We start from the raw sequence: 72,089 nt of genomic DNA, 5'->3' as shown, positions 1-72,089 counted from the left end.
AGTACGTTTGTCGTATTCATGATATCCTCTTCAAAGTATCATACCTTACTTTTTATCTAACACAAAATGGCATTTAAAATTCAAGTTATTAACGAGCAGCTAGTTTAGAATATGTATGAACTTCAAATGACACGACGAACCGTCTCGTCCTGCATATGGATTCAAACCAAAGTCATGCAGACAAAGCAACGATTTCGTGACTGACGGAACCTGACAGACATTCCTGACTAGGCATACAGAGGGTGATATACCTCGATTTTAGACAGTATCAGTTAGCAAATAACAACTTTCAATTATATGACGTAAACATTTTTAACGGACGCGAATTCCTACCAGGCATCTATTGTCCCTGTTAACGAAATGCGAGAGATGTTAAATATTGCTTCTTCACAAGTAACTTACTTGAAGTCCTGTGAGGTAAAGCTTTGTGTTGGAAAAGGAAATCGAATCAAGCACCTAATCGGATTGTTATCGAAGCACAATCAACTGTGACATATCGGATTTTCTTGGCAGCAGCTAGATGTTTTAACTGAAATGACGAGACGAAACATTAATTTATTCCTTCCCAGGACACCAACCCGGCACCTATCGCTGTTATATTCTAGAGAAAACGAATGTTAAATATGGGTTTGTTAGACCAGCAGCGACATGGGAGCATGTTTGAACTAGAAATAATATGACGAAGACTTCAGTGCTGACTGGGAATCGAACCCCACACATATCGTTTTTGACTACACACAAAGAGACGTCAGCTACCTAATTTTTCTGCACCAGCAGCTCGGAATAACATCCTTGAACTTACAGTGATCTCGCAAATAGTTCTGTGTCTCACTGGGAGTCAAAAGTTTCAGACATCGTTAGTGTTGACAACGAATGGAAATACATTAAAAATCAGAATTATTATCCACGAGCAGACTGGTGTTCTCATGCTAGAGCTTGATAGTGCATAATGAAAACTTTAGTGACAGGCAAGGATTCGAACCCATTCACGCGGAATATGTGGAGATCTACATCTACATCTATATTTATACTCCGCAAGCCAACCATCGGTGTGTGATGGAGGGAGCTTTACGTGCCAATGTCATTACCTCCCTTTCCTGTTCCAGTCGCGTATGGTTCGCGGGAAGAACGACTGCCGGAAAGCCACCGTGCTCACTCGAATCTCTCTAATTTTAAATTCGTGATCTCCTCGGGAGGTATAAGTAAGGGGAAGCCATATATTCGATACCTCATCCAGAAACGCACCCTCTCGAAACCTGGACAGCAAGCTACACCGCGATGTAGAGCGCCTCTCTTGCAGAGTCTGCCACTTGTGTTTGCTAAACATCTCCGTAACGCTAACACGCTTACCAAATAACCCTGTGACGAAACGCGCCGCTCTTCTTTGGATGTTCTCTATCTCCTCTGACAACCCTACCTGGTACGGATCCCACACTGGTGAGTAGTACTCAAGTAAATGTCGAACGAGTGTTTTGTAAGCCACCTCCTTTGTTGTTGGACTACATTTTATAATGACTCTCCCAATGAATCTCAACCTGGCACCTGCCGTACCAACAATTAATTTGATATGATCATTCCACTTCAAATCGTTCCGTACACGACCTCCCAGATATTTTACAGAAGTATCTGCTACCAGTGTTTGTTCCGCTATCATATAATCATACAATAAAGGATCCTTCTTTCCATGTATTCACATTACATTACGTTTGTCTATGTTAAGGGTCAGTTGCCACTTCCTGCACCAAGTGCCTGTTCGCTGCAGATCTTCCTGCATTTCACTGTAGTTACCTAATGCTGTAACTTCTCTGTATACTACAGAATCATCCGCGAAAAGCCGCATGGAACAACCGACACTATCTACTAGGTCATTTATGTGTATTGTGAAAAGCAATGGTCCCATAACACTCCCCTGTGGCACGCCAGAGGTTACATTAACGTCTGTAGACGACTCTCCATTGAGAACAACATGCTGTGTTCTATTTGTTAAAAACTCTTCAGTCCCCCACACAGCTGGTCTGATATTCCGAAGGCTCTTACTTTGTTTATCAGGCAACAGTGCAGAACTGTATCGAACTCCTTTAGGAAGTCAAGGAAAATGGTATCTGCCTGGGAGCGTGTATCAAATATTTCCCATGTCTCATGAGAAAATAAAGCGAGTTGGGTCTCACACGATCGCTGTTTCAGGAATCCATGTTGATTCCTACAGAGTAGATTCTGGGTTTCCAGAAATGACATGATATGGGAGCAAAAAACATGTTCTTAAATTCTACAGCAAATCGATGTCAAAGATATAGGCCTATAGTTCTGCTCATCTGCTCGACGACCCTCCTTGAAAACTGGAACTAACTGTGCTCTTTTCCAATCATTTGGAACCTTCCGTTCCTCTAAGGATTTGCGGTACACGGTTGATAGAAGGGGCGAAAGTTCTTTCACGTACTTTGTGTAGAATCGAATTGGTACCCCATCAGGGCCAGTACACTTTTCTCTGTTGAGAGATTTCTGTTGCTTTTCTGTACCTTGGACACTTATTTCGATGTCAGCCATTTTTTCGTTCTTGCGAGGATTTAGTGAAGGAAGTGCAGTGCGGTGTTCCTCCGTGAAACAGCTGTTGAAAAATCTGCAGTTTTGAATAAACCACAAATTGTAGTCGAGCTGTATTGTCACGAAGGGATCAAATTCCGCGTTAAGGACGCTCTGAGTTACATTCCCAGTTCAGAACCTATTTTATCGACATACAGAAGCCCAAATAGAAGATGGAATAAGTGTCCTGTGACCCTACATAGCGTTTGTTTCGTCACTAGAAATAAATAACTAGTATAAGAAGGGTTACTGTTGATAGAGTTTCTACATGTCACCACTCCTGACGTTATTGTGGTTCAACCTAACGTCTACTTCGTAGAGAAGGAATATAATGCGTAATATGAATATCAGACCACGACACCATTATACCTTCTTCACTTGGCGTAGCCAGAGGAGAATAGAATCTGTCTCTCCCTATCAAAAATCATCAACGGAAGTTGGAATCGAACCCAGACCATAACTGTACGAATCTATCATCACTCCAATAGACCACAAATCATCCATTTACTTGGTTGACCGCATCACCATGAACTAGCAGCCTCGGCTACCCAGTGCATACATTCAAGTCTATTTTGTAATCACCGAAATAAAATCACGTAACTTCCACCTACACAGAACTGCCAACAGTGTAGCATGCAGAAATTTAAATAGGAAGTGTTCCTTTCCACTTGAGCTAATCTATAGCACTATCTGTTTGCTGAAAGCGTCGTGCAGTGCAAAAGAAAACCTGTAAGTGTCTGCCTCTAAGAAGTCTAGATGCGGGCATATGCATTATCTCACACCACTGTGGAATGTGGAAGTTCTGGAGGAATTGTTGTTGACTTCTAAAGTAGCTGTAGCTATGTGTCAGCTAGTGGTGTAAAGGTAAGCATTATGCACTGTAGATAAGACACGTTCAACATCATTACGAAATGTCGTATTCACGATCTATGGAACAAGTATTAATCTAATCTAATCTAATCTCATCTAATCTAATCATATTGCTGACTATCCATGAAGTGTCATGCATTACCGAAATTTTCGCCAATATCAGTAACCAAATCTAAACTGGAAAATAAAAGACAACAGTTTTTGTAATGAACTGGGACTCCTATCAAGACCCTTTCATCTCTGTTAACTGAACATGAAAGATGTCTGTTATACCTCCATTCAGAAGTAACAATGTGTGAATGCATTTAAAGGTGAAAAGCATGATGTGAAGTTCTGTGACGGAGATACGAACAAAACACGTATTTGGATTGTTAACTAAGTAAAATCAAATGTTACGTATGGTTTTTCTTACCAGCTGCTAGGTATTTGAACTTAAAATATGGATACAAATTTTTGTACCTGTGCGACAATAAAACCGCACACCTACCGTCCTTCTACTTGGTCCACGAATATACCTTAAGTATCAATTGCTGACTCACCAACTGTAAGATGAGTGAGTGTTTGACCAGAAATAACGACACCTATTGCGATAGTTGGCGACACATGAACAGACATTAAAAATGCACGTTAATTTTCGTTATCAGGCCGATGTGATAGGGCCTGAAATGAAATTATGAATATTTTTGAACCAGATCAGGATTCGGATCCACATACTTACTTTTGGAGGAGACCTAGAGAGGATTGCACTCTTGGGAAACGGAAAGAAATGGTTGAACTATACTGTTCCAAGAGATTCAGATCCTCGAAAGAGGAGATACGAATTCGAATCACGGTCCAGCTCCTAATTTTTCAACGTCTCTAGTTCAGTCACGTACAGGTAAAATAAGAGCCCATTTCCCTTAAATGGCCATCGGTTCATCAAATAAAATAAAATTTTCTTAAGTAAGTAAGTTTACTGGTTACAGTATCTCTGTTTACCATGACTTCCACCTATGTCATTTCCCAACGTAAACCGGCTCTGTCCAGTTGATAATGAAGGAACGTCTTGTTTCTACATCTACATCTACATTTATACTCCGCAATCCACCCATCGGTGTGTGGCGGAGGGCACTTTACGTGCCACTGTCATTATCTCCCTTTCCTGTTCCAGTCGCGTATGGTTCGCAGGAAGAACGACTGTCTGAAAGCCTCCGTGCGCGCTGTAATCTATCTAATTTTTCATTCGTGATCTCCTCGGGAGGTATAAGTAGGGGGAAGCAATATATTCGATACCTCATCCAGAAACGCACCCTCTCGAAACCTGGACAGCAAGCTACACCGCGATGCAGAGCTCCTCTCTTGCAGAGTCTGCCACTTGCGTTTATTAAACATCTCCGTAACGATAACACGCTTACCAAATAACCCTGTGACGAAACGCGCCGCTCTTCTTTGGATCTTCTCTATCTCCTCCGTCAAACCGATCTGGTACGGATCCCACACTGATGAGCAATACTCAAGTATAGGTCGAACGAGTGTTTTGTAAGCCACCTCCTTTGTTGAGGGACTACATTCTCTAAGCACTCTCCCAATGAATCTCAACCCGGTACCCGCCTTACCAACAATTAATTTTATATGATCATTCCACTTCAAATCGTTCCGCACGCATACTCCCAGATATTTTACAGAAGTATCTGCTACCAGTGTTTGTTCCGCTATCATATAATCATACAATAAAGGATCCTTCTTTCTATGTATTCGCAATACATTACATTTGTCTATGTTAAGGGACAGTTGCCCCTCCCTGCACCAAGTGCCTATCCGCTGCAGATCTTCCTGCATTTCGCTACAATTTTCTAATGCTGCAACTTCTCTGTATACTACAGCATCATCCGCGAAAAGCCGTATGGAACTTCCGACACTATCTACTAGGTCAAATGCGGATTATGGATTATAACGTCTTTCTCTTGAGGATACCAGAAGTAAAGTTAATCTGTTTGTGCCTCTTAAAAGTAAATGCCTGAACCCACCCACTGCACCTGAGGTAGTCCGTTGCACCAGACCATCGTGGCCACATTTCCCAGGCCCAGGACTGTGCTGTAAAGGATGACGTGCTTAGCTTACAAAATTAGTCACAGTGGAAAAAATATGGGTCTATTACATGGAAAAGTAGAAGCAAGCTTCTGACGCGCAGATTATGCTATTCTCATGTCAGCGGGATTGAAAGACTCTTCTAGGCATCATAGCCTCGGTGTGAAGCCATTTTGAAATTTTCACTTACTCAGCAAATTTCTTACTTCGAGAAAATCCCCTACGATTTTGGAGTTACCGGATAATTCGATTATTACCGTCGTTGTTACTATCATTTTCTTCATACCGCTGCTGGAATACATGTGCTTGAAGATCATTTAATGCCTTTTAGTCATTGTAGAAGTAGTTGCCCAAGAAGAGGTTCTTTCCCTGTCTATGAAATCCTTTTCATATTAATATCAAACATCAGCAATTACTCGTAGAGTACATTAAAACTAAAGTAATTAATGAAGACGTTACTTGATGACAAAAGGCCGCTACCTGTTTTTCATTTACTTGCGACTAGAAAAGGCTGTCGAATACTGCCATCCAAAAGCCAAGGGATCTTACTGCTTTCCGATGTAGTCCCTGTCAATTCTTCCATATGATTTTACCGACGTGACCTGTTTCAAGTTGTGTATGACAGAGAAGGTTTTAAAAAATCAATTGTTTTCCTCTGCAACAAACAAAAAGATTTTCATTTTAAGTTCTCCAAATTCAAAATTTTCGCAATATTAGTTCAAATTTAATATTCTCTTCTGTAGTGTAGGAAAGTATTTCACAGTTGCAGAACCTGCGCCTGACTCATTAACCCTCCAATTAGTCGCTGACCATAATTTCTAGCTATGAGGACACCAATTTAAGTACCCTAATGTAGCGTAGACTGTTTGCCAGTGCTCTTTCTCACCGGAAAATAAGCAATTCATTCATTGGGCTCCATAAGTACACTGTACCAGTAATTTCTGTGTGTATGCAGTGCATACGGATTGTAGAATTTATTGGTGCTCTCTCTTCCACTTCTGTATGCAATAATCCTGACCTAAACGAGTTCTTTACCTTTACAGGCCCTGGGCAGTGCAACATCATACAGATAACAGTAATGTGCTTATAACTAACAACCTCAGTGTTCGTTTAAAAAAAAAATGGCTCTGAGCACTACGGGACTTAACTGCTGAGGTCATCAGCCCCCTAGAACTTAGAACTACTTAAACCTAACTAACCTAAGGACATCACACACATCCATGCCCGAGGCAGGATTCGAACCTGGGACCATAGTGGTCGCTCGGTTCACGACTGTAGCGCCTAAAACCGCTCGGCCACACCGGCCGGCCTGTTCGTTTTAGTAGGAGACATTTCGTCCCCATTTTCCTTCTGTGAAAATTGTCAGTAAGGATTTTGACTTCCATCCAGAAAATGCGGCAGAGTACGGTCGGTAAACTGTTCACAAACCAGGATTTAGTGCCATTAAGAGTATTTACTTAATCCTTGTCGTAGCTGAAGGGATTTAGTTTGTTCCTAAATCGTCTTATGCAGCAACGTTCACAGATATCTCAAGTACGAAAAGCTCTTTAGCCAGGTAGGAAGGTTGTAAAACAAACTTGCCACAGTTTGTGTCTGGCTGATGTCTTCATCTGATAGCACTACTTAGGTATTTTATCTAAGAGGTATCACACGTAGTGTTCCTGTAGCTGTGGGAATCATTGGTTGGAAACGAGTTTAACACCAATGGGTATGGTACTGCTAAATATTCAAAATGATTATCAACCTAAGTCTGAGTCGTATTTGTAATATTGAAACTGGATGTGTATTCTTGTCTTCCTTGAGTGGGCATTGGAAGACGTTAACACACGTGTATTCAATACTATGAATACCTTGAATGCTGTAGTTAACGTTCCTCCCATAAACCCAATTTTTTTAAGTCTTCTCGGTCTTCAGCGTGCAATATGTGTTGTAGATCCAGTCTTAGACAAAAGAAATTGACCGTCGAGTCGTTCACGTAGGTGAACAATACAGCTGCGCTCCCCTCCGAATTCTATGCGGCAATATGCTCGATCTGGCAACATTGTAGACTGGGGCAGTTCCAAGAGGAAGTCTTGAATGCAGTCTGAGTACATCACTCTTGACCACGACTGTAGTCTTGAAGTAAAACGCGAGACAAGCTAATACGACGACTGGCAAACGAAAGCACACGTCTACAAACTTTTTATCGCCCCTTTCCTCTCAGTGCTGAAGCTATGAGTGTAATTAAAGCGAATTTACAATATATTTCGCTTTCTGTCACACTGATAGTAACAGTTTGGTTCAACAATATTTTAGCGAGAGATTTCTAGGCCAGCCATCTATCTCTGAACGCCGCATGCGTCTGAGTTCTCTGGTACCCGTTTGGTGCCTAGTTGTTGAGTGGTGACCCATATAATCTGTCTACGATTTGTGTTTCACAGTCGATAGCGATGGAGGCACAAAATCCTTTTTATTTGATGAGTATTTTATTACACTAGTATGCACTACAACAATGTGACACAGAATTAATTTCATTGTTTGTAATCCAGTACCCCATAATTAAAGCATCACATCCTGTTCTTTTTTTCGTCACAGGAGATTCTTCAAATATTTTATTTCTGTCATGGATTTATATGTGTTAGTTAAGGCGCAGAGAGTAAATGCAATATAATGCATTTGGTTTCTTTCTTTGATTCCCTATGGTAAATGGATGAGAAACACTGTGTCAATACCTTTCAGAACCTGCTCCATAGCTACTCAGGCAAATTTCTTGTTTTGAGGTACATACATTAATTAATGGAAAAGTGAACACTGTTCAAAAGTGATATTTAAAATATTCCGTTGGATTTAAGGCGATAAAACTGCCCATATTTGAAGCTACCCAGAGAAAAAGTAAGTTGCTAGAGCCACTGTTAGAAATGTCTGCAGAGAGTTCCTCATTACTACTGTGGAAATTTAGCATAGAGGCCCTATAGTAATCAAGAGGTACATTTCTCTCATACGTATCACCCTGGCATAAGAGTTAAGTAAAGAACAATACTAAAATTCATATCATTGACGGTCGATTCGAATTTCTTCAGAGACGCTTGTATTGTGAAACTGCTTGGCAGTAAGAAAGCAGAGATCTGTGACCATTAACACAACTTATTGAGTCGAGTTACCAAGATGACTTGATGTGTAAAGGTTTCCTTCCGATTTCGTTACAGAATTTTTTCTAGAAATACGCAGCTCCATGAAATAAAACAGAAAAAAAGCTCACACACGCTGAACGGAAGACGCTAACATAAATGTGTATATTCTCCGTGAGGAAACATCTCACAATCCATTCATCCTGATCCAGTCATTACACGCAGTGTCAGCAATGAGTGATTGGAAAGTTGTTGTGGGATGATGAATAACAATACCAATGGTAGTAGTAACAAATCAGTAATCAAGGATATTTATTGCATTACAGACTATTGTTAGGGATTAACAAAACAACCAAGAATGGCAGAGTGTATATTTGGCGTACTGCATAGGTGTTCTTCCTACGTTGTTACTGAATTCTGTTCTGGTTGTTTGCAGAGAGAATAGAAAGAACCCTGTAGCCATACATATCGTTAGTACAACCAGATAGTACCTATCAACTGTCGTTGCTTTACATCATGAGACGAACATGGCGTCATCAAGCTTATACACTCCTGGAAATTGAAATAAGAACACCGTGAATTCATTGTCCCAGGAAGGGGAAACTTTATTGACGCATTCCTGGGGTCAGATACATCACATGATCACACTGACAGAACCACAGGCACATAGACACAGGCAACAGAGCATGCACAATGTCGGCACTAGTACAGTGTATATCCACCTTTCGCAGCAATGCAGGCTGCTATTCTCCCATGGAGACGATCGTCGATATGCTGGATGTAGTCCTGTGGAACGGCTTGCCATGCCATTTCCACCTGGCGCCTCAGTTGGACCAGCGTTCGTGCTGGACGTGCAGACCACATGAGACGACGCTTCATCCAGTCCCAAACATGCTCAATGGGGGACAGATCCGGAGATCTTGCTGGCCAGGGTAGTTGACTTACACCTTCTAGAGCACGTTGGGTGGCACGGGATACATGCGGACGTGCATTGTCTTGTTGGAACAGCAAGTTCCCTTGCCGGTCTAGGAATGGTAGAACGATGGGTTCGATGACGGTTTGGATGTACCGTGCACTATTCAGTGTCCCCTCGACGATCACCAGTGGTGTACGGCCAGTGTAGAAGATCGCTCCCCACACCATGATGCCGAGTGTTGCCCCTGTGTGCCTCGGTCGTATGCAGTCCTGATTGTGGAGCTCACCTGCACGGCGCCAAACACGCATACGACCATCATTGGCACCAAGGCAGAAGCGACCCTCATCGCTGAAGACGACACGTCTCCATTCGTCCCTCCATTCACGCCTGTCGCGACACCACTGGAGGCGGGCTGCACGATGTTGGGGCGTGAGCGGAAGACGGCCTAACGGCGTGCGGGACCGTAGCCCAGCTTCATGGAGACGGTTGCGAATGGTCCTCGCCGATACCCCAGGAGCAACAGTGTCCCTAATTTGCTGGGAAGTGGCGGTGCGGTCCCCTACGGCACTGCGTAGGATCCTACGGTCTTGGCGTGCATCCGTGCGTCGCTGCGGTCCGGTCCCAGGTCGACGGGCACGTGCACCTGCCGCCGACCACTGGCGACAACATCGATGTACTGTGGAGACCTCACGCCCCACGTGTTGAGCAATTCGGCGGTACGTCCACCCGGCCTCCCGCATGCCCACTATACGCCCTCGCTCAAAATCCGTCAACTGCACATACGGTTCACGTCCACGCTGTCGCGGCATGCTACCAGTGTTAAAGACTGCGATGGAGCTCCGTATGCCACGGCAAACTGGCTGACACTGACGGCGGCGGTGCACAAATGCTGCGCAGCTAGCGCCATTCGACGGCCAACACCGCGGTTCCTGGTGTGTCCGCTGTGCCGTGCGTGTGATCATTGCTTGTACAGCCCTCTCGCAGTGTCCGGAGCGAGTATGGTGGGTCTGACACACCGGTGTCAATGTGTTCTTTTTTCCATTTCCAGGAGTGTATTTGAAATACATTACTGTTTTCTCTCTCTGTCTCTCTCTCTCTCTCTCTCTTTATATTTTTATTTTTATTTTTTAGAAAAGCACCGAGAAGCGCGAGTAATAACCACTCAGGCATATAATCTATTTACAGTTATTTTCATCAGGATAGATAATGCATAGATTCACCTTTAAATTGTATTATTGTGTATTCCAATTATTGACAGTATATTCGTGAGCTTGCCCACATTCAGTGGGGTGATATCTATCACAGAAGCAAGCAAAACACAAATAAACACAAATATTTCTTGCACCATGCGCAACACACAAACGAAATCTGGTTGCACTGACGAGTTGTCCGATATATTACTCGGAAACCATATCTGATTCATGTTGCTAAATACAGCTCTATCAGATATGAATTTGGATGAGTACCAAGTGTATAAAAGTATATCTTGAAATACACAGTAAGGCACATTGAGGTATTTGACTGAAACTTAGCCATGACCAAGAGCGTAACTGGGTCGACACCATCGTCGTCTACTACCTTGACAACTCGAACGGTGACACCTCTCGGCTGGTTACTTACGTTTACTGGTGTCAAAGCTACAGCATGAAAACACAAAAATTTTAATAACCCGAAGATCATTTACTTTGGAACCCATAGTAAAGTGAAACAGTCATCAGTCAGAAGACTGGTTTGAACACCACATTGCTTTAATAGGCACAGTCTTGTTGGAGGTTGTATGCCGTTGCTTTCCTCCGACCTTTGAGTTGACTTACCTAGCCAGCTAATAGGGGAACGTATAGTTTAACGTGGCTTTCGGATCACAGTGCATTTCGGCAGTTTTCACATCGGCAAACACTGCCCGAGGGGAAATAAGTGTAAAATGGCACACAAAAACCGTGGGACTAAACGGAGACCGAACCCGTTATCATAGTTTTTCTCTTTACCATTTTGCCACCACGTAACAGTTACAATCCATAACGTATTAATTTATGTTTTACTTGTAGACGCTCTTTCTCTGCTCATCATTGAAAATACTATCGTCCATCCTCAACTTTAGCCTCGAGTTTTTCAAAAGCTAAGGAGTGTCTAGCAGAAAGCTAGAACGTCCATGCAATATTTGATCAAAATCGGTAGCACACATGTCAGACCCTCTCCTTGTGAGACTTATTTACAAATCGGAAGTTTGTGGAGACTGTTTCCCCTTGCTCCGCACGACGAGTTTTCTGAGTGACGTACAACAATGTATGCAATACCTCGAATACACTGAACGCTACAGTTTAGATTAGTTTTCCGTACTAAAGCATGTCCGTTCCTTCGAAGTAATTGTTACGACTAAATCATATTTCTGTTTAACCTGAATTTTGTTGTACAGATATACATTGTCATGTAACACAGCTCCTTAAAAATATTTCTATCATGGTTCGAGCTCTTGTTTTTTAAGACATATGTGTTAAAATCGGCAGCTGCATATTTCAGACTAGTGATTTTGGCGGATATACCCATAAACTGAACCCACCTATCTGTTATAAGTGCATCGTCTGCAACAGCATTGATTTACTGATATTGCTCTAAACATTCCAGTGAAATCTGAATATAATCTTTGTGTCACCGTATTGAAAGCTTGAAGTCGGGAATGAATTTGACATCGGTGCTCATGAGAGTGCCCTACGTCCTGTGTGGCACTTCGTTGCCTGTTGCCCTGTGACTCGGTTCTTACTTCTATCAGGATGACATGTCACAGCACAGTGAGTTTCATAAAGGTCGTATCCTTGTGCTTTATGAAGACGGGTATTGTATCAGTACCATTTCCCGTGTTATGGGATACAGCAAATCCACTATTAATCTCTGGGTGAAGAGGATGGAAGATGAAGACCATGTAAACCGTCGTCGTCGCTCTGGACGCCCACGGACCACTACGGAGGATGAAGACAATAGTATACTCTGCTGCAGTGTTGAGAACCCTTTTAGGAGCATCAGAGAAATTAAAAACATCATAAAAGTGAACAGGTCGACCATACGTCGTCGGCTCAACGAAGAAGGAAGGTATGGACGGCAATCGGTTGTTAAGGAAATGCTGAAAGAGCAACTCAGGGCTACCAGGTTAAATTTCGCGTTGGCCTATAGAAGTAAGTCGCTTTCGTACTGGGACCGAGTTATATTTGCCGACGGGAGGGTACTTTCAACTGCTACAAATAGCTCTGTCTATGTGTATCGGCAACTGGAACGAGATACGATCGTAAATATGTCCAGTGGAGGCAAAGGTGTGGCCGGACGTCTGTCACAGTTTGGGGCTGGATATCAGTATACGGTTGCGGCGTGCTGTGGGAACACGAGCGTTCGCTTTGTAGTGCTTATTACTGAGATATACTGGAAGAAATCATTCTTCCTTCTGTTCGTCAGCGATTTCCTGGAGGTAGAATCATCTCCCAACATGACCGTCCCCCAATCTATAACGGCAATCGTGTAAGACAGTGGTTTCAGGTGAAAGGAGACATTCAGCTGTTGGACTGGCTTCCAAAAGCTGCTAACCTCATCGTGCAAATGGGGGCAGAGATGGAAAAAATTATTAGGAGCAAAAGACCTGCAGCAACATCCAAGGCAGCGTTGTCGGAAACAGTTCACGCTGCGTCGGAAGAGATGTCACAGAGTGACAGATTCATCTGAAAGCTTGTTGCTTCTGTTTCCCGGCGATTAAATGCAGTTGTAGAACAGGACGGGAAATGGACGCGGTGCTGAGTCTACTGTGTTAATAGGAAGAAGACTTTGTTTAAAGCACATATTGTTTAATTTCAGCTTGTCTTCTCTTCAGCGATTAAGATGCTGTGAACAGAAGGAAAACTTTAATTTTGTAAGTATAATTATAATGTAAAATACATCGAAAATATTTCCATAACAAGACGAAGATGTTTATTTTAATGAAGAGTAAATTTTTGCTCATAAGATGCATAATGGTAATGAAGATTGAGGCATCAAAGAGAGACAACTTATGTGGTTTAAATTTTCTCCTCATCTGTTTATGGAAAGTTGAAGACACTACATTCAATTCAGTCCTCTTTACTTTGGTGCAGGGACGTTGTAAGTGCCAACGCAGGCACATACGAGAGATCCTTAATTATAATGCCAAGCAGAAGCCACGTTGTGGCTACATGGTGGCAAAGTGGGAATGATCAAGACTACGAATACAAAGGTCTCAGGCTCGATCCCTGGCCATTCCCACGATTTTTAGGTGCCATTTTACATTTACGTCCCCTCGTACAGTGTTTGTTGATGTGAAAAATGCCGAGCTGCACTATGGTCCGAAAGCCACATTAAACTGTACGTTCCCCTATTAACTGGCTAGGTAAGTCAACTCAGAGGTCTGAGGAAAGCAACGGCATTCCACCTCCAACAAGACCGTGCCTATTAAAGCAATGTGGTGTTCAAACCAGTCTTCCAAATGATGACTGCTTTACTTTATTATGGGTTCCTAAATTAATGATATTCGGGTTATTAACATTTTTGTGTTTTCATGCTGTGGCTTTGATTCCAGTAAACGTAAGTAAACGGCCAAGCACTGTCACCGTTCCAGTTGTCGAGGTGGTAGACGACGATGGTATCGACCCAGTTACAATCTTGGTCATGACTATTTTTCATTCGAATACCTCTATGGGCCTTTCTGTGTGATTCAAGATACACTTGGTACGCATCAAAACTGATATCTGATAGAGATGTAATTAGCAACATGAATCAGATGTGGTTTCCGAGCAATACATCGGAAATCACGTCAGTACAGCGAGATATCGTTTGTGTGTTACGCATGGTGCAGGAAATATTTGTTTTTTGCTTTCGTCTATGATAGGTTTGACCCCACTGACTGCGGGCGAAATCACGATAGACTGTCAGTAATTGGAACTACGCAATAATATACTTAAAAGGTGTATTTTTGCATTATGTATCCCAATGAAAATAACTGTAAATAGATTATATGCCTACTTCCTTATTACTCGCTCTTTTAGATACTTTCCTCAGAAAATAAAACGAAAAATAAAAAGTGAGACAGAGAGAGAAAACAGATATGTATTTCAAATAATAGATCCATGACGCTGTGTTTGCCTCGTGATGTAAAACAACGATGGTTGATAGGTAATATCTCGTTATACTAGCGATATGTTTGGCTACAGGGTTCTTTCTTTTCTCTCTGCAAACAACAAGAACAAAATCCCAGTAACAAAGTGGTAAGATCACCTATGCAGTACGCCAATTAATAACTCAGACTTTCTTGGTTTTTTGTTAATCGTTAACAATTGTCTGTAATGTAGTAAACATCCCTGATTACTGATTTGTTATTACTACCGTTCTCATTGTTATTCGTTACCTCACAACAACTTTCCTATCACTCACTGCTGCCGATGCACATAACAAATGGATCAGGATGAATGGAATTTGGGATGTTTCGTCACGGAGAATTTACACATTTATCTCGGCGTCTTGTCTTCAGGGTAATATGAAAATCCCATGGAAGCAGGCACAATATTTTGCTTTTTGAACACTGAGTAGTAACACACAAAGATAGTAGATGGAAGAATGCAAAGAAGCAATCAGACTCATGGGTGCGGACTCATATCATCATTAGAAGACTAAATAAGACAGAAGCATTACGAAAGAAATGAATATTATAACTATTATACATTATTAGTATAGATCTGAAGATGAAAAAGTGCAGATCTGCACTTTAGATTCTGTCTCAATGGGCATAATTTTTAGTTTCCTCTCTTCTGAATTTTCAAATGAATTGATTATTACGTGGCACAAAATAGTCAGTTAACTGTCTTTCTTATAGCTTCCATTCACTCCAACATTTTTCTACATTCTCATTTAATTCAAGAAATTCTACTTGTATGATCACAAGACTGCACATACATGCAATCGGTTTCGAGGTGCAAAGTGTTTGTTATCTTACTTTTCATGACAGATGGGCAAAGTTGATTTCCAAAGACTTTTGTATTGTGCTGAAATTATCTCTTATCACAAAGTAACAAGGTAAGTGTTTTATTCATATATATTTTGTGGGAAACTGTAATCGTGAGGGAAGATTTACCACCTGAATGAGTGACACAACTGGTAGGAGAAAACGCTGCATATTAACCAAACACCGCACCTCCTCATCGTATCCTTCTGTGACACAAGCACGGGATTCTCCTCGCATATCGCTACAGAGCTGTTCCTAGCTCATCTGAGAATTGGCAACATCGTCACAAATATTTGGCAACACTGTGATAGTGCAATCAGTTCTGCGTATGGTACTGAGTTGACTCGCTAAATTCACTTGATATTTACTTTACGTTTGAATGACTCATGCTACACAATCCTCATGTAAACTAAGAAACTGAGACAAAAAATCAATATTGTGGCTAGAGGGATAAGTGACAAATTTTATTATCTCTCACGAAGCGTAATGAGGCTGAGCGACAAATACCATGATGAGAATTGCGTGCTGGCAGCTCAATAAGTTGTCAGTTACAACTGTGTTAGGAGCCAGAGTGCCTGAGCTATTTTTTATGATTTATTTTATGGTGCTGAGAATTTCCAGAAAAAATTCAGTAACGAGATCGGAAGAAAACCTTTACACATCAAGTCCTCTTGGTAGCTCGACTCAGTAAGTTGTGTTAATGGTCACAGATCTCGACATTCTGAATGCCAAGCTGCTTCACAGTACAAGCGTCTCTGAAGAAATTCGAAACGACTGTCAACAATATGAATTTCAGTATTGATCTTCACTTAAGACTCATATGCCAGGATGATAAGTATGAGAGAAATGTACCTCTTGATTTCTATAAGGCCTCTAAACTAAATTTCCACAGCAGCATTGAGGAACTCTCTGCAGACATTTGCTAACAGCAACTCTAGCAACCTACTTTTTCTGTGGGTAGCTTCAAATATAGGAAATTTTCTCGCCTTAAATCCAATTGAATATTTTAAATATCACTTTTGAACAGTTTTCACTTCTCCATTAATTAATGTATTTACCGCGGAACAAACAATTAGCATCAGTAGCTATAGAGCATTTTCTGAAAGGTATTGACACAATGTTTTGCATCCATTTACCAAAGTGAATCAAAGAAAGAAACCAAATGCATTACACTGCGTTTACGCTCTGTGCCTTGACTAACACATATGAATCCATGACAAAAATAAATTATTTGAAGAATCTCCTGTGAAAAGAACAGGATGTGACGCCTTAGTTATAGTGCACTGCATCAGAAACAATGAAATTAAATCTGTGCCACATTGATGTATTGCATTCTATTGAAATAAAATACTCATAAAATAAAAACAGTTTTGTGTCCCCATTCCTATTGAGTTTCAAACACAACTAGTAGACAGATTTTATGGGTCACCACTCAACAATAGTAAAGCATTTTACACTGTCAAGAGTGAGGAGTGGAGCAGACGTTGTCAGCAGAAGGCGAGGCAGCGCAGTGCCTCGGCCGCCGCCTGTAGGCAGCAAACAGGTCCCTGAGAACTCAGATGCTTGCGGTGTTCAGAGGCAGATGGTCGGCCAAGAAATCTTACGCTAGAATATTGTTGAATCCAACTGTTATTACCAATGTGGCAGAAAGCGAAACATATTGTAAATTCGCTAGAATTACAGTCACAGCTTCAGCACTGAGAGGAAAGGGGCGATAAAAATTTTGTCGACGTGTGCTCCTGGTTGCCAGATGTCGTATTAGCTATTTTCGCGTTTTACCTCGAGACTACGGTCGTAGTCAAGAGTGATGTACTCAGACTGCAGTTAAGACTTCCTGTAGGAAGTGATGCAGTGTACAACGTTGCCAGATCGAGCATATTGCAGGACATAGAATTCGGAGGGGAGCACGAATGTGTTGTCCACATTACGTGAACGACTCGGCGGTCAAATTCTCGTCGTAGATTGTATCTACAACACATATTGCACGCTGAAGACCCAGAAGAATTAGAAAAACAAAATTAGTTTATGAGAGTTACGTTAAGTATAGCGTTCGAAATATTCATAGTATTGCATACGTGTGTGTAAACGCCTTCCAATACCGACTCAAGGAAGACAAGGATACACAGTCTAGCTTGAATATTATAAATACGCCTCAGTGTGTGGATGAACTCAGACTTAGGTTGATAATCATTATGAGTATTTAGCAGTACTGTACCCATTGGTGTTAAACTCTTTTTCGACCAATGATTCCCACAGATATCGGAACACTACTTGTGATACCTCTTAGACAAAATACTTACGCAATGCTATCAGAAGAAAAGATCAACCTGACACAAACTGTCGGAGGTTTGTTTTACAATCTTCATACTTGGATAAAGAGCTTTCCCAATTTGAGATATCTGTGAACGCTGCTGCATAAGACGATTTAAGAAGAAACTAAATTCCTTCAGCTATGATATATGTATATAAATATCGTCTTCATTGCACTAAATCGAGATTTGTGGATCGTGTTCCGGCCGTACTCTGCCTCATTTCGCTGGTTGGAAGGCAGAAAGCTTACTGACAAATTTCACAGAAGGAAAAGGGGGCGAAATGCTGCCACTGGAAGGTCAGGTTGTTTTATTTAAATGATTACAAACCCGGAAATAAGAACAGTGAGTTTGTCAGTATAACCACATTACTGTTGTCAGTATGGTTGTTGCACTGCCCAGAGCCTGTAATGATAAAGGGCCCATTTATGTCAGGCATATTGTATACAGGAGTGGAAGAGAGAGCACCTCTAAATTCTACAATTCGTAAGCATTGCATACACACAGAAATTACTGTATATTGTACTTATGGAGTCCAATGAGTGAATTAAGTAATTTCCGGTGAAAAAGAAGTGAATGATGTGACGGTGCGTCACATACATATACATTTGGAGAAAAGGAAGAAAAAGGTTTTTGCTTGTGTCACGAGTGAATTATAAATTATTTCTAGTCTGTGCAAAAGTGCGCGATATATAAAAAAGATTAAAAAGTTAAATAATACCACCAAAAATTACTAACAGCGATGTGATATAAGAAAGGAACATTTTTTATATCTGTGTAATGAAACTGAACATGAACAGAGACTGTGGCATTATTGAAAACTCTCTCTCCTGTTTTGTTTCGTCTGGTGATAGGCTGCCATCGTAGTGCTGTCTGATAATTAACGTCAGTTTTATCTGTATTTTTGAAAAATATAGTAGATATTGTTATTAGAAATTGTGTATTGTTGCCTTAGTTGTCACCTCTCATGGTCCCAACCATTAATTCTCATTAACCAAGTTTTTACAGACCTTCGTAGTGCAGGGAGCTCGTCTTCCCTAGCAGCATTTGGTCGGCCATTACGCTGACGATTCATGTTATTAAATGTAAATGCGAGAAACTTCCCAATTTTATCTCTCATTAATTTCAAAGTTAAATAGAGAAGTGATGGACTTACCAAAATTCGCAGCACTGAGTTCAGTATGTTTCATATTGGCCGCCTAACGGCTTTACTGCATGATTAAATGATGAGGGCGTCCTCTTGGGTAAAATATTCCGGAGATAAAATGGTCCCCCATTCGGATCTCCGGGCGGGGATTACTCTAGAGGACGTCATTATCAGGAGAAAGAAAACTGGCGTTCTACGGATCGGAGCGTGGAATGTCAGATCCCTTAATCGGGCAGGTAGGTTAGAAAATTAAAAAATGGAAATGGATAGGTTAAAGTTAGATATAGTGGGAATTAGTGAAGTTTGGTGGGAGGAGGAACAAGACTTTTGGTCAGGTGAATACAGGGTTATAAATACAAAATCAAGTAGGGGTAATGCAGGAGTAGGTTTAATAATGAATAAAAAAAATTGGAGTGCGGGTAAGCTACTACAAACAGCATAGTGAACGCATTATTGTGGCCAAGATAGACACGAGGCCCATGCCTACTACAGTAGTACAAGTCTATATGCCAACTAGCTCTGCAGATGATGAAGAAATTGATGAAATGTATGATGAGATAAAACAAATTATTCAGGTAGTGAAGGGAGACGAAAATTTAATAGTCATGGGTGACTGGAATTCGAGAGTAGGAAAAGGTAGAGAAGGTAACATAGTAGGTGAATATGGATTGGGGGTAAGAAATGAAAGAGGAAGCCGTCTGGTAGAATTTTGCAGAGAGCATAACTTAATCATAGCTAACACTTGGTTCAAGAATCATAAAAGAAGGTTGTATATATGGAAGAATCCTGGAGATACTAAAAGGTATCAGATATATTATATAATGGTAAGACAGAGATTTAGGAACCAGGTTTTAAATTGTAAAACATTTCCAGGGGCAGATGTGCACTCTGACCACAATCTATAGATTGTGAACTGTAGATTAAAACTGAAGAAACTACAAAAAGGCGCTAATTTAAGGAGATGGGACCTGGATACTCTGACTCAACCGGAGGTGGTAGAGAGTTTCAGGGAGAGCATAAGGGAACAACTGACAGGAATGGGGGAAAGAAATACATTAGAAGAAGTAGGGATAAAGTAGTGAAGGCAGCAGACGATCAAGTAGGTAAAAAGACGAGGGCTAATAGAAATCCTTGGGTAACAGAAGAAATATTGAATTTAATTGATGAAACGAGAAAATATAAAAATGCAGTAAATGAAGCAGGCAAAATGGGATACGAACGTGTCAAAAATGAGATCGACAGGTAGTGCAAAATGGCTAAGCAGGGATGGCTAGAGGACAAATGTAAGGATGTAGAGGCTTATCTCACTAGGGGTACTGCCTACAAGAAAATTAAAGAGATCTTGTATGAATATCAAGAGCTCAGATGGAAACCCAGTTCTAAGCAAAGAAGGGAAAGCAGAAAGGAGGGTTTATACAAGGGCGATGTACTTGAGGACAATATTATGAAAATGGAAGAGGATGTAGATGAAGACGAAATGGGAGATACGATACTGCGTGAAGAGTTTGACAGAGCACTGAAAGACCTGAGTCGAAACAAGGCCCCGGGAGTAGACAACATTCCAGTAGAACTACTGATGGCCTTGGGAGAGCCAGTCCTGACAAAACTCTACCATCTGGTGAGCAAGATGTACGAGACACGCCAAATACCCTCAGACTACAAGAAGAATATAATAATTCCAATCCCAAAGAAAGCAGGTGTTGACAGGTGTGAAAACTACCGAACTATCAGTTTAATAAGTCACAGCTGCAAAATACTAACGCGAATTCTTTACAGACGAATGGAAAAACTGATAGAAGCGGACCTCGGGGAAGATCAGTTTGGATTCCGTAGAAATGTTGGAACACGTGAGGCAATACTAACCTTACGACTTATCTTAGAAGAAAGATTAAGAAAAGGCAAACCTACGTTTCTAGCATTTGTAGACTTAGAGAAAGCTTTTGACAATGTTAACTGGAATACTCTGTGTCAAATTCTGAAGGTGGCAGGGGTAAAATACAGGGAGCGAAAGGCTATTTACAATATGTACAGGAACCAGATGGCAGTCATAAGAGTCGAGGGGCATGAAAGGGAAGCAGTGGTTGGGAAGGGAGTGAGACAGGGTTGTAGCCTCTCCCAGATGTTATTCAATCTGTATATTCAGCAAGCAGTAAAGGAAACAAAAGAAAAATTCGGAGTAGGTATTAAAATTCATGGAGAAGAAATAAAAACTTTGAGGTTCGCCGATGACATTGTAATTCTGTCAGAGACAGCAAAGGACGTGGAAGAGCAGCTGAACGGAATGGACAGTGTCTGGAAACGAGGATATAAGATGAACATCAACAAAACCAAAACGAGGATAATGGAATGTAGTCAAATTAAATCGGGTGATGCTGAGGGAATTAGATTAGGAAATGAAACACTTAAAGTAGTAAAGGAGTTTTGCTATTTGGGGAGCAAAATAACTGATGATGGTCGAAGTAGAGAGGATATAAAATGTAGACTGGCAATGGCAAGGAAAGCATTTCTGAAGAAGAGAAATTTGCTAACATCGGGTATAGATTTAAAAATCAGGAAGTCGTTTCTGAAAGTATTTGTGTGGAGTGTGGCCATGTATGGAAGTGAAACATGGACGATAACTAGTTTGGACAAGAAGAGAATAGAAGCTTTCGAAATGTGGTGCTACAGAAGAATGCTGAAGATTAGATGGGTAGATCACATAACTAATGAGGAAGTATTGAATAGGATTGGGGTGAAGAGAAGTTTGTGGCACAACTTGACCAGAAGAAGGAATCGACTGGTAGGACATGTTCTGAGGCATCAAGGGATCACCAATTTAGTATTGGAGGGCAGCGTGGAGGGTAAGAATCGTAGGGGGAGACTAAGAGATGAATACACTAAGCAGATTCAGGAGGATGTAGGTTGCAGTAGGTACTGGGAGATGAAGAAGCTTGCACAGGATAGAGTAGCATGGAGAGCTGCATCAAACCAGTCTCAGGACTGAAGACCACAACAACAACAACAACGGCAGATGAGATTTTGTCCAGGTTTGCCTTGCAAATAATGAACAAGTAATATTGAAAATCATTCCATTCAATAAGCTCTGCAATATCTCAGTTGATCTTTGTGACATTTGGTACATAAATAACCCGTAGCCCCTTGGACCCATATTAATAATAACAGTTTGCCTAAGAATGCGCATATTTTCTTTTCTAAATAGCAGTGCTCACGCAAACTATTTATTAGAAAGTGGTGAGTTGCTCGTTGTGTTTAAAGCATGTTATATCGTACGTACTTTTGGGCAGCCGATGTCAGAACGAGTGTTATCGCGGTATTTGTTAATTAATAGTCTCAAGCTAGCCCACATTATTTGGAAAAAACAACCAAAATTATAAAATATAATTATAAAAATAAAAATATATTACTATCCCGCGATAAGTAGGCCCACACCTACATATATACAGTTATACCGTGATAAAGAGCACTGGCAAACAGTCTTCGCTACATTAGGTTGCTTAAACTGGTGTCACTCTGAGCTAGAATTTATGGTCAGCGACTAAGTGTAAGGTCAATGAGTCGGATGTGTGCTTTTGCAATTGTGAAATACTTAACTACATTATTGAAGCGAATATTAAATCTGAACTAATATTGCGAAAATTTTGAACTAGGACAGCTTAGAACGAAAATCTTTCCGTTTATTGCAAAGGAGAACAATTGAATTTCTAAAACAGTCTCTGTCATACACAACTTGAAACTGGTCATGTCTACCAAAACATTTCTAGACGCAAGTAAATGAAGAAAGGCAGCTCGTATTTCTTATCAAGTAACGTCTTCATCAATTACTTTAGTTTTAATGTCATCTATGAGTGATGGCTGATTTTTGATATTAACATGAAAAGGATTCCGTAGACAGGGAAAGAACCTGTTCTTGGGCAACTACTTCTATAATGATCTTCACGCTAATGTGTTCCAGCAGCGGTATGAAGAAACTGGTAGTAATAATGACGGTAATAATCGAATTATACGGCAAATTCACACTTCATAGTGGATTTTCTCGAACTAAGAAATTTGCTGAATTAGTGAAAATTTCAAAATGGCTTCACATCTAGGCTATGATACCTAGAAGAGCCTTTACATCCTGCTAACATGAGAATAGCATAATCACTGCGTCAGAAGCTTGCATCTACTTAACCATTTAATAGACTCGCATTCTTTCCACCGTGACTAAGTTTGTAAGCTAAGCACATCATCTGTTACAGCTGGGAAATGTGGCCACAATCGTGTGGTGGAAGGAACTATCACAGGTCCAATGCGTGGGTTCAGGCATTTACTTTTAAGAGGCACAAAAATATTTGCTTTACTTCTGGTAACCTCAAGAGAAAGACGTTATAATCAGGAATCAACATGAAACATCACATTCCTTCGTTACCAACTGGGCAGAGCCAGTTCACATTGGGAAATGACGTAGACTGAAGTCATGGTAAACAGAAGTACTGTCGCCAGGAAACTTACTTACGTTAGAAAATTTTATTTTATTTGTTTAACCGATACCCATTTAAAGGAACAGGGTTCTTATTTTACTTGTACTTGATTGAACAAAAGATGTTTAAAAATTTGGTGCTGGACTATGATTCCAATTCGTATTTCCTCTTACGAGAATCGGAACGGTATAGTTCAATCATTTCGTTCCTTTTCCCAGTACTGCAGTCTTCTCTAGGTCTCCTCCAAATTTAAGTATGTGCGTCAGAATCCTGACCCAGTACAAAAATGTTCATAATTTCATTTCAAGCCCTATCACGTGCACAACGGCCCGTTAGTGAAAATTGACGTGCATTTTTAATGTCTGTTCAAGTGTTGCCAACAATCGCAAAAAGTTTCGTTATTTCCGGTCAAACACGCACACATCTTACAGTGGTGAGTCAGCAATTGATACTTAAGCTATATTCGTGGATGATGTAGAAGGACGCTAGGTGTGCGGGTCGATTGTCGCTCAGGTACAAAAATTTGTATCCTTATTTTAGATTTAAACATTTAGCAGCTGGTAAGAAAAATCGATACATAACATTTGATAGCACTTAGTTAACAATCCGATTACGTGTTGGGTTCATATCTCCGTCACAGAACTTCACATCATGCGCTTCATCTTTAAATGCATGCACACTTTGTTACTTCTGAATGAAGGTATATTTGGCATCTATCATAGTTAGTTAACAGGTACGAAAGAGTCTTGATAGGAGTCCCGGTATATTACAAAAACTGTCGTCTTTTATTTTCAAGTTTGGATTTGGTTACTGTTATTGGCTAACATATCGGTAATTCATGACACTTCATGGCTACTCAGCAATATGATACGATTAGATTACGTTATATTTGATTAGATTAATACCTTTTCCTTAGATCATGTATACGACATTTCGTAATTATGCGGAACGTGATATTTTAATGAAAGATTTCTTTACATACCATGATTCAATTTTTTTACAATTTTTTACTCTCTCTCTGTCTCTCTCTTTCTTCTCTTTCTCTCTCACACACAAAACACAAACATTCATTTTTATTTGTTTGTTGTTCTCAACTATCGGCGAGGCACCAAAACGTCCGCGAATGAGTTTTTTTTTTGTTGAGTACACTTACGATAGAAGTATAAAAACAACTATGAGAGTTACTGATTTAGAATGCTTAGTTTGCAGTCAGTTCTGAGTATTATTAGTAACTACACTCCAGTCCCTTAACCTAGCTACATAAAGGCGAATCAGACGCATTATATATTCCAAGCCGTAGTAGCCGCGTCTTTAAGACGCCCGCTGTAGGATCACATCGGTTCGTCATCTTCCTGCTGGTACTGAAACTGCGATTTGGCAACAAGGAAAGGTATGGTTGGCAACTCTGTGATCGACGAGTTATTTCCTGGTGTGCACGGAAATAAGCCTCAAGTCCTTTAAATAGCAGTTTTAGAGTTCTAGCCACTATTGACCTGGTAAGAGGAAACCTCTTTGCCAGCTCTGTCGTAACGTGCTGATATATGAAAAAGCATCTGTTATGGTTCGCAGTTCTAGTCTCACTGACTATAACAATTTTATCCCTTCTGTGAAAGAGCTTAAAGCAGTCAGATCAAACATCGATAAGAAAATCGCAAGAAAATACTTTCAGCTCATAGTGCAAAGGTGAAAACTTACAATGCTGTACAATGGGTAACGCCTCTTTCCGCTGTTGAGAAGCAAATTTTGGGTTTCCAGGAATACATAACTTTATTTATGAAATGCCACGTTTGCATACCCAAATCTAAGTGAGTAGTATTTTACTAATTCGTGCCAATAGAAGTACTCTTCTGTTTTCATTAAAACAGACTTTCTTCATAAGGTTATTGTGGGTAGTTTTATTTCATTTCTTATAATACAGTGCACAATTTTCATAAGGTGTCTCTTAGTGTTGTTAAACAAAAGTAGTAAACGTAAGAGAGAAATTAATCTTCAACGATATATGGGAATTCCGTGATGTTACCTATAACAGTCTGACAATGCACGTGCAGTTTATTGATTACATGCATGTAGAAAACTTGTACCGAGTTAAAGCTGTCAAACTTGGTTTGAAGAAGAATAAAATGCCACTACCACACGACAGCGAATGTAGAAAATACTTTTCTGACGTATACTGGCACGATACACTCTCCCCATACATAATACAAATGTTTTGAGATGCATTTGCTGGCTGGCCGTCTATTAAACACGAAAAGAACAAAATGTCGTAGAAGTTAGCCCTTATTCCAAATGCGACTATTTTGGGTTGAGAAGTGAAGGGAATTATGTTCAAATTTTCACTATATTTATAACTTCAGCAGACAGCTGAATTGCGTTTTAAAAAAATGCGGCAGTTAATATAATCGAACTCGTGACATGTTATCTACGATGCGCGACACTTACCGTTACGCTACTAGCTGATATATAGCTACAGCAGCTCCAGAAGTCAAGAACAATTCCTACAGAACTTTCGCTTTCCACAGTGCTGTGAGGTAACGCATACGGCTGGATCTAGACTTCTGAGAGACAGACAGTTACAGCTATTCTTTTGCACTGCACGAAGTTCTCTACAAATAGATTGTGCATTATAATATCTCAAGTGGAAAGAAACACTTCCCATTTAAATTTTTGTATCCTACACTGTTGGCAGATCTGTGAGGGTGGCAGTTACGTGAATTTAATTTGGTGATTAGAATATAGAGTCGAATTCATGCACAGGGTAGCCGAGGAAGCTAGTTAATAGCGATTCGATCAACCAAGTAAATGAATGTGCTGAACATCCTGCAAACCACTACAGCGAGCCTGTGTGTCAGAATTCTCATTCAGTGTGGCGCAACAGCGTTACGATAGAAATATTAGTCACAGAAAAGACGATTTGGTAGTCTGTTGGATTGATGATAGCTCCATATACTTGTGGTCTGGCTTCGTATCCAGCTTTTTCTGATGAAATTAGATAGAGAGAGAGAGATTATATTCTCTTCTGGCTGCGCCGAGTGAAGAAGGTATAATGGCATTGTGGTCTGAAACTCACATTAAACATGATATTCCTTCTCTACCAATTAGACATTAGGTTGTACAGCAATAAAGTCAGGAGTGGCGACATGTAGAAATTCTGTCACCAGTAACCTTTCTTATACTAGTTATTTACTTACAGTGACAAATCAATCGCTATGTAGGGTCACAGTTCACTTATTCCATCTTTTATTTGGGCTTCTGTATGTCGATAAAATTGGTTCTGAACTGATAATGCAACTTCGACCGCCCCAGACACGGAATTTGATCCCTTCGTGACAATACAGCTCCACTACAATTTGTTACTTGTTCAAAACTGCAGATTCCTCAACATCTCCACATGTTGCACGTGAATGGCTTCGAATCCTGGCCCGACCCTAAGTTTTCATTATGTATTATCAAGCTCTAGCATGAGAACACCTATCCGCTGGTGGATAATAATTATGAATCTTAATATATTTTCGTCCGTTGTCAACACTAACGATACCTGACGTTTTTTACTCCCAGTGAGACACAGAATCATTTGAGAGATCACTGTAAGTTCAAGGATGTTATTACGAGCTGCTGGTGAGAAAAATTAGGTAGCTGAAGTCTCTTTGTGTGTAGTCAACAACGATATGAGTGGGTTTCGATTCCCAGTCAACGCTGAACTCTTCGTCATACCATTTCTAGTTCAAGCATGCTCACATGTCGCTGCTGGTGTAACAAACCCATATTTAACGTTCGTTTTCTCTAGAATATAACAACGATCGGTGTCGGGTTGGAGTACTGGGAAGGAAAACATTAATGTTTTGTCTCGTCATTTCAGTTCAAACATCTAGTTACTGCCGAGAAAATCCAATATGTCACAGTTGTTTGTGCTTCGATAACATTCCGATTAGGTTCTGGGCTCGAATCTCTGTCCAACACAAAGCTTTGTCTCACGGCATTTCAAGTAAGTTACTTGTAAAGAAGCAATATTTAACATCTCTTCGTAGTTCATTAACAGGGACAATAGGTGCTTGGTAGGAATTCACGTCCGTTAAAAATGTTTACGTTATGTAATTTAAAGTTGATATTTGCTAATTGATACTGTCTAAAATCGAGGCATACCACTTTCTGTATGCCTAGTCAGGAATGACTGTTAGTTTCCGTCAGTCACGAAATCTTTGCTTAGGCTGCAGCACCTTTGTTTGAGTCAATATGCAGAACGACATGGTTCATCGTGTCATTTGAAGTTCATACATATTCTGAACTAGCTGCTCGTGAATAAATTACATTTTTAATGTCATTTTGTGTTGAATAATAAGTACTGTATGTTACTTTGGAAAGGGGATCATGGGTACGACGAACTTTTTAGGTGCATTACTTATCTGACATAATCACGGGAGTGGTAAAATTCCAGGACGAGCGATTAGAGGATCTGCTAGACCGCTGCGTTATGCAAGTTGCATGCAAATCAGGCGAAATGCAATTCAGGTCGTTCGGATAGTTTTGAGCACGACTGTACATTCAGTGGTATATATGGATACTCTCTGATAAATGTGTTGAAAATAGCCGATACTAAAGCATAATAAATTAAAATGGCGTGCCTGATGCTGATTTATAAGGTAAATATTCTTTACGCATACTGTAGTGCCTGCAGAGTGAGGAAAATTTTTCATAATAACGTCATGACAGTGCGACCCTCAGGAGTCGCAGATCGAAAGGTCGACTACACATCTAACACCTCAAGAGATTCGTATAATGGATGTTAACCTCTTTCATAACTCTGGGCTAGTGCAGAAGGAAGAAGATGGAGACGAATGTATGTGGAGTACTTGTGTGTGATTTTCAACTTTAGAGGCAGTATTGAAAGACAAGGAGTGTACTGGTTGAGTCGTGGGACGAGTTTGCCTTGCAAGGACGATTTGTGTGTTGAAGTTAATATTTGATGCCAGTAGTTAGATGCACTGAGCGCCGAACCAATGTGGATTGTTAGTGTAAAATACACCGGTAGTATGAGGCAGCAAGCTACTGCGTAATAACCTACCAAGTCAGGTAAAAGTACGTGAGAAACTGAAGACGCAAAACTTGTTTCACTATTTCGTATCTACTGTTCACAGGGAATGCAAGTGTCATTCGGTGGAACCCCACCTTTGTGATGTTAAATGAGTTTTACAGCAATACGAATACCACCCTTGGATGCAATGGTTTGTCGAGGAACACTATAATATGAAAAATGGAGGTAACTTGAGCTCACAAATACAGGTACGGTAGCTACTAAAAGGAAATATTTTGCAGTTGTAATGAATATCATGATAAAGCCATATGTATTTTTATAGTATCAACGTTCTGTACATGTACCCCTGTGTGTTTCAGAAAACTGTTACGAGATGCCGATTTAAGAGTATACTTTTACTCAAGGACATTAAACAAAAGAAAGCATCAGAAGAGAGAGAGAGAGACAGAGAGAGAGAGAAGGAGAGGGGAAGATAGAAAGAGGAAGGCCTGTCATTGTAGTTGTAAATTTTTGTAGTTGTGCTGGGAAAGTCCCTGAGCTTCAAGCGCTAATAGAAAGCACATAAGCTGAAATCGTTATAGGTACAGAAAGCTGGCCAAAGCCTGAAATAAGTTCTGCAGAAATTTTTTCCAAGTCTCAGACGTTGTTCAGGAAAGATAGATTAGGCAGAATTGGTGGTGGAGTGTTTGTGTCTGTCAGTAGTGGTGTATCCTGTAGTGAAGTCGAAGTAGATACTCCGTGCGAATTGGTATGGGTGGAGGTTATATTCAACAGCCGAACTAAGTTAATAATTGGTTCCTTCTACCGACCCCCAGACTCCAATGTTATAATTGCTGAACAGTTCAGAGAAAATTTGAGTCTCGTAAAAAATAAATACCCCACTCATACGGTTATAGTTGGTGGGGACTTCAACCTTCCCTCGATATGTTGGCTAAAATACTTGTTCAAAACCGGTGGTAGGCAGAAAACATCTCACGAGATTATCCTAAATGCTTTCTCCGAAAATTATTTCGAGCAGTTAGTCCACGAACCCACGCGAATTGTAAATGGTTGCGAAAACACACTTGACCTCTTAGCCACAAACAATCCAGAGGTAATAGAGAGCAACATGACTGATACAGAGATTAGTGATCACAAGGTCGTTGTAGCTGGGCTCAATACCGTTTCTTCTAAATCCGCCAGAAACAAACGCAAAACAAATTTATTTTAAAAAGCGGATAAAGTGTCACTAGAAGCCTTCCTAAGAGACAATGTCCATTCCTTCCGAAATGACTATGCAAATGTAGCCGAGATGTGCCTCAAATTCAAAGATATAGTAGCAACAGCAATTGAGAGATTCATACTTCATAAATTGGTAAGAGATGGAACTGATCCCCCATGGTACACAAAACAGGTCCGAACGCTGTTGCCGAGGCAACGGAAAAAGCATGCGAAGCTCAGAAGAACGCGAAATCCCGAAGATTGGCTACATTTTACAGACGCGCGAAATTTGGCACGGACTTCAATGCGAGATGCCTTTAATAGGTTCCACAACGAAACATTGTCTCGAAATTTGGTAGAAAATCCGAAGAAATTCTGGTCGTATGTAAAGTACACAAGACGCAGTCAATACCCTCACTGTGAAGTGCCTATGGTACTGTTACCGACGACTGTGCCGCTAAAGCGGAGTTATTGAACGCAGTTTTCCGAAATTCCTCCACCGGGGCAGACGAATGGAATATTCCAGAATTTGAAACACGAACAGCTGCTAGCATGAGTTACTTAGAAGTAGATAACTTAGCGGTTGCGAAGCAACTCAAATCGCTTGATACGGGCAAGTCTTCAGGTCCAGATTGTATACCGATTAGGTTCCTTTCAGATTACGCTGATACAATAGCTCCCTACTTAGCAATCATATACAAGCGCTCGTTCACCGATAGATCTGTACCTACAGATTGGAAAATTGCGCATGTCGCACCAGTGTTAAAGAAGGGTAGTAGGAGTAATCCATCGAACTGCAGACCTATAACATTGACGTCGGTTTGCAGTAGGGTTTTGGAGCATATACTGTGTTCAAACATTATGAATCACCTCGAAGGGAACGATCTATTGATACGTAATCAGCATGGCTTCAGAATGCATCGTTCTTGTGCAACGCAGCTAGCTCTTTATTCGCACGAAGTAATGGCCGCTATCGACAGGGGATCTCAAGTTGATTCCGTATTTCTAGGTTTCCGGAAAGCTTTTGACACCGTTCCTCACAAGCGACTTCTAATAAAGCTACGGGCCTATGGGGTATCGTTTCAGTTGTGCGACTGTATTCGTGATTTCCTGCCAGGAAGGTCGCAGTTCGTAGTAATAGACCGCAAATCATCGAGTAAAACTGAAGTGATATCAGGTGTTCCCCAGGGAAGCGTCCTGGGACCTCTGCTGTTCGTTAAGGCGCTCAGTCCGGAACCGTGCGACTGCTACGGTCGCAGGTTCGAATCCTGTCTCGGGCATGGATGTGTGTGATGTCCTTAGGTTAGTTAGATTTAAGTGGTTCTAAGTTCTAGGGGACTGATGACCACAGAAGTTAAGTCCCGTAGTGCTCAGAACCAGCCTTTGCTGTTCCTGATCTATATAAATGACCTGGGTAACAATCTGAGTAGTTCTCTTAGGTTGTTCGCAGTTGATGCTGAAACTTACCGTCTAGTAAGGTCATCCGAAGACCAGTATCAGTTGCAAAGCGATTTAGAAAAGATTGCTGTATGGTGTGGCAGGTAGCAGTTGACGCTAAATAACGAAAAGTGTGAGGTAATCCACATGAGTTCCAAAAGAAATCCGTTGGAATTCGATTTCTCGATAAATAGTACAATTCTCAAGGCTGTCAATTCAACTAAGTACCTGGGCGTTAAAATTACGAACAACTTCAGTTGGAAAGACCACATAGGTAATATTGTGGGGAAGGCGAGCCAAAGGTTGCGTTTCATTGCCAGGACACTTAGCACTTAGAAGATGCAACAAGTCCACTAAAGAGACTGCGTATACTACACCCGTTCCTCCTCTGTTAGAATATTGCTGCGCGGTGTGGGATCCTTACCAGGTGGGATATACGGAGGACATCGAAAGGGTCCAAAAAAGGGCAGCTCGTTTTGTATTATCACGTAATAGGGGAGAGAGTGTGGCAGATATGATACGCGAGTTGGGATGGTAGTCATTAAAGCAAAGACGTTTTTCGTCGCGGCGAGATCTATTTACGAAATTTCAGTCACCAACTTTCTCTTCCGAATGCGAAAATATTTTGTTGAGCCCAACCTACATTGGTAGGAATGATCATCAAATTAAAATAAGAGAAATCAGAGCTCCAACAGAAAGGTTTATGTGTTCGTTTTTCCCGCGCGCTGTTCGGGAGTGGAATGGTAGAGAGATAGTATGATTGTGGTTCGATGAACCCTCTGCCAAGCACTTAAATGTGAACTGCAGAGTAATCATGTAGATGTAGATGTAGATCGTGATAAAAAGGTAGTATGTAAATGCAAAGTACTACCTCAGTGCTTAGCTGTATGGCCCCTCGGTAATTTATATATCTTTAGTGCACAAAATACGTGCACGAAATTCCGTTTAGCATCCGTGAATACCCCAGAAAACTCCCCTAATTTGTCATGGATGGTCGTATTGGCAGTTGGTTCCAATTGTTTGTAGTAAATAGTAAAATGAGTTACAACAAAGCGCCGAAAACTGTCACAACACGACCCACCATTTGAAATGCTAATCTTTCCTGAAAGTACTCGTAAATTTGTGACATCTCTCAGTTTCTGGCGGTTGCTGTTGCTATTGGTATTGGTTGCTATTGGTCGGCCAATACACAGACGGTTAATCCCGGTTGTGGAATAATGCTGGAATTGTCGCCTGATTATGTCCCATACTGCTCGATTGGAGACAGATCTGGTGATCGGACAGGCTAGGCAACATGTCGACATTTTGTAGAACACTTTGGGTTACAACAGCAGTATGTGGCAACAAAACGACTATTCACGTTGGTGTGTAGAATATATGAGTCTGGCGATATACCATCTGACTTTCGGAAAAGCATCATCCACACATTTCCGAAGACGGCGAGAGCTGACAAGTGCGAGAATTATCGCACAATCAGCTTAACAGCTCATGCATCGAAGCTGCTTACAAGAATAATATACAGAACAACGGAAAACAAAATTGAGAATGCGCTAGGTGAAGATCAGTTTGGCTTTAGGAAAAATAAAAGGACGAGAGAGGCAATTCTGACGTTACGGCTAATAATGGAAGCAAGGCTAAAGAAAAATCAAGACACTTTCATAGGATTTGTCGACCTGGAAAAAGCGTTCGAGATTCTGAAAAAAGTAGGGGTAAGCTAAAGGGAGAGACGGATCATATACAATATGTACAACAACCAAGAGGGAATAATAAGAGTGGACGATCAAGAACGAAGTGCTCGTATTAAGAAGGGTGTAAGAAAAGGCTGTAGCCTTTCGCCCCTACTGATCAATCTGTACATCGAGGAAGCAATGATGGAAATAAAAGAAAGGTTCAGGAATGGAATTAAAATACAAGGTGAAAGGGTATCGATGATACGATTCGCTGATGACATTGCTATCCTGAGTGAAAGTGAAGAAGGATTAAATGATCTGCTGAACTAAATGAACAGTCTAATGAGTACACAGTATGGTTTGAGGGTAAATCGGAGAAAGACGAAGGTAATGAGAAGTAGTAGAAATGAGAACAGCGAGAAACTTAACATCAGGATTGATGGTCACGAAGTCAATGAAGTTAAGGAATTCTGCTACCTAGGCAGTAAAATAACCAATGACGGACGGAGCAAGGAGGACATCAAAAGCAGACTCGCTATGGCAAAAAAGGCATTTCTGGCCAAGAGAAGTCTACTAATATCAAATACCGGCCTTAATTTGAGGAAGAAATTTCTGAGGATGTACGTCTGGAGTGCAGCATTGTATGGTAGTGAAACATGGATTGTGGGAAAACCGGAACAGAAGGGAATCGAAGCATTTGAGATGTGGTGCTATAGACGAATGTTGAAAATTAGGTGGACTGATAAGGTAAGGAATGAGGAGGTTCTACGCAGAATCGGAGAGGGAAGGAATATGTGGAAAACACTGATAAGTAGAAGGGACAGGATGATAGGACATCTGCTAAGACATGAGGGAATGACTTCCATGGTACTAGAGGGAGCTGTAGAGGGCAAAAACTGTAGAGGAAGACAGAGATTGGAATACGTCAAGCAAATAATTGAGGACGTAGGTTGCAAGTGCAACTCTGGGATGAAGAGGTTAGCACAGGAAAGGAATTCGTGGCGGGCCGCATCAAACCAGTCAGTAGACTGATGACAAAAAAAATAAATGTGGCAGACCGTTATCGTGTTGGATAACACAGGCCGGAATGCTGTTCATGACTGGCGTATAGTACTGCAGTCAAGGTTCATTGGATGACCACAAGAGAGTTCGTGCTCTCATACGTAATCGCACCCCTGACCAATATGTCGCAGAAGGAACATCCAGCTCTTCGTACCCCTACTACACTGTCTCATTCTTATGGTTGTAGAGCTGATGAATGTCTCTTGACTAACATCAACTCACCTCGTTCAATCTCAAAGGTAGCTGTCGCTCACGAAATTTTCAGTGTGTATTTGAAACTAGCATCCTCATAGTGGCGCTACTGCGTTGTTTCAGCTTTTTCCCGTCAGTGTATGCGGAATAAAAGTACCTATTGCTCATGTGAGCCGTCTCAGTGACAATTCTTCCGTCTTCATGACGGAGAGATTTAGCGAAAGATATAGGAAGTTGATACACCAGAAAATGTGTTTGTGGTATCACACAAACGGACATTGAAATATAGTGACTTTCGCTGCGCTGAGAGTATTAATTTTTGAGCCTGTGAAAACATTTGAACATATTACGTGAATGCGCGATCGAGGACACGAGCGTGCGACGCCGCTTCGAAGTGATGCTATAATTTCAAATGCTGCAACGTATGTTTAACTTATTCAAAGTTTTATTTCAGTGGTCGTTTAACCACTTCTGTCGTCGTTCATATAAAATTTTGTGCTCTGTTGCCTTTATGTTGGTCATCGCTTATATTAACAACAATGCTATGTCACCTAAACCGTCGAGGACCGTTGCTTAGCAATTACTTCCGTATTCTCTCGAGTACTAGTAGTGCCTATCCGAATTCGCTGTTTGAGTTATTGTGTGAAAGAAGCTTCAGCTTTGATTCAAGTTTTGTAGAGTGAATTTTGTGTTTCGAGAACAACTATCGAAACATTTTAAAGTTCTTGGGGAGCTTTAGAAGCTTTGAGCGAAGCGTACACCCAGCTTCAGAACCGAGGAGCATTGCACCTGAAAGAGGTATGAGCTATTTGCGTATCTGTCAATTACTTCCACACCTTTCGGAATCATTTGTAGTTAGAATATCGTAGAAGCTTATAATTTTCAGTGTACTTAGTGGAGAAATACTAGCAGGTTGAAGCATGTGGGAGAGTGTGATGTCATTACAGAATCTGATGTTACTAACAGTATATCACGCGAGACACCATGTTGATTCAGTTTTTCATGGAGATTCAAATATTAAGTGCTTGCCTTTTAAGACAGATTTCTATACCTTCTATTTGACGTAGTTCATGCGCTTTCATTTTGTGTTCTCAAACTAATTTCTTAGTTCCTCAATGAAAACGTATCAAGCACATTGGCATTTTTACCCATATGGTTTGACCCATGACATCCTATGGGACGTCATGACTTTATGTTGAATTGAATGTAAGCGGACTGTTATTAAAAGTTAGCCTGTGGTTGTGTTACTTACCAGTGTAATCTGTGATGTCTGTAAACTATGCTGTTATTCCAAATATGTCGCGACATACGAGGGTTTGGTCTGGGTGGAACCTGAGACCAAACATTAAACTGCCGTGGAGAAACCAGTAACGAATATATTTTTATTCTGTTTTCTGACAAATATTTGTCTGTTTGTTTCTGCATACCGCACGATTTCCCAGGTTAAGGGTGGGCAGGACCTTCAGAGCATAAGATAAATTTTTTTGAGTGAAACGATTAGTGATTATGATTATCATTTGATTCATATACTTATTTAGCTGACTTTTAATGTGGGCAGTTCGTCGAGAGTGAGGCTAGCCCTAACGAAATTGCATTGCTGGTGGTGATGTTATTGACAATTTTTTAATTTACATATATTTGGCGGTTTTTCGAATGTGACTCTTTGAGACGCTGCGCTTATGAAATCCACTGTTCCTAGGAGACTCTATTTGTTTAGCTGAATTGGATCGAGGTTTTGGTATTTATTGGTGAATTGTTTGTTTTCGGTTTTTGAGCTGTTTATTTCCGTTTGTTGTGTGATTCCATTCTTTTGTACTTCTTTTCTTTCGGTTTATTCTAATGGAATTTGTGAATATAATATTTAGATTATGTTGATGTTATGTGGGCGTTGTTTTGTAGTCTGTCCTTGGTTTAGGAATAGAGTTCAAACGAAATATGATAACCACTGTCCATCTGTATGTCTTTTTCTTTTGTTCGCTTTATTCTGGAGAAATTCATGTGCGTCATCCTTGCATAATGAGATTCCTGTGTGTGTATGCGCGCGTGTGTGTGTGTGTGTGTGTGTGTGTGTGTGTGTGTGTTTGGGGGTCTTCTTTGTATATACTGCGATACCGTTTGTGTGTTTTTTTATATTTTTAGGTTTATCACGGAAAAGTCCCTATGCGATATTTTTCGATTATGTCGTTTTCTGGAGCTGTGTGTGATATCGCTGTCTTACTTTGAGCTGCAGGTCAACCGAAGAATTCGATCCTAGTCCTGCCATTTTTGGAGTTTTTTTCTGTTAGAGACATTTGTAGGGGATCTGTTATCGATGTCTGCTGAAGCTATATAGGTACAACGTACGCTGCGATTAGGCTTGTTTTCTTATGTTTTCGTTTGCGTCATTCCGGAAGAATGTGTGTGTGTGCAATTTGCCAGTAATGTTGTTTTGTGGAGGAGTCTAGTAACATTGTCGTCATTTCATCTGTATTGGTCAAGGGAATTTTCGAATCCAATTTTATGTTTACTATATATTTTCGTTCGGTTTATTCTAGAGAAGTTCTTAAATGTTCTTTGGTTTAGCAACCTTTTCAGTATGTCCCTTTCCACAACTCTCCCATTCCTGCAACTGACCCAATAATTTCATTTCATGTGGTCATTCAAATAGTTCCTATGGTTTTTTGTTTGTTAAGAAGTGCGTTATACAATACACAACGAAATATTTTAACTGAAACGATCGATTTCGGTCTAGGGCCACACCATCATCGTGTACAAAAACCGTCTCATCTATTCGTCTGAGTAAATGGAATCGCAGTTTCAGATGTACATTGTTCCGTCATTGATACTAGCTGTACATTCATAACATTACGTCCAGTTAACCTCGACAACGTTTTTTCCCAATATTCCGTATATACAAAGATAATATCAATGATGGAGCTTTCTACATCTGCTAACTGCTGTTCCAATTAAACAAACTCATAGTAGAGATGGTTTTTGGACCCGATGATTTTCTGGTTCTAGACCGAAATTGATCGTCTGTAATAAAACATGCCATAACAGCTGTGTGCTGCATATAGCAGTTCGTAACATTCATTAAAGCTGTACAGTACCACCTACACAAAATTTTTTATATTTGTTTTGATTGTAATGGTCTATATTGCTGTCTCTGTCTTGAAGAATGTCATCGGGCCCTTATTAAGTGTTATCTCTGGTTGTAGAAATATTTCGTGTAAACTATCCACTTTACTACAAATACGAGTCGTTGATGAGAACAGACGGATAGAGTTGTAGCATGCTCTATTCCTTTCAGTTGCTGACAGTAACAAATACAACGTTGTTAGGAATCTTTCTCGATTGTCGATTACACATACACAGTGTCTGTAGTCATAACAGGGTCATGCTGCTGGAATTTTTTTCCGTCTGTGAGAACGAACACATTTGGGAAACTGATCCCAACTGTTTTGTGTCATACTGAGCTGACCTTCCACCGTAAAAAAAAGGCTTATAGCTCTCTTATTGGTGAAAGAAATTGAATAAAGAGTTTGAAGTATTTCTAATTGGTAAATTCTTTGTGAATCTATTAGTTATTCGGGCGTTTCCGTCCTTTAGACACTGATGTATATCTGTCAATAGCAAGGCATGATTATTTCGTCTGACATATATTGAAGTATTTTTAATTGGTAAATTCTTTGTGAATTTATTAGTTATTCGGGCGTTTCCGTCCTTTAGACACTGATGTATATCTGTCAATAGCAAGGCATGATTATTTCGTCTGACATATATTTAAATTACTTAATATTTTACTGCAGTGCTTGTTTACCTATTGATATCGATGTTCCTAAAAAAAATTGTGCTCTGTATTTTCTGGGATTGCTATTAGTGGTGTTGCTATTTAATATTGATCTCAGGGTATGCTAACAACAATGTTATGAAACCTAAACCGTCCAGGACCGTTGCCTAGCAATTACGCCTGTATTCTATCGAGTACTAGAAGTGCCTATACGAATTCGTTCTGTGAGATATTCAGTAAAAGAAGCTTCAGCTTTGCTTCAAGTGTTGCAGCGTCGAAGTTTGTGTTTCAAGAACAACTAAGCAAACATTTTAAAATTCTTGCGGAGCTGTAGAAGCTTTGAAGTAAGCCAAGGCCCAGCTTCAGAGGCGAGCTGAATTGTACCCGCATGAGGTATGAGCCATACACTTAAATCTAACATATTTATTTACCATGCAAAGCCATCCGCAATTAGAATATTGTACAAGCATTTAAAAGACTGCGAATTTTGTGGATAATCACTGGCATGTTAAAGTTTTACGACGGACCGTGTTATGATTTCGGAACGCGTAATTAGTACAGTGTAACAAGTGAAAGATCACTTTGTCTTAATTTTTCATACTGGTTCATACGTTAGGTGCCTGACTTGTAGAGACGAAGCTCTTCACTGAGTTTCTGACGAAGTTCACTTACATTTGTCGTACCTTCACAGATTAATCACTTAGTTTCACAATCAACCTCCTTGCTTCCCAATTGTACATACATGTTGGCTGGAACTTTCTTCGGTCTGTGAAGAAGAAGACGCTTTGGAAACTGATGGCAGATGTGTAGAGTAACATTTAATCGAACTGGCTCTGTTGCAAAAGAGTTTTCGTCTCCTGTTGCTTCAGGAAATTGAATAAATATCTTGGGATGAGTTTGCAGTTAAAACCCATTGGGAGTAGATTAGCTATTCAGTTTTTTTCATTAGATGCTACTGGTTACCTCCCAGTCGCAAAATACCATTATTTTGTGGTGCATACAATGATTTATTTAAAAGTTACCCATTCCTATCGACGTTGCTAAACAGTGTAGAGCTCTGCTGCTACTGGCGTTGCTGTTTCATGTTGTTCACAGGATATGCTAACACCGATGCTATGTTACCTAAACCGTAGAGAGCCGTTGCCTAGCAATTACTTGCGTATTCACCCGAGCACTTTAAATATTGATAAGAATTCGTCATGTGAGTTATTAAATTAAAAAGGCTCCGGTTTTGATTCATATATTGTATTGTTGCACTTTGTGTTTCTAGTTGAAATAACGAAACATTTTAAAGTTGTTGAGGACTTCTAGAAGCTTTGAACGAAGCGAACGCCTAGTTTCAGAAGCGAGGTGCAATGTATCCGGGAGAGGTACGAACTACTGACTTAAGTGTCTTCTGTTTACTTACCGTATAGAATCAGATGCAGTTTCAATATCGTATAAGCTTATAAATGACTGGATGTGTAGCGGCGAAGCACTGGAACACTAAAATGTTACGACGTACTGTGATGTGATTTCGCGTTATGTAAAATGGACAAAAAAACAGTTCCATTTATATTCCAGTACATGGTTTCAATACGTCATGTATCTACAAAGGTTACGAGAGAACGTGACTTATAGGGACAGATCTCTTTGCTGAGGTTTTCACAATTTTATTTGCTGGAATCGTGTATTCTTTAACTTATTACTTAATTTCACAACGAGAGCGGCGTCACCCATCTGTCACCAAATCTGTTATATTCTACCCTCTGTGAAGAAGAAGGCAATACGTAAACAAGTTCCAGCTGCACGCAGTGATAATGAGTTGACATGGCACCATATCAAAAGTATTTTCTCTTTTTGTTACTCAAAGAAATACCTTTGAACATCGTTAAATGTTCATTCCGTTGGGAGTTTATAAGGTGTACTGGCGTTTTCTTAATTCAAATATCGCTGGTTACATTTCTATCGTAAATATGGGTTTACGTCGTACGTGTTGTTGAATTGTTCACATGGCGCTGAAGAGTGATTCTAGGTTTAGTGTTGAACTTTGGTTGTTGATGACTGTGCCAAAAAGAAGGAAAGGCGCTGCCCGGTGACAATACACTGACTCAGTCAACGGGTATTTGTAAAAATCGTAATCTCTTCAGACACTGCGGAGGGATTTGGGATTTAACCCACCACACTGTTGCACAGATTATTTACCAGTAACTTCATATCACCAACAAGTTGTTCACTTAAGTACTCACTAATTAAATTACTGATCCTGCCACACGGTGCCATGTTGAACGAACGCATCGTAGTAACCAAATCGCGGCCTATTGTCTGTCCAATTGCGAAGTTTAAATAACTATACTTGGTGTGTATCTGAAACTAGTGTAGCGATTCACTGTCTTGCTAATAGTACTGTCTGTCTATTAGTGATAACCTTAAATAACTGCTATTGAAACGAAATTATATATTGCAGAATAAATGTACCTCGTAATGATCACACCTTTGGCTGTCATCGAAGAACTAGTGTTATTTTAATTCATTTGTTTTGAGTTAGTAAAAGAGAATTAAAATAAAGAATTCCTCACCAGTCATAAATGGATGATATTTTTCAAGTAAATCAATGATATTTAATCGATCTGGATGTTACAGATACTTTGTAACACTGACAGCTCCTATTGTTACAGAAGTTAAATTTAAAGACATGACATCACGTCTCAAGTTTTTCCTTGCGATACACTTGTAAGACAATAAAATTAGATTTACTCATGGACACGGTATGTCGTATCTAACGTGCTGCCCGTTATCGTTGCAGCAATGTTCCGAAGCATCTAGGTGTTTTTCTCCCGGTGTGAGGGAGGGGAGAAAGACGAAGGTCTGCGACTGGACAAGACGTTGGTCGCTGCTCGAGGTAGCTTTGAGATGAGTCACGTCACGTCACGTCACGTTACTGATCTCATAATTAGCAAAAAAATGGTTCAAGTGGCTCTGAGCACTATGGGACGTAACATCTGTGGTCATCAGTCCCCTAGAACTTAGAACTACCTAAACCTAACTAACGTAAGGACATCACACACATCCATGCCCGAGGCAGGATTCTAACCTGCGACCGTAGCAGTCGCCCGGTTCCGGACTGAGCGCCTAGAACCGCGAGACCACCGCGGCCGGCAATAAGCAAAGAACTAAAGTTTTTGTTCTACATCATTGTCGATAGGGTGGTCAAAAGGTATTACAGACTGTCACGATTTACTGTAAATGAATCTGCCGTTCGCTATGAACATCCCACGTGACAACTCAATATTAATAATACATCTAAGACAGGAACCTCTACGAGACTATTGACTATGACGATTGCGTGTTGGTTTTCGTGCAAGAAAGCGGTACGTTTATGGAAAGAGTGAGGTTCAATGTAAGAGCAGAGCTTCACATAATATACTTCGAAGACAAGTGACTGGCTGAACACAACTAGGCAAACCATCTGGTTACTCTACGAGTGACCTGCTAACTGAGTTTAATACCTGATGGCCAGAGGAAATGTATTCCTGAATTTCAGACTTCGAATCCTAATGTTGTTTTCGGAGGATTCAGAGAATAGATGAACTGGAACTGACAGTAAAAATTGTCACAGTCCCACTTCCAGAGAAAGAACACACCAGAACAGAGAATAAAAACGTCAATGGCGACGCTGTACCTTGAATAATTCATCTGTAGCCCTCTGTCGTTCCAGCTTAACAGTTCACCCATAGCATAATGGTAGCTATTACAGCCAAACAATGTATACTCACTACCGCTATTTACAGGTCCATACATTCTTAATTAGTGTTACACTTCTATAACCAGTACATATTAAGAAGTATCGCTATATCTGAATTATAAAAGTATTCTTTATGATAAACTAATATGTTCTTTTTCAACATGAGTGTCAGTTTACGCTTGCCGTGTTCTTTCTCGACCTGCTGCAGAAACGGCTGCAGGAAGAAGATGAAACCCGTGTTGCTCCGGTGAGTGTAAATTAGTTCAGTATAGGGAATAACGGCATTAGGTTTCAACGTGTACTGTTCGTTTCACGTTCAGATCAATACTCTCTTACGAAGGTGGCAGTAGTTTATGCCCTGTTAGGGTGTTTTGCCGAGTTGTTACGATTTGTGCAAAATGCTTCGATGACCGAGACGGTAGTGCAGCGAGCTATGCCATTATACGCACTCGATTCCTGGACTCCAACTAGTCAGGGTATGTCATACAACCTGAAGAACACCGCTCGGTTGGTCGTTGAAATATTCTGTATACAAAAGGAACAACAACGCGGCATAACTCTCAGAAGTACTTCAATAACCATTCAGGCAAACAAAAAACTTGTACATCATGGGACGTTAGTATTTATTTAGTATTATTAGTTGGTCAGACATGGACTGAGTAGTGATAATACTTGAATATTAAAATCGATAATTGTATAAATATTATCAATAAATGTAGCTAGCAGAATTATCGATGAATGTAGCACTTCGTAAAAAGCGGCCATGTTAGAATCTAGCTCATGTTCTGTATTACTGCACATGTTGGATATCAGAAGAGAAAGAAGTTCTTTTCCAACAGGAGCGTCAGTCAGTTTACGCTCGACGAGTTTTTTGAGGAGCTACTGCAGAGACGTCTGCAGTGAGAAGAGGAAAGCCACACTGCTACGGTGAGTGAAACTTCGATCTGCAGATTTTAGTTTCTAAGTGTATTTCTGGTTTCATGGTCACATCGTAACTCCCTTCAGAACGGTAACCTGCGTTTGCGTTATTTTTCCGACTCTACAATTGTCATTTTTTTAATATGACTGAAAGGCTGTCAGCTTGGTTACAGAGACAAGCCTACAAAATGCAAAATTCCATGGTCGAACCGTAAATTCTATTGTACTGAGCTGTGGGTGGTTATCACGATGGTTGCAGTACTACACTCCTGGAAATTGAAATAAGAACACCGTGAATTCATTGTCCCAGGAAGGGGAATCTTTATTGACACATTCCTGGGGTCAGATACATCACATGATCACACTGACAGAACCACAGGCACATAGACACAGGCAACAGAGCATGCACAATGTCGGCACTAGTACAGTGTATATCCACCTTTCGCAGCAATGCAGGCTGCTATTCTCCCATGGAGACGATCGTAGAGATGCTGGATGTAGTCCTGTGGAACGGCTTGCCATGCCATTTCCACCTGGCGCCTCAGTTGGACCAGCGTTCGTGCAGGACGTGCAGACCGCGTGAGACGACGCTTCATCCAGTCCCAAACATGCTCAATGGGGGACAGATCCGGAGATCTTGCTGGTCAGGGTAGTTGACTTACACCTTCTAGAGCACGTTGGGTGGCACGGGATACATGCGGACGTGCATTGTCCTGTTGGAACAGCAAGTTCCCTTGCCGGTCTAGGAATGGTAGAACGATGGGTTCGATGACGGTTTGGATGTACCGTGCACTATTCAGTGTCCCCTCGACGATCACCAGTGGTGTACGGCCAGTGTAGGAGATCGCTCCCCACGCCATGATGCCGGGTGTTGGCCCTGTGTGCCTCGGTCGTATGCATTCCTGATTGTGGCGCTCACCTGCACGGCGCCAAACACGCATACGACCAGCATTGGCACCAAGGCAGAAGCGACTCTCATCGCTGAAGACGACACGTCTCCATTCGTCCCTCCATTCACGCCAGTCGCGACACCACTGGAGGCGGGCTGCACGATGTTGGGGCGTGAGCGGAAGACGGCCTAACGGTGTGCGGGACCGTAGCCCAGCTTCATGGAGACGGTTGCGAATGGTCCTCGCCGATACCCCAGGAGCAACAGTGTCCCTAATTTGCTGGGAAGTGGCGGTGCGGTCCCCTACGGCACTGCGTAGGATCCTACGGTCTTGGTGTGCATCCGTGCGTCGCTGCGGTCCGGTCTCAGGTCGACGGGCACGTGCACCTTCCGCCGACCACTGGCGACAACATCGATGTACTGTGGAGACCTCACGCCCCACGTGTTGAGCAATTCGGCGGTACGTCCACCCGTCCTCTCGCATACCCACTATACGCCCTCGCTCAAAGTCCGTCAATTGCACATACGGTTCACGTCCACGCTGTCGCGGCATGCTACCAGTGTTAAAGACTGCGATGGAGCTCCGTATGCCACGGCAAACTGGCTGACACTGACGGCGGCGGTGCACAAATGCTGCGCAGCTAGCGCCATTCGACGGCCAACACCGCGGTTCCTGGTGTGTCCGCTGTGCCGTGCGTGTGATCATTGCTTGTACAGCCCTCTCGCAGTGTCCGGAGCAAGTATGGTGGGTCTGACACACCGGTGTCAATGTGTTCTTTTTTCCATTTCCAGGAGTGTATTCCTCTATAACGGTTTTGAATTGTGAGCGGATACGCAGCCTTTTTCGACAGTCTATTATTTCGCTCTATTATTGCTAGCTTCTACGTTATGTTAAGAATGAACGTTACAATATGCTTTCCTACCCTTTCTCAGTATGGAGGGAGTTTCAGAATACATTCTTATCTCCTCCCATCTATGAAAGAATTATCGATTTTTCAGTATAGTTTCACGTTGATCAACGTATGCTGGTCCTTTGGTTCTATTCTACTATACTGCATCAAGGTTTACTTGATATCACTCTCAAAATTTCTATTCATAATTCTGGGAACTTGTTTTTAGAAACTCTACGCTTCAGGCATAAGTGCATATACCAACAGTCTCAGTTGGCTTGGTTGCTTCATGCGTAGAACGTAGTTCAGTCTAATGGTCAGTATACAGGTAAAAATATTCTTATACTTGTGACAGCCACCTGCCATCATGATGCATTGATCAGAAGGAACTGTACTCAGGGAACAGGATAGAGGCAAACAGTCATTGCTGGTAGTCGTCACATTTAAATTCTTATTTGTAATATTTAGCAATCTTGAGTTGAGTAGGGGAGAGAGAAACATCCCTACACTATACCAGTATCCTGGGACGCAAAACAATTTATAATATATATCGTCATTGCACCCTTTTACTACACTTGTGCCAATAGTTACAAACTAGTAACTCCATTTCGTGTCTATTATTGTTTCAACAATATCGATAAAGAAATCGACCCTATATTAGCCACGGGTCCTACAGTAATTTTGCAGTTTTCCTTACATATATCAACCCACCATAATGTGATAACGTTTTTAATTCTGAAATTTAAATTTGTCGACAGGTCACTCCAGTGGCCTCCCCGCCAACCTACGGATGCTCAACACTCCACACCATGCAGCTCTTCATAGCCACCACATCTTATGATGCCAGCTGGGAGCGCCGCCGTCAACTCGGCGCCTGGAGAAGGCCGTCTGTCTGGCTGCTAAAACATTCCACCACAATACCGTGGCCAATACCACCTGGAACCAAAGTTGCCGATTCAGTAAAACTTCGGCTTAACGTGATAATATAGTGTCGTTATTTATTTTAGTTCTAGTGAGGTGGCATTATGGTAACACACGGGCCTCGCATTTGTACTGACAGTGGTAGAAGTCAATAATTCATCCATCAGCATCTATGGTGTCAGTGGTTTCTCTAAGTGGATCAAGGAAACCGCAAGGATGTTTCCCTCGTAATTCGACTCGTACGATTTCCTCCACAATACGAGATCTGTTTGTTATTACCTCTTCTTCTATGGACGTTAGGTCGGAATAATTGATACATCTTTTCTGTATTGCGTAAGAGATTAATTTGAGCAATATATTTCTTTAAAAAAAGGTGTTGTAATATTGGTTCACCAATACAAGCATTTAGAACCCACTGAACTATCCTTTCAAAATCTGCGAATTAAGTTCGTCAGTAAATTCATTCAAACTAATGACACTTAAAAGAGTGGTGTGTCTAAGATATCTCTGCATCTAGGGACAACAAGTCAGTGCCTGTCATCCCGACCGTTACTTATTAACTCAATACACCACATGTAATATAACCCTAAACTATGCAGAAACTACACTATAATCAACATTTGACTCTGTCAGGATACATTGTCATCGGCACTCGGTTAGTTGGTTTTCATTAATGCCCCCATACTCGTTCCTGCAAAACTATATGGGTGCGAAATAGAAGGTACGTTGACACCCAAAGCAACTGTTCATAAAAGTAGCATTTGCTACTAGGAAACATAAGTTAAAGCACTCTTAGAGTAATCTAACTAATGCTGCATTTTATTGTACTCCAGCGTTCGAACAATAATTGGTCAGCATGGTGATGCAACTACAGACAAGTAACCGAAGCATTTGTGCTACGAACTCATGGCTCGGCCGTAAGACCTATACACAATCACAGAGCGTGCGTGACCATTACCGCTTATAGCACGGAAATCGCTTCTTATTACGTTCCCTTTCCCCTGTGATTTCTAATGCTTTACCTTTCACTTTGAGCATTGTAGTAGTGTCAGAGAAGAAACGTCTGTAGCAGGAGACTCATTTTTACTTTTTCATTCCATATCCCCGAAAGTAATTGTTGTGGGTTGGCAGGAGAGCCAACACCGGGTTACAAGAGGAAGCCGAAAGGCACGCGTTTTTGCTCACGCAGGCTGGCGTGAAGTCTGGAACAGGACAAGGAAATTAGACTTTAGAAAAAAACGGACGTAGCTGGTGGAATACTTAACTTTAATCCATTAATGTTGAACGTAGCTCTTGTCTGTACATTATTTACAATATCAATAGTAACTGAGTAATGGCGCCTTGCTAGGTCGTAGCAAATGACGTAGCTGAAGGCTATGCTAACTATCGTCTCGGCAAATGAGAGCGTATTTTGTCAGTGAACCTTCGCTAGCAAAGTCGGTTGTACAACTGGGGCGAGTGCTAGGAAGCCTCTCCAGACCTGCCGTGTGGCGGCGCTCGGTCTGCAATCACTGATAGCGGCGACACGCGGGTCCGACGTATACTAACGGACCGCGGCCGATTTAAAAGGCTACCACCAAGCAAGTGTGGTGACACCACAGTAATGAGTTGGTGCACGTCTCACAGAAAGTTGCAAATATCAAATGAGGTGGGGAAATGAATATGCAATCGATCTGCGTAAGCTCAATGAATAAGTGGATCAATGTTAATCACAAGGGAGTTGCACGTTCGATGTATTAACATTGACCCACGCACCTTTTCCCGTATTCTAAGTAAAAAAGTATTGATGAAAATACTTCATTCCATGATCCAAAAGGAAAAGAGAAAAGAAACAAAAACATTGATCTCCACAGTTCCTCCCATCACTTAATTAAAAAACATTGATCCACTTACTGAGTGTGCTCACACAGATCGGTAGCGTAGTAATAGGAAGCACAGAAATATTTCACTATGTTTTCTTGTATATCATGAGTTGTGACGCTTTCCTTGGTTTGCTGATACTAGCACAGTTTCAATAGCTAACGACTCAAATAAGGAGCAAATAAATCTATAATCCACTTGTACGGCAATGTTTTGCCCTTTCTTCCGAAAGTATTACTTCGAAACAGGTTGTCTGCCTGCTGGTCTCTCATTGGCTGTGTAACATGAATAGCCGGCCGCGGTGGTCTCGCGGTTAAGGCGCTCAGTCCGGAACCGCGCGACTACTACGGTCGCAGGTTCGAATCCTGCCTCGGGCATGGATGTGTGTGATGTCCTTAGGTTAGTTAGGTTTAAGTAGTTCTAAGTTCTAGGGGACTGATGACCACAGAAGTTTAGTCCCATAGTGCTCAGAGCCATTTGAACCATTTGAACCATTTGTAACATGAATAGTTGACACGCCTTCTTTTCCTCTCATAGTACATCACGGCAAGCACTGGCAACATTCCTGCTTGAAACACTTAAGTACAGCACTTGACCTATTCTAAACTGTTCCTGAAATATCAGTCAACGTATATAACTCAAAACTAGTCACCAGTACAAAGAGCAGAAACTGATACCAATACAGAGAGCCAAAAATTGATGCCAATACATACGACCTAAAGTCGCTGAAATAGTCGGAACGCGGTAACAAGAACATTTGGGATTACCGCACGTTTAGATTCCACACGTCTACGTTGGCCTATGACGTTATATCGGGGATATAAAGCGTACCATGTTTATTATGACAACCACAGATTTAATAGCAGGCCTCTGGTGTACTCTAAGATTACTACCACAAGATAGACCATTATGGTCACAATCGAACATAAGAAAGATGCAAAATATTTCAGTCAGTTAATGAAATGAAACTAATGAGACAACCATAGGAATTAGGGTGCTCTAGGCGGGTCAAACTAAAAATACTACAGTAAGACTACCATCACTCCAAGAGAGCCACATAATCGAAAAATAACTCCTTTCAATAATAGTAGGATCTTTGAAATGACAGATATTCAGGTAATCGATTGCGGAATAGAAAATCAACTACAACTACGGTCGTATGCCTCCTTACACAGGAATATGCACCAAGATTTACGCAAAAACAGTAACTTACGTTAATTTGGAAACTACTAGTCCACACAGTAAAGTACACAGGTATGGATAACTGCATTGCAGAAGCACGTGAAATAAATAAATAAATAAATAAAGTTACTGTGTATCAGGCAAATGCTGCTGCTGCCATCGCTACTGGCGCGTCCACTCGGCTCGGCGTCTGTTGTCCCGCAAGTACTTCCAAACGACTCCAGTTGCTTCTCGCTTCGCACACCCATTTTTGTCGCATCGGAGTGTGTTATATGTGTATCATATTTCTCTGTTTTATATTCCCGTAAATACATTGGCATCAAGTGATTGACCCTTGAAGCACCTCTGCTAATAGGTCCCACATAGTATTTAATTCCTTAAATGACATTTCTCATTTATGTAATTGTATGTACGTGATTTCAGTGTCTTGTCTTCACTATGTCTGCCACTGGAACTGCAAATAGCAGGGTGCCCTTCTCGACTACCGTCGTTAGTTACATGTAACATGCCTACAACCTGTATATCATCGATATAGACGTTTAGTAGTTTTTTAATTAACCGTGGTGAGATAGGATAGAATTTATTGGAAGATTAAAGTGAGATAAAAGTAATAGAAGGCATTTCTAACTCGTACGAGAGCGTGCTGAAAAGGAGTGCTTGAGGATTTCTCATGGAAATATTCCTATATACACTCCTGGAAATGGAAAAAAGAACACATTGACACCGGTGTGTCAGACCCACCATACTTGCTCCGGACACTGCGAGAGGGCTGTAGAAGCAATGATCACACGCACGGCACAGCGGACACACCAGGAACCGCGGTGTTGGCCGTCGAATGGCGCTAGCTGCGCAGCATTTGTGCACCGCCGCCGTCAGTGTCAGCCAGTTTGCCGTGGCATACGGAGCTCCATCGCAGTCTTTAACACTGGTAGCATGCCGCGACAGCGTGGACGTAAACCGTATGTGCAGTTGACGGACTTTGAGCGAGGGCGTATAGTGGGCATGCGGGAGGCCGGGTGGACGTACCGCCGAATTGCTCAACACGTGGGGCGTGAGGTCTCCACAGTACATCGATGTTGTCGCCAGTGGTCGGCGGAAGGTGCACGTGCCCGTCGACCTGGGACCGGACCGCAGCGACGCACGGATGCACGCCAAGACCGTAGGATCCTACGCAGTGCCGTAGGGGACCGCACCGCCACTTCCCAGCAAATTAGGGACACTGTTGCTCCTGGGGTATCGGCGAGGACCATTCGCAACCGTCTCCATGAAGCTGGGCTACGGTCCCGCACACCGTTAGGCCGTCTTCCGCACACGCCCCAACGTCGTGCAGCCCGCCTCCAGTGGTGTCGCGACAGGCGTGAATGGAGGGACGAATGGAGACGTGTCGTCTTCAGCGATGAGAGTCGCTTCTGCCTTGGTGCCAATGATGGTCGTATGCGTGTTTGGCGCCGTGCAGGTGAGCGCCACAATCAGCACTGCATACGACCGAGGCACACAGGGCCAACACCCGGCATCATGGTGTGGGGAGCGATCTCCTACACTGGCCGTACACCACTGGTGATCGTCGAGGGGACACTGAATAGTGCACGGTACATCCGAACCGTCATCGAACCCATCGTTCTACCATTCCTAGACCGGCAAGGGAACTTGCTGTTCCAACAGGACAATGCACGTCCGCATGTATCCCGTGCCACCCAACGTGCTCTAGAAGGTGTAAGTCAACTACCCTGGCCAGCAAGATCTCCGGATCTGTCCCCCATTGAGCATGTTTGGGACTGGATGAAGCGTCGTCTCAAGCGGTCTGCACGTCCTGCACGAACGCTGGTCCAACTGAGGCGCCAGGTGGAAATGGCATGGCAAGCCGTTCCACAGGACTACATCCAGCATCTCTACGACCGTCTCCATGGGAGAATAGCAGCCTGCATTGCTGCGAAAGGTGGATATACACTGTACTAGTGCTGACATTGTGCATGCTCTGTTGCCTGTGTCTATGTGCCTGTGGTTCTGTCAGTGTGATCATGTGATGTATCTGACCCCAGGAATGTGTCAATAAAGTTTCCCCTTCCTGGGACAATGAATTCACGGTGTTCTTATTTCAATTTCCAGGAGTGTATTTTTAAATAAAACGTTATTAATATTTTACAGCTTTGTTCTTCATGTCTATACATTTATTTCTCAAATTGTCACCCTCATGACGAACACATTTCTCCCAACGAGAGATCAGTTTTTTGCTACCGTCACTGTAGTATGTTATGTCTGTTCACCGAGTCACGTCACCTCTGCTTGCACCGCTTCGTCACTACACAAGTTGGGGATGTCGAGGGTTTTCTGTAAGTTATGGGAACAGATGAAAATCGGATGGGGCCAAGTGGGGACTGTATGCAGGATGATCGATGACAGGGAGCCCAAGGCGTCAAATTGGTGCAGACGTCACAGCGGTTGCGTTTGGTGTGGGATTGCCATGCTGAAACAGAGGTTGCTCTTGTTTCGACTAAGTCCTGGAATTCGAAGTTCGATTACAGCATTCTGTTTCTCAGCACAGATGTAGTCCCGTTACACAGCGCCATTTAACTCGCTACGATTTGGAGACCTCTAGTGGCAGGGGGTTGCGAATATGTATAACTGAAGAATAAAAACGCATAATGTTAATAACATTTGTTATATTTAAGAAGCCTCAAGAGTTTTTACATTAAAAATTCGGAGGTACCACGTCCTTGAATTTAGAAACCTGTACTTCATTTCTTGTTCACGAACTATTCGCGTTTTCTGAAGCCGTTATTTACGTATATGGTGTCGTTTTAAGCGTGTTATTTAACCAAGCAATTGCCATAATTAGTAGTGAAGGACACTGCTGAGGTGTTTTATACTCTCGGTCTGTTGTAACTGTTTTGTGACGAACTAAATCTGTAAAAGTAGTGCAGTGTCGTGTGTTTAATTACGTATCATTGGAATTAGTTAACTAACTAATACCGAGAATATTCTGAGTTAATAGGATTATTCATATATATGTGACTTTTGTCACTCGATTATTCACTCTACTTTTTATGTTTCATACTACAGTTTAAGTTATTGTTGTTGTTGTTGTGGTCTTCAGTCCTGCGACTGGTTTGATGCAGCTCTCCATGCTACTCTATCCTGTGCAAACTTCTTCATTTCCCAATACCTACTGCAACCTAAATCCTTCCGATTCTTCTTGGCGTATTCATATCTTGGTCTCCCTCTACGATTTTTACCCTCCACGTTGCCCTCAAATGCTGAATTGGTGATCCCTTGATGCCTCAGAACATGTCCTACCAATCGATCCCTACTTCTAGTCAAGTTGTGCCACAAACTTCTCCCCAATCCTATTCAATACCTCCTCATTAGTTATGTGATCTACCCATCTAATGTTCAGCATTCTTCTGTAGCACCACATTTCGAAAGCTTCTATTCTCTTCTTGTCCAAACTATTTACCGTCTATGTTTCACTTCCATACATGGCTACACTCCATAAAAATACTTTCAGAAATGACTTCCTGACACTTAAATCTGTACTCGATGTTACCAAATTTCTCTTCTTCAGAAACGCTTTCCTAGTCATTGCCAGTCTACATTTTATATCATCTCTACTTTGACCATCATCAGTTATTTTGCTCCCCAAATAGCAAAACTCCTTTACTACTTTAAGTGTCTCATTTCCTAATCTAATACCCTCAGCATCTCCCGACTTAATTCGACTACATTCCATTATCCTCGTTTTGCTTTTGTTGATGTTCATCTTATATCCCCCTTTCAAGACGCTATCCATTCCATTCAACTGCTCTTCCAAGTCCTTTGCTGTCTCTGACAGAATTACAATGTCATCGACGAACCTTAAGGTTTTTATTTCTTCTCCATGGGTTTTAATACCTACTACGAATTTTTCTTTTGTTTCCTTTACTGCTTGCTCAATATACCGATTGAATATCATCGGGGAGAGGCTACAACCCAGTCTCACTCCCTTCCCAACCACTGCTTCCCTTTCGTGCCCATCAATTCTTATAACCGCCATTTGGTTTCTGTACAAATTGTAAATGGCCTCTCGTTCCCTGTATTTAACCCTGCCACCTTCAGAATTTGAAAGAGTTTATTCCAGTCAACATTGTCAAAAGTTTTCTCTAAGTCTACAAATGCTAGAAACGTAGGTTTGCCTTTCCTTAATCTAGCTTCCAAGATAAGTCGTAGGGTCAGTATTGCCCCACGTGTTCCAATATTTCTACGGAATCCAAACTGATCTTCCCCGAGGTCGGTTTCTACTAGTTTTTCCATTCGTCTGTAAAGAATTCGCGTTAGAATTATGCAGCCGTGACTTATTAAACTGATAGTTCGGTAAGTTTCACATATGTCAACACCTGATTTCTTTGGGATTGGAATTATTATATTCTTCTTGAAGTCTGAGGGTATTTCGCGTGTCTCATACATCTTGCTCACCAGATGGTAGAGTTTTGTCAGGACTGGCTCTCCCAAGGCTGTCAGTAGTTCTAATGGAATGTTATCTACTCCTGGGGCCTTGTTTCGACTCAGGTCTTTCAGTGCTCTGTCAAACTCTTCACGCAGTATCGTATCTGCCATTTCATCTTGATCTACATCCTCTTACATTCCCATAATATTGTCCTCAAACACATCGCCCTTGTATAGACCCTCTATATACTCCTTCCACCTTTCCGCTTTCCCTTCTTTGCTTAGAACTGGGTTTCCATCTGAGCTCTTGATATTCGTACAAGTGGTTCTCTTTTCTCCAAAGGTCTCTTTAATTTTCCTGTAGGCAGTATCTATCTTACCCCTAATGAGATAAGCCTCTACATCCTTACATTTGTCCTCTAGGCATGCCTGCTTAGCCATTTTGCACTTCCTGTCGATCTCATTTTTGAGACGTTTGTAATGCTTTTTGCCTGCTTCATTTACTGCATTTTTATATTTTCTCCTTTCATCAATTAAATTCAATATTTCTTCTGTTACCCAAGGATTTCTACTAGCCCTCGTCGTTTTACCTACTTGATCCTCTGCAGCCTTCACTACTTCATCCCTCAAAGCTGCCCATCCTTCTTCTTCTGTATTTCTTTCCCCATTCCTGTCAATTGTTTCCTTATGATCTCCCTGAAACTCTGTATAACCTCTGGTTTAGTCAGTTTATCCATCTCCTTAAATTCCCACCTTTTTGCAGTTTCTTCAGTTTTAATCTACAGTTCATAACCAATAGATTGTGGTTAGAGTCCACATCTGCCCCTGGAAATGTCTTACAATTTAAAACCTGGTTCCTAAATCACTGTCTTACCACTATATAATCTATCTGAAACCTGTCAGTATCTCCCGGCTTCTTCCATGTATACAACCTTCTTTCATGAATCTTGAACCAAGTGTTAGCTATGATTAAGTTGTGCTCTGTGCAAAATTCTACCAGGCGGCTTCCTCTTTCATTTCTTACCCCCAATCCATATTCACCTACTACGTTTCCTTCTCTCCCTTTTCTTGCTATCCAATTCCAGTGACCCATGACTATTAAATTTTCGTCTCCCTTCACTATATGAATAATTTCTTTTATTTCATCATATATTTCTTCAATTTCTTCGTCATCTGCAGAGCTAGTTGGAATATAAACTTGTACTAATGTAGTAGGCGTGGGCTTCGTCTATCTTGGCCACAATAATGCGTTCACTATGCTGTTTGTAGTAGCTTACCCGCACTCCTAATTTTTTATTCATTATTAAACCTACTCCTGCATTACCCCTATTTGACTTTGTATTTATAACCCTGTATTCGCTTGACCAAAAGTCTTGTTCCTGCTGCCACCGAACTTCACTAATTCTCATTATATCTAACTTTAAGCTATCCATTTCCCTTTTTAAATTTTCTAACCTACCTGCCCGATTAAGGAATCTGACATTCCACCCTCCGATCCGTAGAACGTCAGTTTTCTTTCTCCTGATAACAACGTCCTTGTGAGTAGTCCCCGCCCGGAGATCCGAATGGGGGACTATTTTACCTCCGGAATATTTTACCTAGGAGGACCCCATTATCATTAACCATACAGTAGAGCTGCATGCCCTCGGGAAAAATTACGGCTGTAGTTTCCCCTTGCTTTCAACCGTTCGCAGTACCAGCACAGCAAGGCCGTTTTGGTTAGTGTTACAAGGCCAGATCAGTCAATCATCCAGACTGTTGCCCCTGCAACTACTGAAAAGGCTGCTGCCCCTCTTCAGGAACTACACGTTTGTCTGGCCTCTCAACAGATATCCTTCCGTTGCCACCAACGGCAAGGTCCATGGTTGATGGGGGGGGGGGGGGGGGGGACAGTTGAAGTATGGAAGATAATTATGGACATCGCCAGGTAACATTCGTTAAAGCAAACTAAGTGCCAGTGGCGAAGTGAATCCACGTCATCTGACCATTTGTCTGCCCTTTGGATAACGCGGGAAATTCAAAGAAACTTGAAAGAACCTTTGCCGCTATATCTATACTCTGTAAGCCACTTTATCGTGTGTGGCGAATGGTACTTTGTTCCATTCTCGAATAGTGCATGGGAAAAAACACCTTTCGGAAACCCTATTTACTCTAAATTTTTCGTATTTTTGTGACGCTTCTACCTGAAAAAACATATGGCGCACGACTTTTCTTCGAATATACGCTCTCAGATTTTCAACAGAAAACCTCTCTGTGACACACAACGACTCTCTTTTATAACGCCTGCCACTCCAGTTTGCTAAGTATTTCAGTTAATACTTGTGCTTGCCAACAAAATGGTTGATCTTCACTGCACCTTCTTTCTCTTTTCTAGCAACTGGTAGTGATCGAATATTGTTGGCCGACCGCTGCAGTAGAGCGGTTCTTGGCGCTTCAATCCAGAACCAGGCGGCTGCTACTGTCGCAGGGTCGAAACCTGAATCCGGCATGGATGCCTGTGATGTCCCTAGTTTACTTAGGTTTAAGTAGTTCTACGTCTAGGGGACTGTTGACGTCAGATGTCAAGTCCCATAGTGCTTAGAGTCATTTCGAATATTGATGAGCAACATACGGGAAATGATCATTATAATGTTTTGATAGCCACTTCTTTCACTGATGAGCTAACCTTCTCTTCAGGTTGCTCCAACAGACCTCAACTTGTCATCTGCTCGCTTTTCCCAGGTATTTTCCATTTCTTCCTGTATCCAGTGATTTATCGCCAGTGGTGCAACAGAACAGTAAGGGATATCTGGAATTACGCATTACATTTCTGTGTTATCGGTCAGTTATACCAATCTTCAATCCTTGACAGGTCTTCCTGCATTAATTAAAGTATCCTGGTGTTGCAGCCTTTCCGTAGACAACCAGCATCGTCTGCAAAAACCCTCGTAGAACTTTCGTCATTATCGACTACACCACTTATATACAGGGTGTAACAAGTGTAACTCCAGATAATTTCACATGTGATACCTTAATATGACCACACATCAACTTGTGAGTTGTTTTTTCTCTGCATCATACAGTCTTTCCACAAAGACGTAACGAACTAAACGAACCTGGTGTTTTCTGCTTGCAGTAACTGCACCACCAACCGGAAATCGACAGTCATATAGATAACTCGTTTCGAGTCCATGCGTCCACACTTCAACACCTGACCTGCTGCCCAGGGGGAAATAGACATCATTGTCTCGCTCTTGCCACCTATATTTGGCGGTACTAACCAGCCTCGAAACAAACAACTTGTAATATCAAGGAGGGGCGTTCAGTAAACAATGCAACACATTTTTTACAGTCGGTTTCCTTTGAAAAAATTCAGGATTGTGGTACATTGTGGAATATTACCACTCCCGCCCCTATAGTTTAGTGTATTTCCTGTAGGTCGCAGAGGTATATGCAGCCACCAAAATAGTGGGCATAACGTAGGTGCATTTCAAGCAGTGGGTTTCTTTTATTGGAATGTCAGGGCATTGCTTACAGATATCTATGGAGACCTCTGCCAGTGAACAAAAGCGTGGTGAGTCGTTGGGCGTGTCGGCTGTCACCATCGCAACAATGTCACACAAGCCTATCCGATCTCCCACTAGCCGGCTAGAAGCACACATAAGTGACTCCTGCATTGTTGGCATTGGTGGATACTCTCATTCGAGAAGATTGACAGAGCACAGTCAAACACCTCGCTACACAACTGGACACCTCTGTTGGTAGTGCTGAAACACTGATCCACCAGTTGGGATATATAAAGGCGCATTTGCATGCCGTGCGTGAGTTTCCTCGGAAACGAGAAATCTTGATTAAATAATTACTCTCTGACAAATAAATAAAGCCTATGGCACAGAACTACAGCGCTATGCCGCTGATAAAACAAAATAAAATTATGACACTCTTATGTTTGATTAAGAAGAAGGAGGTCGAGGAGAATAGCTGAGGCTGGAAGCACGTGTATTTTATTAACTGGCACACCGCCATATTTGATGTTATATAAGAACACTGCGAGTTGCAATCTTACTAGGCACTCGATTCTGTAAAGAATTTATATTTATGAAAGTAAGTAGAATTATTTAACTGTAGGCTTATTCGTTGAATATATCTGATTTAACTAACTGTGTAAACTTTTTATGTTTAGTAGACAGTCACCTCTGTACGACGTATTGACATGGCTGGCAAATTATTCTAATATTGAGATTTAGATTTGAGTCTGCACCTACCGCAGCAGTCTTTGGAAACGATTTAAATACGAAGTCCGATTATTTGAATCACATTTCACGGTCAACTACGAATAACATTGCACTTACGAAAAAGCCATTGTCAAGCGTCTGATACCAAATAATTAAACGTCCAGGTTCCAGATAAGCAAATATTTATTACATCCAATCACTATCATACATATACAATAATTAATATTTAATTTTTTTATTTATTTATTTATTTTATATTGGCGACTGCGTGTGGGATTTCTTATTTTGTCATTTGTTACATTGTTCTCTTTGTTTCATGTGAAAAATCAACTTTCTGGACCTGGACTTGAATATATGAGAAATAACAAAAATCTGAAGATATTTGCCAATTCCAAAATTTTGCGGGAAGACACAACGAAGCTTCCAGCAAAATAAGGTAAGACACACTATCTTTGCATTGGCAGGCTTGACCAGACGCATAATTCAGTGTATTAGCTCTTCAGTAGATTCTGTAGTATTTCTTTCGCGCGCAGCAGTTTTCAGTGATAAATTTCAATCTCACTACTTTTCCTTAATAACTTCTGCAACAATACCAATACACCAGTGTACAATATGGCCGACTTCTGTACGATACGTTGTAACATGGCCAGCAGCCATTAAGACTAATCCGTTATTCAGTTTACATTTTTATATTAACAAACAGCCACTGTTGCTACGAGCGATTCATGTTCAACTGCATTTTATTTTAAAACCAGTGTCAAACTTTATTTTCTTGAAGCATATCTTACGTGTGGCATGATCATAACTAGAAAACAATACGCAAAGATGGAACAGCAAAGACATACTATTCAGACGCAATCCGACTCGGACGAGAGACAAATGTTAGGAAATGGCTTTACGACAGCAACCGGTAGTGACGATTCATCAAATATTGACGCAAGTGTTAACGGACATTTTGACAATAGGCCGTCCACCACAAAAATTTCAAAGTCTCAGTCAGAGCCCATGTTAATACATGACGTCACGTCTAATGACGCGGCGGGAGCAGTGACCTTGCAAACAGTAAACATTGCCAACATGTTACAAATGCTAATGAAACAAAACGCAGAAAATATGGCAACCTTAAAGACACAAAATGACGAAATTAAATCTGATCTCATAGCAATCAAGACATGTAATGACACTTTATGTAAACGTGTAGAACTTATAGACGCCACACTGACCAAACAGATCACTGAACTCAGTACGAAATTTTCCAAGCTTAATACGATACAAGAAAAGACTACAAGTGACGTAGCACTTTTACAGGCACAAGTAAAAAACCTTAATGTCACGCGTCAAGCTCTTACTGAACAAATTCAAACATATCCTTCAGTACATGACAACCTTGAAAAACGAGTTACTGACGTGCAGAATAAATTTGACGATGTTGAACAACACCTGACTGACAGATTACAATCTGATGCCACAGCTCATTTTCAAAATATTAATAAAGAATTTCATGATTGGGTAGAGAACAAAAACAAACATTTTGATAGATGCATACGTGAAAATTTACCAACAATTGTGCACGACTCCGTAGCGGAATACATCACCAATAACAAACAGCTGATTAGTGACGCAGTACAGTCTGTCACTGCACCCATGAGACAATTCACCGATCAACCACAGTCTCAATGTAACGAAAATATCAGTCAAAATGTACAGTTCAGAAACCAGTATACATACGAGTATGACGCACACATACCGCACACAACAAACACAAGAACAAAATACACCACGACAACACATAACACGACGTGCAAACACAAACACAAGCTATTATCATGGTAAACCACAGCAACATTATCGTAATTACTCGCCATCTGAACATTACAGCAATAACAGTGGAACAAACCCATATCATAATGCAAAGGAAGAAGAAAGCTTAATAAAACATAGGCAATTTCAGACTTTTATCCCAGAAAAACGAACCATTCATCCGGTGATTTTTCTTAAATCTTTTAGTAACGCATTTCCACGCACTTGGAGTGACCGGAAAAAGAGTTCATATATTGTTGGTTACATCCAAGACGATGCAGCTGTCTGGGCATACAGTCAAGCTGACGTATGTACCACGTACAGTGAGTTTGAGCGTGCCTTTCTGAACAAATTCTGGTCGCAATCCGTCCAGGAGCGACTCAGAAGACAAATTTTAGAGCCTGAAACTTTTAACAGTAAAAATGGTAACTTACGCAGATATTTTGAAAAATACTTGAACATGGGACATTTTTTGGACGAACCAGTCGCAAAACGTGATATACTCCGTGCGTTGAAAGCCAAATTGCCTTTCAACATTAAAGAAAAACTCTTACATATTTCGGATGACGATCCAGATTATTATTTAACAGCTTTAGATTCGGTTGACTTGTTACTAGAAGATCAGCGCTTCGCGCGGCAAAACAGCAGCCACAATGTTTATACTAGTGGTATGCAAAACATGCAGGCTTACCAATAAATTTTCGCGCCCCCACAGTTGGATATGCGGTACAGCAAAAACAGCAAACTCACATGCCGTCTCAATACGGAAATCAAAATCAACACGTGTATTCCAATACAAACAACAGTTACAACAGTAATAACACTTCATGCGGCAATCCATACAAAAGGCACCGCGGTAATAACAACCACAACAACAACGGTAACAACGGATACAGATGTAACAACAAAAACACAAACAGAAATAGAAATAATAATAACTACGAGCCAAGACAGCATCAAGTCTGGACTCGTAGCGACCAATACTTTCATTCAAACACTGCTATACCACAACAGCCACCAGGGCAAAATTGGAGCATACCTTACGACCGACAGGTAAGTCATAATGCGCAACAGCAACAACAACCGCAAATGTTTGGAGATCACAACAGGCAATATCCGAATGTGAATATAATAGAAGTGACACCTGATTCACAACCTCTATCTCTGTCAGTTCCTAATACAAATGCTAATCCAACAAACTAGAAACAGTCACTTCTAGGCCCCGGGTCGTGGTTGAAGAATTCTTGGGGGGCGACTTCAGTGTTAATCAATTATTTGACACCACCATTGAACAACAAAATATTGATTTGCCTAATAATTCTAAACAAAAACTACCTGTTTTATTTATAAGATACAACCACAATGAGAATATATCAGATGAACTTTTGCAAGACAGTACACAATGTCGTTCAAACACAAATGAAATTGTTTTAGCATCTACTACTGGTGCAGTAGGTGGGATTCCAACTACTATTATCTTAGATACAGGTGCAGTCTGTGAGCGTTTTGTCTTTTAATTTCTCTAAAACGATGTGTGAATTGGAGCGTGTGCCTGAGTTTCCCGCCCAAAACTGTAAAATAACTACTGCTCTAGGTAATAAGTCATGTAGGGTCAAGAAGCAAGTTTTTGTAAACATTAAAATAGGTAATGGAACCGTACAATGGCCATTCCTGGTTGTACAAAACCTTGTGACAAATTGCATATTAGGATTAGATACTATGAGAGAGAAGGACTGCATCATAGACTTCTCCAAAGGTAAATGTATTTTAAATGATAAAGGCAGTGTAATTATTATTGATTTGGACAGGAGAACTCTAAAGCATGACAAACACTGTACGGGGTACAAGGTTCAGTTAGTACTTGACAATGACATTCAAGATATGCAAACACACTCATCTGACACAGAGCTAATGGACTTGAAAACATTGATTGATCATAAGATAAATGAAGCTGCAGCTCTCAGTGTACATGAACGTATGAAACTACAGGAAGTGTTATCCAAATATTTACAAGTTTTTACCAAACGATTAGGTGTTATCAACACGTATGTGTACAAGGTTGAAGTTAAGCCTCACAAGATCTTCTACCACAAGACATATAACGTACCGTTATCTCAACGACCTGCTGTGTGGCAAGAACTAAAACAAATGTTAGACTGGAAAATCATAGAACCATTACCTAAGTTGTCAGTCAAAGAAATCACACCTGAACAGAAAATAAGAGAAGTATTGACTACACTGACACATCACGCACAGATGCGAAACAAACATCACACAAACATAATAAAAAGAAAACAAAAATTCAAGGCAGGAATGCTTGTACTACTCCGTACTCATCATAAATCTGTAGCTCTCAAACGACGCAATGCTAAGTGGTGTCTGCTATATCAGGGACCTTATATTATTGTTAACATACCGCATCCTGGTGCGTATCTGTTACAACATCGTAGAACTAACAAAATTATTGGGCTATACGCACACCGAGATCTTAGAGCATTTCATGCTGAATAATGTCAAAGTCCTATCCATGAAAACATTGCTAAGCAACTCGCAAAACTCTGTTTGCTACAACATGGATAAAAAGTAGTATAGAAATGTTCATATCACCTGTACCAGTGACGCAGTTGAAGACAGAAGAACTTTTCTTTCAATGCCGTGGCACTACCAAGAAGACTGAATATTGAGGTAAAATTTATGATTACGTAGCAGTGAATGATATATTAATTTTTCACGGAACATTTGTGACTGTAGGTACCACTGACTTGGTATGACACCTGACGAACCGAGGGACGTCGTCTGTGAAGGGACCTTTTACTTCGAGAAATAGATTAGACGCACAACTCTCAGCAAGAAAAGCATCTACCAGTAGCCAAGGCCACACAGACACTATATACACAAACACACACACACGGAATCTAACAGTTTTCCTTCTCTTATTATTTTGAATATTTATTGAGTAGTGAAAACGCCTGGTCTTGCCTATTGATATAATGAATGTTGTGTCTAACCTATCTTAATTTCAGATGACGTCACAAAAAACACCGATACATACTTCTCGTCTGAAGAAAAAGTTCAAAGCAGCACCCGCAGTGGGTAAAGTCATGGCAACGTATTCTGGCACTCTGAAGCGGCTATTCTGTTTGTTGTCCTCATTTTGCAAAGTTAAACTCTGAACTGTATTGTGGTACCACCAGGAAATTGAAGAAACAACATCAGGATGTTCACCGCCACAAAAATGGAAATGAAATTCTCCTTCTCCATAACAATACAAGGACTCAACCAACAGCAATTCACAACACTTTCATTGTTTCTTCTCATCCACCCTTCAGCGCAGATGTTGTACCTTCCAAATTTCATCAATTTGGCTCAATTTAGGATGCACTCTAACACTCTCCGTGAAGCAGTATGTGGTTTTAGGGGGGGGGGGGGGGGGTTACTGATGCAGGAAGACGTTGGCTGTGGTATCATGCGTGTATATAGGCCCTTCCAATAAGGTAGCATGAGGCCACCATACTGAACGGAAATTATGTTGAACTCTATTATTTTGTAGCCAAAAGAGGGAAGGATAATATGATGTATTACGATCAAGAATAGAAAAACTGCTTTCAGAAAGAAAGTACAGTAGAGCGTCGACTATCCGAAGTAATTGGGGAACATGGGTATTCGGAAAACTGGTTTGTTCAGATAATCGAAATGTATGTGTTTATTTAACAATAAGAAGCACTGTGCAGTAAATTTATTCATAAAAGCAGGCATCTCTTTTAGTATTACAAAGTAACATACAAAGGCAACTTCAGTAGGAATATATAGTATGTGGCACAGTTTATTAATCAAAAATATATACAAATTACATACGCATTTTACATGAACAATACACACAGTATACAAAATTAACGTTTAAAAAAATCATTTATTTTGGTCTGTCTAAGCAGTGGTGGCAGATTCACCTTCTTCTAACCTTTTAATACTCTCGTAATTGTCCCTCATAGAAAGGACAACACGTTTACGTCTAAGCATTTTGTATCGTCAAGTTCACATCTTTACGCAGCAGCACACAAGTGGTCGTAACAGAGAACAGAAGGTGACTGTTTGCACCGTGAGAAGCTCTTCTTGGGGGCGCGCAATCGTTCAAACTGCGCGGAGCGGCACCCCTCAACTCTAAGCTGGCGCAGCCGTTGCTGTGAACAGCTTTGATACTGCCGCCACTTCTACTGCCAGTGCCAAGACGATAGAAGTGTGCTAATTGTTGAAAGACAGCGACTGGCGGCTTGGCCGGTCAGCAGCGCCTTGTGAAAGCCCCATTAGAAGCAATGTTCCGCCAGCGGTGTCCCAGTTCGGCGACTACTGTGGGAAACTTGGTATGGGAGTGAGGGGGATGATGGACGGTAGAGTGGGAGAGTAACAGGTGCGAGCGAGTACACAGTTCGGTTAAGCGGTCGTTCGGTTGACCGACGTTCGGATAATCGACGCTCTACTGTATTGCATTACTTATTTAATGTCCCTTCTATAGTTATTATATAATTCACATATGTTTTTGGGGTGATCTGATATTGTAATTTATAATATTGGAAGGTAAGATAGCTTGATTTGAAATATTTTATTTCAAGACCAGTTTTTGACAGTATCCATCCTTCATCCTCCGATCCTCAGATCTCCCAGAAACATAATTACAAATAGTGTCATCGATATACTGCGAAATTTCTCCAAATATAATAATTAAGCTATATACCGTTTTGCTTTATGTATTTTACAAACGAATGCGGATCTGGTATTGTAATTGAGCGTATTCTCAGAACGTCAACTGAATGACGTATAATTATTTTTCTGGGAGATCTGAGAATCTCAGGATGACAGGTACTTATTGTAGAGTCTGGTGATGAAGTAAGCTATTTCACATTGAGCGATCTTGGGTTTTACTTTCATCAACTATAATTACTAGTCCGTAAGTGATGTATGTACTGATGTAATGCCTTTCAGCACACCGTCCACAGTCACCAAGAGAAATATCTGGACTTACACCCGTTACTCCCTGAATACTGTAAAGAGTAACGGCCCTGTAGAGCTCCCTTGGACCTTAAGCTATACTTTTGGAGCTATATCTGCTAGCACGTGCTGCAACCAGACTTAAGGTCCGCTACTCGACGAACTCTATTTTAATCATTAAAGTACAGTTCTGGGCCTTACCGAAAGCGAGGGACACGGTGTTCACCTGGGCACCGAGTTCTTCGGTGCTCTGGATCTCACGGACTATCATAGCGAGATGAATGTCGCTGCATCTATGTTTGCAGAATCCATATTGATTTCTATAGAAGAGGTTCCTGATGCATAAGATGGACGTAACGCGTGACCGTAAAACATGCCCCACAATTCTACGACGAAATAACATCAGTGTTATAGGCCTACTGTTATGTCTGTTTTCTTGAAAACCGGATTGACCTGCCCTCTTTTCAGTCGAATAGTACCTTTTATTGCTCCAGCGACCCGCGATAGGCTACTGTTAGAAGAGGAACTATCGTCTGTATCTAACCTGTCGACTGAATGTGTTCCCGTGTGTGATTTCTGTTCTAGAAGTATTAAAAATTTGCGTGCAGTAAAGGTATCGCTTGGTTCCTTCCGATATGTATGTTCTCACCGCTCTGCGCGGTTGTAAGAAATTGATCCAATGGGGTAGCTTATACTGAAACGGAGCGATTATATAAAACTAGAAAAGTTAAATTGGTTTACTGCTTCTAATTCTTTACTTGTTAGTAAGTTGGCAGCACTAGAAATGGCAGGAGAAACAGCAACATGATGCAAAAAAAGGCTCAAAAATTCGGATTTAAGCGTTGTACGTTGAATATAGAAACAAAATTATTCGTACAGAGCCTTTTGGCAACATGTTGATCGAAGTGATAAGTACGGGAATGGCAAAATTGTACGGCCCGCCCTATGAATTTCACCGGGATACATCGTTCTCATCACATGCTTACCTTTATCTTCAAACAATCAAAAGCAAGTAAGATATCTGTCTACTGCGGTCTGAAAAAGAAATGTGCGTGAACTGCAAATAATAGGGGTTGTTTCAGGACAGAACCTTCCGTCGACACGCAGCTGTAATGAAAGTCATTGCAGTTCTGAGCTACAGAATTTTCGTTAGCTTGACTAGTACAATGATTTGCCGTAGAAAAGATAGGATGCAGGCAATACGACAGCGTAGTAATTGGCTCAGCTTGAGACTTCGATATCGCCCGTCGGGTGTGAGATGCGATGTACTGGCGTGACGAATGACATACATGTGCGGAACGATGGTTTGTTTTGTTTAGGCACGCTGGTAGTGTCAGGGTATGCCATGCTTGTAATTTGAATTGGGTTCATAGAGAGCGTTGCAAATTTAATGGTATGTGCACGTTATTGAATCCACAAGTTTAGTTAACAGAAAATAACGAGTTTACGCTTCACTCTACCACAGTCTAATATACACAGTCACGACACTCACTGCTGAGAAAATTGTTACCACCTGAAAATTTGTGCAGCTCTAGCGCCCCAAGAGGAAATAAAGAAACGGTAAAATTATAGCTTATTTTTAACCATTTTCTGGTTGATTAGTTAAATAATTATTAAATTATTATGATCATGAGATACATGTAAACACGACTGAATATCCTTGATTCAGTGACATAAGCTACAACATAATTATAAAGAAATACTTTCGAAAATGTATATAATTGTAGATTACTCCACTGGAAACAAGACCACACAAACACACATTTTGTGCATGAGAATAACATTTTTTTTGTGTCTGTTGGTAATATGCCAGACACTTTCCTTGACATATAACAACTTTTTATGGAACCTAATGATCTGCACAGTCTCACACTTCATCGACTTAACACTTAAATATCTTTGTAAATGTCATTATGTTAGTTGGAAAAGCGGATGTGTTGGTGATTCATGACATTTGTGGCTCAGATGCAGCAACAATTGTGGAATTGGTATCTTCTGTGTTGGGAAATAGTATTATTGCTAATTTTTCTTTTATTATCAATTCCGTGTGTGTTTGTTCTCCAGCTACAGTTGTGTTATCTTGTCCGCTACATAAAACGATGTAGTTATTGCATTCCATACTGGTTTCCTTCGTTCAATATTCACTGATTTCAATGGATGTGTGGCGAAAAAAACTTACGTTTTTGAGCAAATATCCGACGCCTTTCTGCAAAAGGTCAGGTCTGCTGCTGTTTACTAGCACTTTTTCGGTTCTTAAGGAACACCACATTCTCAGGTAAATATCTTTAGGTTAGAAGAAAGTCGTAAATAAACAGTCCTGTGACACAGTGGTTCACACCTACTATGGTTGATAAGAAACCTAAAAAATGGCAAATATACTGCTTTCTTCTTCTTGCCGCTGGAATTTATTGCGGTGTAGACGCTTCTGTTTGTAAATACCATTCTACAGGCCAATATAAACAGTTAAGATTAACTTTCGCTTTTACAAACTCTCGGCGAACTCTACAGCACACTTCATGGCCGATTTGCCCGCTGCAATCGCGGTGAGCAACAGAAAAAGAGGTGAGTGTCGCGACTGTATGTGTTTGACTGTGACTCTGGTTACTTTCCCCATCAGCCAGAGCTTAAACATTATCTTTAATCTTATTATTATTATCTTAGTAACGAGAGTAAGCAATGATTAACAACATATGTGTACTTGGAATTACTTGTAAATGCATCTGCCTGTCGGAATTTATTCTTCTCAATTTATTTAATGAATACCACTCAAATTAGGAGAAGTGATACTTCGGTGATTGTGAATTGCGTAAGTCTGCAGAAATTTAATTCTAAATAATAATTGGCTATTTTAATGTAAGAGTATGACACGTGATATTAATCACTGAAAGTGATCCATAAGGGTGTACCAGACTGATCTGTGTTGAACAGCTGATAATACGTTAAAGAGCGATAGAATAAAGTAATTCGCCATTTCTAAGTCCAGATTAGGGCGTACTACTCGCATCTAATTGATTTTGCTGCTTTAATTTGCGCTGTGTTGGTGAAGTCATGTTTTCGATACCGCGTTTTGTCCATTGCTTCGTCCAGTGACGTTTTGTGTGACGTCTTGAGTTTAGGATGCGAAGGATGTGAGCGGTTTGGCCTTAGTGACTAGTGTAAAGTGCATATGCTGTTTATTCTAAAGAATAAGTCATGGATCAATGTCGACTCGTGGAATCAGACCATGCGCACATCCTCAAACGTCTGGCTGTTTCTTTTCGTATGTAGCACGAGTTCCTAGGGTACGTCTAGGCAGGAAACGAAGGTCAGGGCTTAAATTGTTGCGAGAGAAACGGTCTGTGAAATTTTTACCATGATTCTCACAAATAATTAGTTTTTTTTTTTTTTAATTTAGCACGTCTGTCGATGGAGATGTTAGTTACGAACCTAGGAACACTGGGGCACTTTCGAAATGGATAATTTTTGTAAGAGACGTGTTGTAGGCTGTTGCTAAGTCTTTGTGGTGGACGTTTAGGTTTGTAATTCGGTTTATAGTAAAGGTGCAGTTGAATGAGAACGAGTCTTTAGTAGTTACTGGTTCTCTAATTGTTTCTGGTTTTGGAACGGTTGCTTTTAGTTTACAGTTTGGTATTCTAGAGTGAAAGTTGTGTGTTTAAGTGGAGTTTTGCTTCGGAGTTGTGTTTAAATAATCAGTTGTTTACAGTATGGATTGTGTGTGTGTGTGTGTGTGTGTGTGTGTGTGTGTGTGTTTTGGGGCCACTTTGATTAAAGATTCTTGGAAGGTGACCATCAACGGCCGTTAAGTAATATATGAAGTCTTTGACTATCAGCTGATTTTATTTGTAACCCATAGGTCTCGACTGGTTTCAGACATCGACCATCTTCACGGATAACGGTTAAAGTGGTTTAACCCACAACGTAACATTTGTCATTACTTAAACAATGCTTAGAACGTGTCAGGAACATCAAAATACGACACAGGACTTTCAGAAGCAAACATACTAATACCAAGTGAATAGAGAGCAACACTGGACTGTGATTGGTAAGAACGTTTTTATGATTTTTTTTTTGTTTATGGAAAGGATATTTCTTTGAAATGAGGTTCTTAGATATGTGTTGAGTTCGTTTTATTTGAGGGGAGTGGGGTTTTGGGGGGAAGGGAATTTGTGGATCCGATGTCTCCATTGACTCTGTATAGATATATTGAATTTCGTTATCCTTATTAGCTTTGTTGGCGGGGGATTGTCTGCATCACAGTCTTCGTTTCAGCTATGTATGTAAGGTGAAATTTCCAGTACTCATCATCATGGATTCCCTTCTTTGGCGTGGAGTGGGGGAGGGATGGAGTTGTATCACTGTCTTCGTTTGAGCTACATAGGTCTACAAATACATTCTATTCCAGTTGTGTGTTTCTTATTCTTTTTGGTTATGTTTATTCTGGAGGAATACGTGAGGGCTATTTTTTGATTGTGTGCCTCACTTAGAGTGATGATAGTCTTACTGTAGTATTTTTAGTTTTCCCCGCCTAGAGCTCCCTTATTCCCACGGTTGTCTCATTAGTTTCACTTCATTAAGTGACTGAAATATTTCGCATCTTTCTTATGTTCGATTGCGACCATAATGGTCTATCTTGTGGTAGTAATCTGGAAGTACGCCAGAGGCCTGCTATTAAATCTGTGGTTGTCACAATAAATAAAGTACGCTTTATATCCCCGATATAACGTCATAGGTCAACGTAGACGTGTGGAATCAAGACGTGCGGTAATCCCAAATGTTGTTCTTGTTACCGCGTTCCGTCAATTTCAGCGACTTCTGACCGTATGAATTGGCATCAGTTTCTGGCTTTCTATATTGGTATCACTTTCTGCTCTTTATACTGGTGACTAGTTTTTCAGTTGGGTTATATACGTCGACTGATGTTTCAGGAAAAGTTTAGAATAGGTGATGTACTTAAGTGTTTCAAGCAGGAATAATGCCAGTGCTTGCCGTGATGTATGTTGAGAGGAAAAGGAGTGTCAGCTGTTCATGTTACACAGCCGATGAGAGACCAGCAGGCAGACAACGTGTTTCGATGTAATACTTTCGGAAGAATGGGCGAAACATTGCCGTAAAAGTGGATTATAGATTTATTTGCTCCTTATTTGAGTTGTAGCCGTTCAAACTTTACTGGTATCTGAAAACCAAGGACATCGTCCCAACTCATGATATACAAGAAAATGTAGTGAAATATTTCTGTGCTTCCTATTGTTACGCAATCGATCTCTGTGAGCACACTCAGTAAGTGGATCAATGTTTTTTAGTTAAGTGATGGGAGGAACTGTGTAGATCGATGTTTTTGTTTCTTTTCTCTTTTTCTTTTGGATCACGGAATGAAGTATTTTGATCAATATTTTTTAATTAGAATATGGGAAAAGATACGTGGCTCAATGTTAATATATCGAACGTGCAACTCCCTTGTGATTAACACTGATCCACTTATTCACTGAGCTTGCGCAGATCTATTGCACATTCATTTCCCCACCTCATTTGATATTTGCAACTTTCTGTGAGACGTGCACCAACTCATTACTTTCGGGGAAATGGAAAGAAAAAGTAAAAATTAGTCTTCTGCGACAGACGTTTCGTCTCTGACACTACTACAGAGCTCAAAGTGAATGGTAAAGTATTAGAAATCACAGGGGAAAGGGAATGTAATAAGAAGCGATTTCCGTGCTATAAGCGGTAATGGTCACGCTCGCTCTGTGAATTGTGTATAGGTCTTACGGCCGAGCCATGCGTTCGTAGCACAAATGCTTCGCTTACTTGTTTGCAGTTGCATCATTATGCTAAGCAATTATTGTTCGCACGATGGAGTACAGTGAAATGCAGCGTCAGTTAGTTTACACGAAGAGTGCTTTAACTTAAGATTCCTGGTTGCAATTGTTACTTTTATGACCAGATGATTAGTGTCAACGTACCTTCTATTTTGCATCCATATAGTTTTGCATGAACGAGTTTGGGGTCAGTAATGAAAACAAACTAACGGGGTGCCGATAACAAAGTACACTGACGACGTCAAATGTTGTTTACGGTGTAGTTTCTGCATATTTAGGGTTATATTACATGTGGTGTACTGAGTTAATAAGTAATCGTCGGAATGACAGGCACTAACTTGTTATCCCTAGATGCAGATACCTTTTAGTCACATTCCTCTTTTAAGTGTTAATAATTTGAATAAATTTGCTGATGAACTTACTTCGCAAATTTTGAAAGGATAGTTTTGTGGGTTCTAAACCCTTGTATTGGTGAACCAATATTACAATAGCGTAATTTTTTTAAAAAAAGTTGTTCAAATGCATTTCTTACTCAATAAAGAAACGGTGTAGGAATTATTCCGACCTAACGTCCATCAAAGAAGAGGTAATAACAAACGGATCTCGTATTGTGGAGAAAATCGTACGAGTCGAATTACGAGGGAAATATCCTTGCGGTTTCCTTGATCTATTTAAAGAAACCACTGAAACCATAGATGCTGATGGATGAATTATTGACTTCTACCACTGTCAGCACAAATGCGAGGCCCGTGTGTTACCATAATGCCACCTCAATAAACTAAAATAAATAACGAGACTATATTATCCCATTACGCCGAAGTTTCATTGGATTGCAACTTTGGTTCCAGGTGGTATTGGCCACGGTATTGTAGTGGAATATTTTAGCAGCCAGACAGACGGCCTTCTCCAGGCGCCGAGTTGACGACGGCGCGCCCAGCAGGCAGCATAGGATTTGGTGGCTATGAAGAGCTGCATGGTGTGGTGTGCTGAGCCTCCGTGGGTTGGCGGGGAGGCCACTGGAGTGATCTGTCGACAAATTGAAATTTCAGAATTAAACACGTTATCACATTATGGTGGGTTGATATATGTAAGGAAAACTGCAAAATTACTGTAGGACCCGTGGCTAATATAGGGTCGATTTCTTTATCGATATTGTTGAAACTAAAATAGACACGAAATGGAGTTACTAGTTTGTAACTATTGGCACAAGTGTAGTAAAATGGCGCAATGACGATATATTTTATAAATTGTTTTGCGTCCCATATACGGGTAGAGTGAAGGGATGTTTCTGTCTCCCCTACTCAACTCAAGATTGCTAAATATTATAAATAAGAATTTAAATGTGAGGACTACCAGCAAATACTGTTTGCCTCTATCCTGTTCCCTGGGTACAGTTCCTTCTGATTATTGTATCATGATGGCAGGTGGCTGGCATAAGTATACGAATATTTCTACCTTTATACTGACCATTAGACGGAACGTTGTTCTACGCATAAAGCAACCAAGGCAACTAAGACTGTTGGTGTATGCACTTATGCCAGAAATGTAGAGATTCTTAAAACAAGTTCCCAGAATATTGAATTGAAATTCCGAGTGTGTCATGGATAATTATATGACAGAAAAGTAAACCTTGATGCAGTATAACAGAAAAGAACCAAAAGACCAGCATACGTTGTTCAAAGTGAAACTATACTGAAAAGTCGATAATTCTTTCATGGATGGGAGAAGATAAGAATGTTTTCTGAAAGTCCTTCCATACTGTGAAAAGGTAGGAAAGCGTATTGTACCGTTCATTCTTGACATTACGTAGAAGCTAGCAATAGTAGGGCGAAATAATAGACCGTCGAAAAAGGCTGCATATCCGCTCACAAATCAAAACCGTTATACAGGTCCGTTATATCACATGCATCGTGATATCCACCCACAGCTCAGTACAATAGAATTAACGGTTCGACCACAGAACTTTGCATGTTGTAGGCTTGTCTCTGTACCTAAGCTGACAGCATTTCAGTGATATTAAAAACGTACAATTATAGAGTCGGAAAAATAACGCAAACGCAGGTTACCGTTCTGAAGGGAGTTACGATGTGGCCATGAAACCAGAAATACACTTAGAGACTAAAATCTGCAGATCTAAGTTTCACACACCGTAGCAGTGTGGCTTTCCTCTTCTCACTGCAGACGTCTCTGCAGTAGCTCCTCAAAAAACTCGTCGAGCGTAAACTGACGCTCCTGTTGCAAAAAAAACTTATTACTTTTCTGATATCCAACATGTGGAGTAATACAGAACAATAGCTAGATTCTAACATGGCAGCTTTTTTTGGAAGTGCTACATTTATCGATAATTTTGCTAGTTACATTTATTGATAATATTTATACAATGATCGATTTTAATATTCAAGTATTATCACTACCCTGTCCATGTCTGACCAACTAATAATACTAAATAAATACTAACGTCCCATGATGTACAAGTTTTTTGTTTGCCTGAATGGTTTTTGAAGTACTTCTGGGAGTTATGCCGCGTTGTTGTTCCTTTTGTATACAGAATATTTCAACGACCAACCGAGCCGTGTTCTTCAGGTTGTATGACATACCCTGACTAGTTGGAGTCCAGGAATCGAGTGCATATAATGGCATAGCTCGCTGCACTACCGTCACGATCATCGAAG

The sequence above is a fragment of the Schistocerca serialis genome, chromosome 6 (assembly GCF_023864345.2).
Source record: "Schistocerca serialis cubense isolate TAMUIC-IGC-003099 chromosome 6, iqSchSeri2.2, whole genome shotgun sequence".
Classification (NCBI taxonomy): domain Eukaryota; kingdom Metazoa; phylum Arthropoda; class Insecta; order Orthoptera; family Acrididae; genus Schistocerca; species Schistocerca serialis.
Note: the sequence above shows the minus strand (reverse complement) of the source record.